The sequence below is a fragment of the Danio aesculapii genome, chromosome 6 (genome assembly GCF_903798145.1).
Source record: "Danio aesculapii chromosome 6, fDanAes4.1, whole genome shotgun sequence".
Classification (NCBI taxonomy): domain Eukaryota; kingdom Metazoa; phylum Chordata; class Actinopteri; order Cypriniformes; family Danionidae; genus Danio; species Danio aesculapii.
Window position 1 is genome coordinate 39,839,485 of NC_079440.1, and position 68,725 is coordinate 39,908,209.

General features: G+C 35.7%; 6 protein-coding genes across 8 annotated transcripts in view; 1 reads left to right on the plus strand and 5 right to left on the minus strand.

The window, feature by feature from the left end:
- Positions 1–6,137: 6,137 nt before the first annotated feature.
- Positions 6,138–18,745, minus strand: cth (cystathionase (cystathionine gamma-lyase)). Its single transcript, XM_056460150.1, has 12 exons — positions 18,408–18,745; positions 16,689–16,770; positions 16,506–16,601; positions 16,309–16,418; positions 16,058–16,192; positions 15,737–15,794; positions 15,581–15,658; positions 14,532–14,684; positions 13,331–13,452; positions 13,202–13,254; positions 9,068–9,206; positions 6,138–6,696 (listed from the first exon to the last, which is right to left on the minus strand). The coding sequence occupies exons 1-12, from the start codon at positions 18,579–18,581 to the stop codon at positions 6,682–6,684; spliced, it is 1,215 nt and encodes a 404-aa protein (XP_056316125.1). The 5' UTR covers positions 18,582–18,745; the 3' UTR covers positions 6,138–6,681.
- Positions 18,746–25,272: 6,527 nt separating this feature from the next.
- nit2 (nitrilase family, member 2) lies at positions 25,273–31,579 on the minus strand. Its single transcript, XM_056459102.1, has 10 exons — positions 31,492–31,579; positions 30,624–30,742; positions 30,380–30,500; positions 30,151–30,239; positions 28,610–28,703; positions 28,224–28,298; positions 27,983–28,061; positions 25,920–26,018; positions 25,791–25,846; positions 25,273–25,704 (listed from the first exon to the last, which is right to left on the minus strand). The coding sequence occupies exons 1-10, from the start codon at positions 31,562–31,564 to the stop codon at positions 25,610–25,612; spliced, it is 900 nt and encodes a 299-aa protein (XP_056315077.1). The 5' UTR covers positions 31,565–31,579; the 3' UTR covers positions 25,273–25,609.
- A 265-nt stretch (positions 31,580–31,844) lies between these two features.
- Positions 31,845–39,818, plus strand: gtpbp6 (GTP binding protein 6 (putative)). Of its 2 annotated transcripts, XM_056460153.1 has the most exons (10): positions 31,845–32,392; positions 32,761–32,898; positions 32,977–33,047; positions 33,700–33,830; positions 34,429–34,499; positions 34,601–34,759; positions 34,835–35,043; positions 36,539–36,687; positions 37,595–37,747; positions 39,057–39,818. In XM_056460153.1, exons 1-10 carry the CDS (start codon positions 32,002–32,004, stop codon positions 39,184–39,186), a joined length of 1,602 nt encoding a protein of 533 aa, XP_056316128.1. In that variant the 5' UTR covers positions 31,845–32,001; the 3' UTR covers positions 39,187–39,818. The 2 variants fall into 2 exon arrangements, with proteins under 2 accessions (XP_056316128.1, XP_056316127.1); XM_056460152.1 differs by having other exon boundaries at positions 34,601–35,043.
- Positions 39,819–41,079: 1,261 nt separating this feature from the next.
- Positions 41,080–47,599, minus strand: si:dkey-66a8.7 (PI-PLC X domain-containing protein 1). Of its 2 annotated transcripts, XM_056460155.1 has the most exons (7): positions 47,428–47,599; positions 47,200–47,340; positions 45,103–45,239; positions 44,156–44,284; positions 43,896–44,051; positions 41,537–41,714; positions 41,080–41,461 (listed from the first exon to the last, which is right to left on the minus strand). In XM_056460155.1, exons 2-7 carry the CDS (start codon positions 47,294–47,296, stop codon positions 41,229–41,231), a joined length of 930 nt encoding a protein of 309 aa, XP_056316130.1. In that variant the 5' UTR covers positions 47,297–47,340; positions 47,428–47,599; the 3' UTR covers positions 41,080–41,228. The 2 variants fall into 2 exon arrangements, with proteins under 2 accessions (XP_056316130.1, XP_056316129.1); XM_056460154.1 differs by having other exon boundaries at positions 47,200–47,599.
- A 578-nt stretch (positions 47,600–48,177) lies between these two features.
- plcxd1 (phosphatidylinositol-specific phospholipase C, X domain containing 1) lies at positions 48,178–55,766 on the minus strand. The gene is made up of 7 exons (XM_056459103.1): positions 55,295–55,766; positions 54,862–54,982; positions 53,035–53,177; positions 52,136–52,264; positions 51,829–51,984; positions 51,523–51,703; positions 48,178–49,316 (listed from the first exon to the last, which is right to left on the minus strand). The coding sequence occupies exons 2-7, from the start codon at positions 54,971–54,973 to the stop codon at positions 49,060–49,062; spliced, it is 978 nt and encodes a 325-aa protein (XP_056315078.1). The 5' UTR covers positions 54,974–54,982; positions 55,295–55,766; the 3' UTR covers positions 48,178–49,059.
- Positions 55,767–66,193: 10,427 nt separating this feature from the next.
- jade3 (jade family PHD finger 3) overlaps positions 66,194–68,725 on the minus strand; it is a 30,447-nt gene continuing 27,915 nt past the window's right edge. Inside the window, exon 12 of the mRNA XM_056460156.1 lies at positions 66,194–67,471. Within this exon, the coding sequence (XP_056316131.1) occupies positions 66,636–67,471 (836 nt within the window). The 3' untranslated portion in view covers positions 66,194–66,635. The remainder of the gene's footprint in view (positions 67,472–68,725) is intronic.

Below are 68,725 nucleotides of genomic sequence, written 5' to 3' on the forward strand. Positions count from 1 at the left end.
CCAGGTAACCAAGGATAAAGTAAATGCAGACAGGTTTTGACCACATTACAGCAAAGTACCTTTAAAGGGGTGGTCCAGTACGATATCATATTTTAAACTTTAGTAATGTAATGTAGCTGTGTAAACATAAACAACATCTCTGAATGTAAGATACTCAAAGTTCAATGCAAAGAGATATGTTGGCTTTTACAGAGTTAGTTCAGCAAAGCCTACAGCGAACGAAGTTTGGGGACTACAAAAAAATACATCTGGGCAAGTAAAATCACAAACACTTCAGGTTAAGCACATTCACGACTTGCATACACCCTGTGCAGCGAAGCGGTGTGGCCAGAGGCTCTGTCAGCAGAGCTTCTTTTGTTTCTGTATTTGGGCTTCCAAAGGACACAACACAAAAAGAGAAGTGCTTACAATTTAATTTGAATAATGTTTCAGAGAATCATAAAAAAAGATAGAGCTAGCATTTGACAAAGAGCAGCTTCCAGAATCTCTCCTGGTTCAGTGCTGGATTCGGCTAAAAACTTCTCAAAGAAAAACCAGCTTCAACCATAATAGACGAAGCTGTGGATTGTGAGCCACAACCTGTAACTGTTTTTATTTGTTAAAATTGATCAATTACATGCTCAGTTTCTAGGGTTTGATAGTATGTTTTAGCAAGGACATGAACAAGGATGTAAACAACGAGAATTGCTTGTTTGGCATCGTTAACAATTTAGCTACAAATTCATATTTATCTGTCAAACCGCTGTAAACACCCACAATCTTCAACAGCACTAGTGTCTCTATGCTGCCTCTTTCCATGCATACTACATCTCAAATAACAAACTTGCAAAAGATATGTGAACGTTTCATGTTACTTACACATGCTTATTCCGAATATATGTGAAAGAGAGAGCAGGAATGAGGTTCAGCAGTGTGCTCTTAATTTTCTGTCTGATTTAGGCTCAAACTGCTGCGGTTACACTGACTGACAGTATTTACACAGCAGAGGCACAGCGCTTTTTTTTTTTTTTACTTCAAGAAATGTTTAACACAATTTAGAATACAGTAAAAGATAACAGTTCTTTTACACAATAATCACATTAGATACACAAGATCAAAACCAAAATACAATACATAAAAAAATGTTTAAAAAGTTAAAAGAAATAATGCAATAAAAAAAGATAAATATTCAAGTAGCATGAAAGATCTCATCATATTTGCTCAAGATAGGCACATTTCTTATTTTCAATTAATCTAAGTGATTTAATTAAATGTTCAATTTGACATAGTCTATAAAGTCTAGGAAGTCTATAAAGATTGGATTTTTTTAAGGAACCTCTGTTTGTGAAAGTAAAATTTCCCAGCAAGTATAAGAAAGTTCACAGTGGCTTCTAACGACTTGTTTTGGTTTTCAAAACAACAAGTAACATCCTTAAGGTGCAAATCACCACTTATATTAACCTTGGAAAAACAACATCCAAAACAGTGATGATACATCGCAAGAAAAAACAAGTGACAAATGTCTTCACAAAAGGCACAGCGCATACTAGTAGAGGTGTGACTGGACGTGATGCTTCCTGGTGACGTGGAGCCGATCTGCGAATCACAGCACATTATGTTAGCTGACCAATCAGGGCCTCTTGAGGGCGGGCCTTTCGGAGGAACTAGGAAATTTGACAGTCGTTTTCATGTTAGCTGAGTAGCAGTATATAATCAAAGTAAGATATATGAAAAAAACATACCTTGATTTTCTACAAATGAAGCATGAGCACACATTGCTTTTTATAAACACAACCAAGTCTTAAAAATACACTCTGGACCACCACTTTAGGGGTCCATCTAACTTTTTGCCATTCTATAGTCTTTAATTACAGTTCCATACTATTAATTTCAGTTATGTCACAGCCTTCAGTATAAAATAAAATCAACACATAAGCCTTTGGATGAGATGAAATGAAAAAGCATACACTCGTTTTGAGCTGCAGGTCTAAAGTAAGCAGGTTCTTGCCAGCCATGAGCTGGTTTAAACTAGTTATGGCATGAACTGGCATATGCTGTTTTGATTTGTAAATTTTTTTTTTTTTTTGCAGGGTATTACTATTCCTACACAGGAGTTGCTTGAGGACCAAAACCTGACAAATGTGTTGAAATACAACACCTGAGCAGTCTTTAGGAGTGGTAACTGTATAAACGGAATGATTGTCTCAAAACACAACTTTACTTCATGTTCACATCACCACCTTGTGTTATATCTTACATATGAACTTATATAGGGTTGAAGCCTTTTGGAAATTATTTAAGAAATTAGATTCATTCTGAAATTATTCAATTTTTCAGGAAGGCAGGGGCTTGAACTCATTCAATGAATAATTTGTCCCCAGTTTTTGACAACTATGCTTGGATTAACTTAAGTTAATGAGTGGAGTGTGTTCGCAATTACATCCCAGCAGGAAGAGAGAACAACACCCTATTAAAGTTTTCAAAGGGAGGCCTCTCTAACAATACCGAGGTCAAAGGTCATTCCATCTGATCTGGTCAGACCTTTGCGCTCTTTTGTGCTGCGCTGTTTATGTCATGCTGTTTTCGGGAAAATTTAATTATGCATGTGTCTTTGTGTACTTGATATTAAGACTATTGTAAAAAATATCTGTTAATTAATAGTTCCCAAGTGGTTCTCAAGTGTTTTGTGTCTATTTGCGGTTGTGAATTGCATTATGGGACCTTGAGCTCTGCTTTGTCTACATCTGATGTTGAAAATTAATCTCTACAGTTTAATAAAGTGACTTTTATTACATTTTAGTAGTTTGAAAAATGATAATATATAAGAAATAATACAGAGAGAAATAAGTAATAAGGTTTTGTGCCATAATATACAACACCAAACCAGACAATATATCACAATAAACTATTAAAGTGGCACAATTTTAATATTTTCAAAGTTAAAAGTTGTTGGCAAAAAGGTCAAGGTATCATAATGCACTTCAAAAGCAAACGTAAACCGGGGAAAAAATAATAAAAACATGAATCCCAAAATATGGAAAACTGCTAATTTACAGTGTATTTTTTTAGTTATTTGTTGATTAAAAAAACTGTAACAAAATACTGAGATATAGATTTAAAGATTTGTGCTTCTTATAAAAGAACTGTGCATCCCAGAAAGAAAGGAAATGACAAAATACATCCTCATCATCATGTCGAAAATTCAAAGCTGCAGTGCTACCACAATGTGATAGATGTCAGCTCTTAGTCTCCAGGAAAGTGGTCCATCTCAGCGCAATGATGCTTTGTTTGGATCCCATCCTTGCAGAGGAAAAATGGGTCTGAATAAAACACTGACTGAATCATGTTCTATAGTCTCTACTACAGTCTTCAGTCTCTGATTCAACCCTGATACAATCTGAATGATTTCACTGTAATAGAGAGCTGAATCTGAAGTGCTTTAATTATTTTAATATTTAATAGGCATATTATTGATGAATGAAAAGGAAAGGTTAGCACTGAACTGAGCTGAAGGTGTCTCTCTCTTCAATGCAAGGAACAAAAGAGGTTAGTGATGGTTACTCTGTACGTTTAAAGACAGGGGTGCCCAAACGTTTTCTTGAAAAGGGCCAAAAACAAGTTGATAGAGGGTTGTGGGCCAAAGTTAAATATACCAAGCCATATTACATTAAATTTGCCATGGATAATTTCCTACATTATTTGCTAATATTTAAAAATAACTAGAAATGTTGCTTTAAAACATATTAATAATGATGCAGTATCATTCCTAATGTTTTATAATAAACTTATTATAGTACAAACATAAACAATCCCATTTATAACACAGAGTTCAATGCTGAATACACTAGTCGAGCTGTTCCTGGCTTTGCTTTTGCCTTGATTTGCTCACCAATGTCTTATGCATTGTCCTCTATCTGACTGTATTCACATTTTAAAAGTCTGATTTATTTAAAAGTCTGATTTATTTACATCATTTAAATGAAACATTTAATTTTAGTTGGATTTTTTTAGTAGCTCCTTAATTAAACAAAGAAACAAAAGATTATGTTCAATTTGCCCCAACCAACTCCCCATCGTTCTCCCTCTCTTTTCAGATGGGATGGCAGGGCAAACCAAAGGATACCATAGGCCAACTTTGCCCCGCAGGCCCTACTTTAGGCACCTCTGTTTAAAGACACCAGTTAAAAAGCCGGTTTGAGAATGATTATGATTGAAATTTTCTACTGGAAACTCTATATGCATCTCATTACTTTATATCAAATGTCCAAATCTCATGTTACTAAAAATTAAGTTAAAAATAGGCTATTTAAAACAGTATTGGTTGTGATGGCTACTTACATTGATAAAACATCGTTTCAAGAGTTCTTACTTAGATGTGCTTAGCATTAATAGCAGGTTTGGCATGCTGACCTGGGAGAGAACCCTGAGCTTGGAGATAATTTGGCCTAAAGCTCCTGCCCAGTCAATAAGCATATAAGGGGATCCGAGATCAGGTTGGTCTCAAGAGCTCCCCTTAGAAAAGGAGGAGGGTTGAAGGGGGGATTCTTCCCAAACAAAGATAGAGCAGTAGGGGAAAATCGGTCCATTAATTGTAAGCTTGGATCAATCTGATTGGATTTTTACTGATTACAGATGAGCAGCCAGTCATGCTCGATCATGTCACATGCTCCTCTCGAAATTAGTTTATGAAACTTTACTTATTTTCTATATCCATATTTGTCATAATTTGAATAGTTTAAAACTGGTCTTGTAAGCAATAACTGACTGCATTTTTTTAACATTTTATGCTTATAGAATCAAGCTAAGAGCATGACATTAAAAAACATCATCTTCTAAACAAGCTTGTGCAAAGGGTGCAAACCAAGCAATAATTTCTCTTTCAGAAATGTGAAAATTGAAAATCATCTGACAAGATCAAAACATGAATTTTGCTGATGAAAGAAAAACAGGTCACACGAGTTGCAACCTCAGCTTTGCTCATGTTATTTATTCTATTACTAGCCTGTAAAACGCACACACACATTGCCACTAAACTGTATGAACTTTACACTCTTAAACATTCTGCATGCCTTACATGGCTCTATGTGACATATATGGACAGTAATACGCCAAGTTTATGGCTAAAAACACAACATACACTACTGGTCAAAAGTTTTGGGTCAGTGGGATAGTTAAATGTTTTAAAATAAGATTCTCCTGCTCACCAATGCTGCAATTATTTCATCATAAATACAGTATAAATTGTAAAATTGTGAATGCGATTGCACTATAAAATAACTGTTATCAATTAATTTAATCATTTATTCTAGTGAATTTAAAGATGATTTTGCAGTTTCATAACTCCAGTCTTCAGTCACATGATCCCTCAGAAATCAGTCTAATATTAATTATTATTGTAACAGTAATAAAACCAATGGCTAGGGTAATAATTTCATTTGAACATACAATAAGAAAGCAGTTATTTAAAAATGTTAATAAATATTTAACAATTTTTTTACATTTAATAACTGCCATCTTGATGAACAGAATAATTTTTTTTTTTTAAAACGACCCCAAACTTTTGACCAGTAGTGTATGTCAGAAAACCTGGATTAATAGTATTCTTGTATGTACATTTTGATAAATGAATCTTTTGAATCAGTAAATTAAATATATGAGGTGACAGAATATAGGTCTTGTGAAAAAAATGCTAAAAAACAGAAACTGAAATACAGCACAAAACTAAAAAAGACATTGAAATGCTTTCTAAAAACATTTTATACATTGACCACCATTTAATTCTAAATATCGATAAACTGTATAAAAAAAACGTCCATTTAAAAATATTTAGGAGGACACATTTCACTAATTATGTTTTCATTATTCACCTTACTTGCATAGAAAACCTTTCATGGCTCAGGAAATCACCACCACCACAAAAAAAAAAAAAAAAAAAACTTGTCAGAACTTGCAAAGTAATTATCACGTCAAGACAGTTGAAGAAATAAACTCAAGCCTGGAGAATGTTCTAAACACTTATTAATGAGTTCAAGATGTTCTTGCAGTTTTATTGATGTTCTTGTTCAACATGCCTTTTACTATTCATCTTCCAATTACATGCGTGGCGCTTGCTGACTTCAAAGTGACTGCTTATGGTTCAGGAAGAAATGGCTTTACAAATGGCTTTTAATGGGTCTGGTGATACAGACAAAGATCTGAAGTGATCCCTTTAGAATTGAAAACGCTCAAGCATCTCATTATTATCAAGTATTTAAAATACAGCTCTTCAGTGAAGGGTGATCTGGAACATGATGAGGTTTTTTTTTTAATGCAGAAAATAAAAACTGCTCATTACCTGAAAACACTGATGGTGTCTTTTGTGCATGTTACAGTTTTTGAATAACAAACTTGTACAGTCTATTCATTGATTTTTTTAGATGTCCTGCCACTTTTCTCTATCAAAACTTTTAAGTGCGGTTTTGTTTGGCTGCCCACTACCTCATCAAACTTCAATTACAAAAAGTAGAAACACAAAAGCCCCAAATCTCCTTTGAATTAAAACATGGCAAAGAATATTCATGAGAATATCTGTTCCCTGACAAATGCAATTGATGTTATTCAAGTAACCGTAATATACAAAGTAAATCACTAATGAGCCACATAAAAGTGTCTTCATCTCATCCACGTGTGGCATCACTCCTGTTCCTCATCTTGATTGGCCTCCTACTTCTTTGGAAGCTGTTAAAAAATAAATAAATAAATAAATAAATAAATCAAACAAGTTGTATAATATTAGTATATTAATATTGGTGGGGGGAGGGGCAGGGGGGATGGGGGGTTGGTTATTACAAGGCAATCAAATCAGTATTTGTTTCATCATCATCATCATCATTCATATATTTCAGACATTCTGTCCCTGAAATAAAAACATAAATACAGTGAATGTCTAAAATGGACTGATGGTTCATTTCTGTAGTTTGTTCTGTAAAGAAATATTTCCTTCTCAGAGTTTTGTTCTTTATTAAAAAGACTTTACATATTTACAAACCCGGTTATTGTCGTTAAGAGTTTACCTCATTAAAAAAACTTCTACATTTATTATAAGTGAGACTATGAATACGTTTTACAGTGAGAGAAATTTTGCAGAACAACTTTCACCTTTAAGCAAAAAAAATCATGAGACAGCTTTGTATGCACATTAAGATGTGTAAAAATCCCTTGAATAAATCTTAAAATTTCAGGGTGTATTTATTTGTATTATTAAAAAATATACAGTGCATCCGGAATGTATTAATAGCGCTTCACTTTTTCCACATTTCTTAAGTTACATAATAAGTTACAGCCTTATTCCAAAATGGATTAAATTCATTTATTTCCTCTAAATTCTACACACAATACCCCATAATGACAATGTGACAACAGATTTTTTTTAAATTGCTGCAAATTTATTAAAAATAAAAAACCTGAAAAATCACATGTACAGAAATATACAGACTCTTCCTAGAGCTGGTCAGCCATATAAGCTGAGTGATCGGGGGAGAAGGGCCTTAGTCAGGGAGGTGATCAATAACCTGATGGTCACTCTGTCTGAGCTCCAGCGTTCTTCTGTGAAGAGAGGAGAACCTTACAGAAGGACAACCATCTGTGCAGCAATCCACCAATCAGGCCTGTTTGATAGAGTGGCCAGACGGAAGCCACTCCTCCATGGAATTTGCCAAAAGGCATCTGAAGGACTCTCAGACCATGAGAAACAAAATTCTCTGGTCTGATGGGACTAAAATGCCAGGCGTCACACTTGGAGAGAACCAGGCACCACTCATCACCAGGCTAATACTATCCCTACAGTAAAGCATGGTGGTGGCAGCATCATGCTATGGGGATGTTTTTCAGCAGCAGGAACTGGAACACTAGTAAGGATAGAGGGAAAGAATGCACCAATGTGCAGAGACATTCTGAATGAAAACCTGATTCAAAATGCTCTTGACCTCAGACTGGGGATTCCAGCAGGACAATGACCCACACTGCCAAAATATCAATAGAGTGGCTTCACAACAACTTGGTGATATTCCTTGAGTGGCCCAGCCAGAGCCCAGACCTAAATCCTATTGAATATCTCTAGAGAGATCTGAAAATGGCTGTACACCGTCGCTTCCAGTCCATCCTAATAGAGCTGGAGAGGTACTGCAAAGAGCAATGGGCAAAATTTCCAAAGACAGGTGTGCCAAGCTTGTGGAAGCGTTATGAATACCTTCCTGATGCACTGTACAGCAAAGCTAATTTTCAGTAGCCTTTACTCCAGACTTTGGTTTAATATAATACTTTTTGTGGAAACATGATACATATTATTCAGGATTCTCTGTTAAACAATAAACTTGAAGCAAAAATCAATTTAACGAACAATACTTCATCTTTTCAAATGTAATATGTGTGAACGCATTTAAAGCTTCCCATATCTTCCCAAGGTTAAGGTTAGCCCTCAGTTCACTAGCCAGCTGATAAGCGGTGTCTCAGTCTCTGCCAACTGTCTGAAATAGCACCCAGTTACAGATAAGGGTTCTGATAAGAGCTGTAAGACTGGCAACGAATTGCTGATAGTGGTTAAAGGTTTCAACCTATGAAACACGATAAGACCTTCACAAAAACGGGGTGCAGGGTGGAACTTTGTTCAAACCTTATCAAAAAAATACTGCAGCACCTTTGATCTCAAATAAGAATCTACATCTACAGCGCTGTGATATCACTCTGAAGACTGTGATCCAACAGGTTTCCTACCAACAAATCCACAAAATCCTAGTTTTCTCCTCACAAATATGTTTCTATTGGAATAATTTTCAGACTCTGATCTAGTTGATTTATATTTAGTTCCTGAATTTATTCAGTGCTCACTTGTTAAACTTTATTGGCTGAAATCATCTCACATGCTTACTTTTTACATTTATTTTTAATGACGCACCCTTTTACATTAGTTTGCACCATTTAAGAGCACTTTTGATCCAAAAATGGCTTACCTATAATAACACTGGCATTATAACTATAAAACAGGTCCCACAAGGCTGTTTTTCTGTGATTTATTCATTTTTTATACGAGTATATGTTCTGAACTACTCACTGCAGCACTGAGAGCTTGGTCCAGATCTGCAATAATATCTTCCTCGTCCTCTAGACCCACTGAAAGACGAATGAGTGTATCACTGATGCCCAGCTTCTTCCTCTCTTCCTCACACACCGAAGCATGAGTCATAATCGCTCTGGAAAAGACAAAGTGCACTATATGGGAAACAGAGATGGATGAAATGTCTCCTCAAAACATTTTGATTGATTCAAATCCGTTTTCCAGGATAAATCATGATAACACTGGAAAGGTTTGACATCAAGAAAGCAAGAGATAATTCATCGACACTATAGCTCAATTTAGTAAATTACTTGTGAACAAAAGCATCACAAATCTGACACAATGACATTTCAAAAGGCTTTTGTTATCAATTTTAACTTTGTTTTTATACTGTAGGCTGAGTTTTATTGGCTTGACTATTTCATAGCAAGATCAACTTCAATAACAACTTAATTTTTCAATAAGAGTTGATACAAAATAAATAAATAAATATTTACATTAAAAACATTAGATGCAATTTTTCAGTTTTATCCATTTTACTTCTGTAATATATATATATATATATATATATATATATATATATATATATATATATATATATATATATATATATATATATATATATATATATATATATACACAAGTAACTCACTCTGTCCCATCCATCAAAACCGGGCTTCTGCCCTCGGGCTCTAAAAACACTCTACGTCACTTGAATACGTCACTTGAATACGCCACTGATTAGAATAGGCTTTGCATACAGGTTGACGCTGAAAATGAAATCGAGTCGGCACAACTGCCTAGTGGTTAGCACACTGACATATGGTGCAGTAGCACCTTAGGGCGTCCTGAGTTCAAATCCCGGCACGAGGACATTTCCCTTCCCTACCCCCTCTCTTTCTCCCACTTCACTTCCTGTCTGAAATACTTTATAAAGGCCAAAAACAAATCTTAAAAAAAGGAAAAAGAAAATGAACTTAAAAACAATAACTGAAATAAAAGTGTCAATAAAAGGAAAACTTAAATTGACATTTTCATTTGAATTGTGTCACTTTTGTAGTGTGAACATTAATAACTTTGTAAAAATTGTGTTTGCATGTTATTTTTTAGTTTGGCTTTTTGTTTAATATTGGCAGTTATGAAGCGAAAATGCAGTGAAAATGAAATGTTAAATTGGCAACTTCATTTTATTTATCAATTTGACAGGGATGATGTGTTGTCACAGTGAATATTAAAATGAAATCATTTCATTTTCAATTCTGACAGATATTTTGCGAACAGTGTTTTATAATGTAATTGTTAATCTGGTTTTCATTTTAATTTGCAATGTTTATTTGATTCATTTTAAATTGGCATAAATCGCCTTCCATATCAAAGTGCTCTGAGAGATAAAAATCTTGTCTTGAGGTCTTTACAATTTCACATTTTAACTAGAAAAGTAAAGACAAACGTTATGGTGGCTTAAGAAAGACTAGTCTGAAAGTTTGAAGTAGTTTAAAAGTTTAAATAATTGAAGTAGTTTTTAAGAAGTTTAAAACAGCTGGCATAGATAAGTACATATACGTTAGCATATAACATATAAACCATATTAACATATAAATTAGCACGTTATTAGCATAGTTCTAGTATGATATAGCATGTTGCTAGCATATTTCTAGTATAAACTAGCATGTTGTTAGCATGAATTTAGTATGAATTAGCATGTTGCTAGTATGTTTAAAGTATAAATTAGCATGATGCTAGTTTGATTAGTATGTTTGTTAGTATGTTTCTAGTATGGATTGGTATTTAGTTAGTATGAACAGGTATGTTGTTAGTTTGTCCAATGTAAGGTCAATGGCAGTTTTTACAATGGAAGTATATGGGGCAGTTGCTAGGGTGCCGTAAGTGGTTGCTAGGGTGTGGCTGGTAAGTTAAAAGATCATCAGTGATTGGAAGATTGGTAGTCTGTGTTAAATGAGCGTAACCTTAAATCTGTATGACAGTCTTATGCAAAGTTATGAGGTCACAAAGTTTGGTCCAAAGTCAATGGGACTTTTGCAGGTCAGTTTTTGGAAAACCGTAAGTCGGATCAGTTGGAAAAGATATAGCAACCTGAGTCAGACCAGTTTTAAGTTTGGTGGTTGTAATATGAACAGGAGGAGATGCATAAAGAAATTAGTCCCCGAAGAAAAAGAAGAATATTAAGTTTATGTAGTATAACAGTGTGTTGACTTTCTCAAGCCACCATAATAAAATATGCTTTATGATGCGAGAGGTTCAACAGCAATTACACATGGTGGTTCAACATTCTTCAATAAATACAAGCGTGTCAACCTAAACTGACCAATACATTTGCATCTGCCTGGTTTCAGAATTCAAACTTGAAAAGTGTCTTTAATATATGCTTGGATTGATCCCTTGCCTCTTATTATCTGTACAGTTGTCAGCAGAGTACTATAGCCTAAGGAAATCTACTATTTGTTCCTGTTGAATAATGTTCTACAATGAGGAAAAGGTATTGTTTCTGCAATTTCTTTTCAGTACAACAATACAGTGCTTGCGTCCCCTTGTGGCTATTCGCCAGGCACATATCCACATGAATAGCTGGACCCATTGTGTTAAAAAAAGAACATTGCACACACTCCATCCACTGGCTTGTCTTTGGTTTGTGTTTTGTCTGTCCTTGTACCGCTATTGGTAAATTCTCACCACTGAATGACCAAAAGCAACCTTCAAGCCCTGAGGTTTCAGATATGGGGTGACCCTGTAGGCTTGACATAATTTGACCCATGTCAAACGGACAAAGCTCTTTATTTCTCCCCATTTCTACCGTATCCATCATGATGACTGTTTGCTTACCACTTAATCTACCCAGGCTTTTAAGTTCTAGTTCACCCAAACATTTACATTATCTTATTAATTACACATAATTGTCATTCCAAAACCTTGAGACATCTTCAGAACACATATTAGATTTTTAGATCAAATCCGAGAGCTCTCTAATTCTCCGTAAACAGCAAGAGTCGTGAAATGTTCAGTAGAGAAACTAAAAACATTGTGAAAACACCCCATGTGACTTCAGGGATTCAACTGTAATCATGCAAAGCTCAAAGAATTAGATCAGGGTGTGTGTTTACTACAGGAAATATGATGCTTGTGTGTTGCACTGTTGACTAATGTCTATCCAATATACTGCCCATAGTAAACACTATGCATAGTGTTCTGTTGGACAGAAGATATAGGTGAACAGAGTGTTTTGGACCATCATATGACTTGCTCTTCGGGACTTTAAATGACTCAGGACTATTGCTGTCTATGGAGAATGAGGAAGGTCTCTGGATTCATTTTAAAATATCCTCATTTACGTTTTGAAGATGAATGAAGATCTCAGGGACTGGTATGACATAAGGGTGAGTGATTAGTAACATAATTTTCCTTTATGGGTGAACTAAGACTTGAATATGCTGAGATTTTTACTTCACACGTGACTAGTAATGTTTGGCTTCTCATGCACACTTATTCAGAGTATACACCAGAATCAGAGAGTGAAATTCAATACTTCTTAAGACATTTTTTAAGACTCTTTCCCTATATTTTAAGACCTCATAACCACTTTAGTTTTCAACTGATAACATTGGTGACATTTTAATTTACAGTATTTTTACTAAATACAAAGTGTACATAACTAATCTTAAACTAAAACATTATTCATATACATATACTATAGAACTGCAGAAATAATGGTATGGTAATAATGATAACTACAATAAACGAAGCAGAATGATGCCAAATCTGGCAGGATTATATCAATTTTATAAACTACATAGCACCCCCATATTCATAGATTAAATTCAGGAAAACTTTAGCATACAACTATACATTGTACTGAAAATGAATCAAAAATTATACAAAATGTAATACTTAGTAAAATAGAATTTAACTTTTTTTTTTACTTTTTTAATACTTAATAAGGGTCTTAAAATTTTCCAAACTGATTTATCAACTTTTAATACTTTGTAAGACCCCACGGACACCCTGTTATTACAAAAATATGAATACTTGCTAATGCAAACACAAATACAATGAACGTTATATGCTGTTGGTTTACATTTGAGTGAATCCGGAAAGTGTGATAGGCTCAGTACTTACGGGTGTTCTGCTAGACTCTCATAACCACCAAGACTTTCAGCAAGTGCAAACAACTAAAATGCAAGACACAATTAAAACATTAAAAAATGTAAAAATTAAAAAAAATCAAAGTATGAAGTTGCTAAGCACCTTGAGATTGCTGAGGAAGGATGAAGCATCCTCCAGTTTCCCTTTGATGTAAAATGTGATCATCCCAGGACAGCCTGTGCACTGTCTCTTTGTCAGCTCATGTTGAGGATGAGATGGAAGACCTGAGAGAAAAAATATGACCAAAAAGTCAACCAAGAAATTTCTCACTTTCAGTTATTTTAAACATAGCGCATCAGGCCTGCCACAGGTGGGGTTAACTCAATGGAACACATACAAGGCACTTTAATAGCTTGGGCATTTTTACGATTCTAAATACTTTCATTTAGAATTAGAAACAAAAACCTGATTTAAAAAAAAAAACAAAAAAAAAAAAACATACAAGACAAAAGAAAAATACACATTTAAATAAAAATAGGTTCTTAAACCATCTATTCATCAAGGAATCCAAAGAAAAAATGTTGCATGGTTTAGACCAGGCGTGTCCAAACTCTTTCGTCTAGGGGGTTGGACATCCCTGGTCTAAACCATGCTACATTTTTTTTGTTTTTAATTTAAATGCTCTAAATCCATACCTTGAAAGAACCTATTTTTATTTAAAGATGTATTTTTATTATTTGTTTACATCTAATTCTGAATGGATGTTTTTAGAATCTGACATATCCCCAAGCTAATTAAAATGTTTTGTATGCGTTCCATTAGTAGAACACCACCTGTGGCCAGGCCTGAAACGCCACTATGTGTCCTACATATTTTAGTTCCAACCACAATTAAACACTCGTCACAGTCCCCAGTGATCCAGCCTGTGCAGATCGCTGAAGAACTACAAATCTGCCACTTTAAAAAACTTCATATCCAGTCATGCACCGCTCACACGCACCTGTTTCTCATTCGGTTGATTACACACACAAACTGCTGGGAGCAGCTCATGAACTTATTAGATGGACTTTATAAACAGCACACACGCACAGGCACACACGCGCACACACACACACACACACACACACACTTCAGTGCTCAGTCTAGCTAATCAAGCTCTTTCTAGGTATACTAGGAACTTCCAGGCAGGTGTGTTGAAGCAAGTTGGAGCTAAACTATGCAGGAGTTTGGACCCCTCATTTAGACGCAAACATCAGGCAGGTTAAATACCAGTAATTTGGTTTATTTGTGCAGTTATCTACAATACATAAGTCAAATTCATCAAACAAATTTTCTAACATAATGTGGCGATAACGTCAGTCACCTGGGAAGATGACTCTGTCCACCCTCGGGTCGGCCTCTAGAAACTGTGCCACAGCCAGTGCGTTCTTAAAGTGCTGCTTCATCCTCAGGTGCAGCGTTTTCAGACCACGATTGCACATGTAACAGTCAAATGGAGACGGCACAGCACCGAGAGCTGAAGGAAAGAGAGATATGATAAATAAAATAAATCTTACACTTTTGTTACACGTTTAACTCAGGCTCCTTTTAAGTGTTACATCAGAAGATGAACCTGCACAGTGTCAGATTAATTATAAATGCATCCTATTAGACAATGATTGAAAAAATACATTAAAATACAGGATATCATGAAAACAATGAGCAACAGAAAAAACATTCCTTTTTGACAGATTTGCAAATGTGAGTAAAAGGAAAATTATTTCTAATACTTCATAACTTCTGAGCAATGCGACTACAGGTAATAACAGAAGGGAAATATTGTCTATAGATATTAAAACAGGATATTACTTTCCCCTAAAGAGAAGTAGCTTTCCTTTCAAGTTAATGAAAAACATTCTTCTTGTGTCTTACAAAAGACCCCCAACATCACACATAAAAGAACTACATTATTGCTACATTTCCTTGTTCACAGAGAAATGTCTGAACATTTCACCTGGTGGCTCTCTTGGGATTGTTAAAACACATATTTGGGTAGATTATAATGCTAAACTTAAACTTTAATCAAACTTGGTAAGTTAAATTTGGTGTTTGATTCCTTGTCCTTGAAAATATACTCTATAAAAACAACCACCTGTCCATATAAAATATTATTAAACCAAATTTCTAAAAGTGCATTTTATTTATCTGTTCTCTTTTGTTCTTAATGCTATCCAATAACTGAGCTTTATTTCAAAAGGTAATAAACATCTCTTTTTAAATAACATGCTATAACCGCCCGTGAATTACACTAATATATTTCAGACCTTCTGATCTGTACTCACAAATGCATCCACAAAGGGAAAAGCCTCTGCAGAAGATTGGAGTATTATAAGATAGGAGCGTCACACTAAAACCATAATGTAAATGACTTACAGTTCTGTAAAAATTTCAGTCGCTCATAGAGGTCATCGCGGCTGAGAGAAATCAGGCCCATGACGACATCGCTGTGTCCTGAAATTACACAGATGAGTTTCACCTTCGATCATCTGTATTCCAACAGTGTAAAAGGTTTATATTTAACTTTTTTACCATTCATGTATTTTGTTGCGGAGTACATGCAGATGTCTGCTCCAAGTGCAAGGGGGCGCTGTTCCGGGAGTGAAAAAAGTTAAATTAATGCATAGTTCTTGTATTGAGAGAAGGTAATCCCTTCAATGGAATCATGAAATAAATTACTTAACGCTTAAAAAAATGTACATTTTACGCACTTAACTAAGTTTTAATTAGCAGTGCAATGTTAAATAAATGAGGTTTCTTTGCTCTCTGAACTCTATAAAGAGCTTTTGTGTTTTAGATTAGATTTATAGATTAGATAACAGCAACAATGAATTCAAAATCCTGGACGTGTACCTGGAAGTAGGCTGACATGAAAGTGTTGTCCACAACAACAATTGTGTCCTTGTTGTGCTTATGGACAATATCTGCACAGGCCTGGATGTCCACAACCTTCATTGTAGGGTTTGTGGGTGTTTCAATCCAAACCATCTGTAAAAACAGAAATAGTTAATACTTTGTATTAATTACACCTGCTTTCCCTATTTTAGTCAGTCAAATCCTCACCTCATTCTTGGAAAAACAAGTTTTTTTCTCATGAAGCATACCTTTGTATTTGGTTTTAGACCTGTTTTTAACTCCTCCAGCTTTGTGAGGTCTGCAAAAGAGATATCAAGCCCAGCTTCTGAAGCTACTTTTCTGAAATATCGGTTGGTTCCTGGTGGGGAAAACATGTCAGAGCTATTCACTCTCTTTTCCTTCAAGATCGAATGGATTTTATGAATTATTAGGAGCGATTACTCACCTCCATATACATCATTCATGCACAAAATTCCATCTCCACTTTTGAAAAGATGTGTGATGGTCAAAGTTGCAGCCAATCCAGAGGCAACAGCCAGACCTATTAGACGGACAAAGATTTCAGTTTAAGGCAATGTCATGTTAATAAACAGTAATTGTATATATTTTGTGTTGGTGAGGGACTCACAGTATTTTGCACCATCCAAAGCAGCGACTGCTTTTTCGAGACAGTTTCTTGTAGGATTTCCACTCCTGCTGTACTCGAAACCCTGGTAGATAAAACATTAGAAGGAAATTCAATACATTACTCCCATTTAACCTAATGCCTTTTTGCTATAGAACAGGGGTGTCCAAACTCAGTCTTGGAGGGCCAGTGTCCTGCATATTTTAGTTTTGTCTCCAATTAAACACACCTGAACCAGCTAATCAAGCTCTTTCTAGGTATACTAGAAACTTCCAGACAGGTGTGTTAAAGGAAGTTGGAGCTAAACTATGAAGGACACCTAGTTTGGACACCCCTGCTATAGAACTTTTAAGATTGATTTTTACAGTAAATATTGCTCCCACACTCCCTTTCTTCTGTAACTAGATTTGGTATAAGTTATGTAAGGTAATGCAAAGGCATATGTTGTTCTGTTACTGTCATGAAGAAATTTGTTTCCTTATTTATCCCTGATTAGGGATTTTGAACTGGAAAAGCTGGGAAAATGACAAATGTCTACTGATGTTGTATATTATATCACTTTGCAATAAAAACTTTCAAAGTTTAAAAACAATAAAAACAAGTTTCAAAGAAATTCAAGTTTAAAAATGTTACTAAAAAAATTAACATCAAAAGTACTGGTAGCACATCCTTTTAGTGTGTAACTTCTTCAGGAAAAGACGGTCACAAGTGAGCATGTGCTTTTACTTGAAGCACCTGGTTGTTCTCATAGCAGGTTGAGTAAATATTGAGTAAACTTGCAGCATCCTTGCTGATGTAATCATATCTCCTTCTTTATATACCCCTCCCACACATGTCTTTTGACTGGTTATGGAGGGGTTATAAGACAGACACACAATTTTCAATCAGCCAAGACAAGCTAGTGACACTTTTGTTAACAGCATAATTATTTGTAGAGTAGTTAAAATGTAACATATTTTTGTTAAATCATTGTGTTTACTTGTAGCTCTAAACTACACCTTTCTCACGCTGGAAATAAATAGTCTACTCGTCTGAACAACCTGGAAATCATCCACATCCCCTCTAAAACATTTGGCTAAACAAACAAACCTGCCATAATGACTACCTAAAACTAGCAAGGCAGTGAGGTTTTTCACAAGGATAAATGACGTTTTTATGCTTAGTCACTGTGTGTCATACACAAGCAGGTAAACATCAAAGGTAAAGTTAACCCAAAAAGCAAAAGTCTATTTATTTTACCTCTTAAACTTTTGACTTTTTTTCTGCTGAACAAAAAAGAAGACATTTTGAAGAATGCTGCTTGGAGTCCCATTAAATTAAACAGTAAAAAATAAAATTAAAAATACTGTGGAAGTCAAAGGGTACCAGCAACCAACATTCTTCAAAATATATTCTTTTGTGTTCAACAGACGAAAGAAACTCAAACATGTCCTCAGCAAAGAGGGTAAACGATCAAATAAATTTCATTTTGGGTTGAACTATTCCTTTAACTCAAAATCTACAAGCCATTTGTTTAGTTGTATATAAAGTGTAATTATACAATAAAATGTCTGAAAAAATGATACATCACATAGATTTAAAGCTGACTGTCGCGTGCTCTATTGTCACTCGATCAGTACACGCACCGGTTGTACTCATCACAATAACAAATCACAGTCTACATATAAGACCACATGAAACAACATTTAATATAGTATAACCTCACACGTCTAAATGACTCACCGTATGTTTTCCGGGGCCGTGCTGTTTAAAGGTGGTGGACAGTGAAATAGGAGGCACTACGGCCATAGAGCTCCACTGCTCGGGCTCTGAACCAACGTGGATCGCATCTGTGGCGAATGACTTGAAGAGCGGCTGGAAGCCGGCTAAGCTGTCCTTCTGCATCTCTGAAGACATGCCTGCTCCTGATATGGCTGACGGTGAAGGGTGATATCCCGGGTCCCTGAGATCGCACGAGAGTGAACAGCTCTCTGTTACAGTAAATACAGTGATGGCTCACATTAAACAGGAAGGTTGTAGCAGCACAACCTCTCTCTACGCCAATCACTGTACGTGTAGTGTAAAGGCATGGAGTGGATTGGCGATTACGCAGGGGCGTGCTGGGTCACGTGGCCAGGGAGTGAGATGATAGCGGTCTGGTGATGCAACGTTTACGTTACATGCATATCTGCCATCTCCCGGAAAAACCCCAGAATTTAACCCACCCAGCACCCCCTACTCCTCAGCTTTTTAGTACAGTCTAAAAACACCCCCGAAGCGAAGACTTTGGGTAATGTCCGATCGCAGCGGGCGGCTGCTTGAAACCTGGTGCTAACCACCAGTCCCCACTTTTCGTAATTTCAAGCACGTCATTTCCACGCACGGCACCTACACATTTCCCTTGTCAACAACACACAACATCCTCCAAAAATCTCAGTCACAACATATAAAAATAATCTACCACAGTTTGATCTCTGCAACATCTCAGCAGACATTACTGTTTCCTATCCCTGTTGAAAAATCCAGCTTAAACCAGCCTAGGCTAATTGGCTGGTTTTAGCTGGTTGACCAGCCTGGTTTTAGAGGGGTTTTGGCCATTTCCAGGCTGGTTTCCAGCCTGGTCCTAGCTGGTCAGGCTAGAAAAAAACAGCTAAATCCAGCTAAAACCAGCTTGAAACCAGCCTGGTTTAAGCTGGACATAGCTGGTTTTGGCTGGGCTCCCAGCCTGGCTAGGTGGTCAAGCTGGTTTTAGCTGGTCATTTTCCAGCCTGACCAGCTAAGACCAGGCTGAAAATGGCTGGAAACCAGCCTGGAAATGGCCAAAACCCCTCTAAAACCAGGCTGGTCAACCAGCTAAAACCAGCCTAGGCTGGTTTAAGCTGTTTTTTTCAGTAGGGATGCAATGGAAAACAATGTCTAACTTTAACAGTGACAGACTGTAAGTACCTTTACAATCACGGTGGTGGCATTGTTTGCAAACATCAAGAAATTGCAGCTGGATGTACTAAAAACTGAGGTTTTCCAAAACACTCCAAATCCCCTAGAGTCAAACGGTTGAGTTCTACCATTGTTTAATCCATTTAGACAATCTGCATGTTTGGCAGGAGCTCTTGTAGCTTAGCAAAAATCAATGAATAGGTTTAGATCACAGCAGGCACAATGATATTATGCATCGCTGTTTGTTATCTAGCTGGGAAATATTTTCAGGTGCTGCAGCCATAATAAGGCAGCAAATTTACTTCATTAAATCGACCTTGAAAATAGCAACTTTTCATTTTCTGTCTGTTTAAGTTCGCAATGTAATTTCTGTATAGTCGAGCTTCAAAATGGAATATTATTGAAATTTTTTTTGAGTGAGATGCTAATGGCCTAATCTGATTCCATGGATAGATATTTACAATAGTTGTCGCCTACCCTGCTGTTGTCTATTAAAAGCAATGCGTCAACATACGCCACCAAGTACAGGGCAGATATGCACAAATATGCATATATCTGTGATTGGGAGTTTTCCCTGTGATCAGTAGCCTATGCAAATATTTTTTTTTTAATCACAAAAATTCTAATTTTACATAACTTTTCTACATGGATGTTAAAGTGACCACACGGGCATTGCTGAAAAAGAGCATGCGTTTGTGTGCATGGAAAGTATTATCCTCCCTCTCTGTTAAATTTGATCTACTCCATATACTGAAACACATGCCCTCTCCTGCTTTTACTCGTTTGTAAATTAATCTTTAAAGGGTGACATGATGGCTCAGAGGTTAGCACTGTCATCTCACAGCAAGAAGGTCGCTGGTTGGAGTCTTGGCTAAGTCAGTCTGCGTTTCTGTGTGGCGTTTGCATGTTCTCCCTATGTTGACGTGGGTTTCCTCTGGGTGCTCCGGTTTCAGTCATAGTCCAAAGACATTTACTATAGGTGAACTGAACAAACTAAAATTGGCCATAGTGTATGAGTGTGAATGAGTGTATGCTGGATAAGTTGATTTCGCTGTGGTGACCCCTGATGAATAAAGGGACTAAGCCGAAGGAAAATGAATAAATGAATGTTCCTTTAAAATACGTGTCCAAAAAGGTGCCAAAAAATGACAGAAGTAACATTTTTGTTTTGCGTTTTCCAATCAGGTAACAGTTCTTAAGAGAATTTTTAACAATCTGGACTACAATAATCAGGACCACTATAAATAACATTTTGTGCATTGGAAAGTGATTTGGATTATTAAGGTTCTCCATGGAAAAAGACCCCAAATTATTTGATTATTTAAATTTGATAATCCAAATAATTTCACTTTTATTTTTAAAAATGTACATAGAATAAAAATATTAAAGATAAGATCTGTGTGTTGTCAGTTGGTGTTCAATCAAGCACCTCAATGAACCGTCTATCAGAGCAAGTGTGGCCATTTGCTGCTGCTCTGTGTATACTTGTATGCTTACTGGTGGACACATCTCTGGCTTTCCAGAAAAATATGAGACTTAGAAAGCAACACAGATGTAGAGGTACTTAAGACCTATATTTATTTGATGACCTTACTATGTGCATTTATTCTGATTACAGATGATTCATATGACAAGTACACTGGCATGGTTGTGTTCAATATGAAGCAATGGACTTCCCTTTCTGAGCCAGATATGTAAGTTTGGAAAGGCCATTTTGGGTGAAACTATACTGGCCTTAATAATGCTTAATCACAATGAAGTTGACTTGAAGTGATTCATAGTTTCATTTGAAGATGAATCAGCTGGTTTAAACTTCATTGAGGGCCTTTGGTTTATTCTTTTCTTTCACAATATCTCCAACTGAGTATAACATAATAAAACAATTCAAAGAATATAAATGATCTGATGAAGCAGCTGCATTTATAGACCATGTAAAATGTCTTCAACATGCGGTTGTGGACATTTGAATGCTCAAAACAACTTTACCAGTTTAACCTGAAGTGGTCTAACAGGCTTGAGCAGACATGCAGATGAGTTACTGTAATTAATGTATTCCACTGTTATATCATTCTCTTTTTTAACTGTTAATAGGTGCTCCTGAAAAATACATTTAAACGGAATTCAGCAGAACTTAATCAGGCAGAAGGAGAGTTTAAGCAACACATTTTTACAAGTGACAAGGTACTTGTCTTTAAATAAGTGTAATCTTATAAAAACATATATACACTCACCGGCCACTTTATTAGGTACACCTGTCCAACTGCTCGTTAACGCACATTTCTAATCAGCCAGTCACACGGCAGCAACTCAATGCATTCAGACATGTAGACATGGTCAAGACCATCTGCTGCAGTTCAAACTTGAGCATCAGAATGGGGAAGAAAGGTGATTTAAGTGACTTTGAACGTGGCATGGTTGTTGGTGCCAGACGGCCTGGACTAAGTATTTCAGAAACTGCTGATCTATTGCGATTTTTACGAACAAACATCTCTAGAGTTTACATAGAAAGATTCGAAAAAGAGACAATATCCAGTGAGTGGCAGTTCTGTGAGCGCAAATGCCTTGTTGATGCCAGAGGTCAAAGGAGAATGGCCAGACTGGTTCGAGCTGATAGAGAGGCAACAGCAACTCAAAAAACCACTTGTTATAACTGAGGTATGCAGAAGAGCATCTCTGAACACAAAACACATCCAACCTTGAGGTGGATGGGCTACAGCAGCAGAAGACCACACCGGGTGCCACTTCTGTCAGCTAAGAACGGGAAACTGAGGCTACAATTCACACAGGCTCACCAAAATTGGACAATAGAAGATTGGAATAACGTTGCCTGGTCTGGTGAGTTTTTATTCTGCTGCGACAGTTTAGATAGTAGGGTCAGAATTTGGCATCAGCAACATGAAAGCATGGATCCATCCTGCCTTGTATCAACGGTTCAGGCTGGTGGTGGTGGTGTAATGATGTGGAGGATATTTTCTTGGCACACTTTGGGCCCATTAGTAACAATTGAGCATCATGTCATCGCCACAGCCTACCTGAGTATTGTTGAAGACCATGTCCAACCCTATATGACCACAGGGTACTCATCTTCTGAGCTATCTCAGGATAACGCGCCATGCGAGCGCAAATCATCTCAGAATGGTTTCTTGAACATGACAATGACTGCACTGTACTCAAATGGCCTCCACAGTCACCAGATCTCAATTCAAAAGAGCATCTTTGGGATGTGGTGGAACGGGGGATTCTAATCATGGATATGCAGCTGACAAATTTGCAGCAACTCCGTGATGCTATCATGTCAATATGGACCAAAATCTCAGGAAAATTTTCAGTACCTCGTTGAATCTATGCCACAAAGGATTAAGGCAGATCTAAAGGCAAAAGGGAGTCCAGCCCGGTACTAGTAAGGTGTACCTAACAAAGTGGCCTGTGTGTGTATGTATGTGCTGTATAACAAATACAGCATATATCAAATGTATTATATGTACCATATTAATTGTATGTAAAATGTAAATAACATTATGTTCTTATACACCTGACTAATAATGACTTTTACAAAACAGAGGATGATGAGTTAAAGGTTAGTTCACCCAAAGTGAAAATTTCCACACCATGTACTCACACTCAAGTGGTTCAAAATGCTTATGAATTTCAGTTAAACACAAAACAAGTTATAAATAGCAAAAAAAAATACTGTGGATGGCAATGGAACAACGGAAAGCTTCTTTAAAAGAAATAATTCCTGTAAAAAGTGCTATAGAAATAAACTTGTGAATCGCTGTTTTTCTCCTACATTCTTTAGTATGTTTTCCTTTGTGTTCAACAGAAGAAAGAAACTCAAACAGGTCTGGAACAAGTGCAGGGTGAGTAAATGATGGCAGAATTGTCATTTTTGGGTGAACTATCCACTTTTGAGGTATTTAAACTTTGTGATTTTAACAGATGAATGGTGTTATTGTGCAGTTGCTATTTAAATGTATTGTTTATATTTCAAGAACAAATGTCTTTTACCACAATCTGCAACCCATGTACTGTAAATGAATGCAAATACAGACATTTTCATATGATGGGACCTTCAACCTACTGGAATAGCATTTACTCAATAGCAACCTACTTTAAAAACACCTGAATGCAATCGTTTGCCCAAACTCACCTATGTCAGCATATACAAAAGCCTCCTCTGGCCCAGCTTTTGTCCACTTCACCCCTGCCCTGAAAAGAGGGCACAGTTACCATGCCAACCCTTACAAATATGCACATCACCCATCAATGAGCCAGAAAACCAAAACTCAATGTCTAATATTTAGATGTGAAGTTCCCAGTTTATATTATATTATATTATATTATATTATATTATATTATATTATATTATATTATATTATATTATATTATATTATATTATATTAATTTTCTTTTCAACTTAGTCCATTTATTAATCTGGGGTCGCCACAACAGAATGAACCGCCAACTTATCCAGCATATGTTTTACGCACCGCATGCCCTTCCAGCTGAAACCCATCACTGGGAAACATCCATACATCGTGCTACCCACTGCGGCACCATGACACCCCTTTATTATACTACATTTTTTAAATATTATATCATATCCCTGGTATGCCTGAAATGTTTGCTGTTGGAAAATGTCTTTCCAATACTAGAGAAATATTCTTAAAAATAGTTTCTTTAATTATTCAGTTCTGCTAATAGAGTATAATCTATAATCTTAAACTGAACCGAAAGTTAAAAGGACAGAATTAGGCCTTGTATCCCTGTAGTTTAGACTTGCTGGTAAATTCAACCATAATAAATGTTGTGCTTTCATTCATCCTTGTGTTATAGCATTACTAGTAGATGGCTCATTATTTGTCTTTTACTATAAATTTTTTTAATGAAGTATTTCACAATAGTGTCTAATATAGTGAAATGTGGTTACAAGCACACTTAAGTTTAACTTTCCAAAAAAAAAAATAGTTATTAGGGCTGCACAATATATCGTTTCAGCAAATCATATTGCAATGTGATCATTCGCAATAGTCACATCATGAGTATACGCAATGTTGTGTCTGGATTATAATTGAGCATTTTGCAATAGTTTTGTTTTTCTTTAGGCCTGTGACTATGTGAAGGGTTTAAACACGTACATGCATAACTAATTGTACCATTTGTAACTTTTTTAATGTTTGTAATTAATTTAGTTGATTTATTTATAAAACAAAAGACTATACAGTATTATTTTACATTTGATTATTCAATTACTGTATACATGAATACTATTAGACTCCTTGAAAAGCAATACAAAGCTGTTTATTTAATTAAAATATTTTCTTTATTGAATTTATCTATGCTTGTAGATTGTTTATTATATTTGATGCACTCCCTTAATCATCCCAATCAATCTAAAATGATAAATAGGTATTTCCAAATAGGTATCTGGCTTTCATTTTGTTTGTATTAATATCGCAGAATGAAAAATATCGCAATGTTAGATTTTTCGTGCAGTCCTAATGGTTAACTTACAATATTCAACAAGTTGAACTAATTTTAACAACCATTTAAATTTTAATAAATATAACTGCTTTAGAATGATATTGATTCTAAAGCTATTTGGTCACTGTTACTCCAGTTGACAATAGAAAATAGCAAACACTGAAGCCTAAAGTAAATATATCCCAGATTCTGATTTGAAAACACCATGCTTTATATTACTCTCATAATGATGGAGCAATACACCAGCTCAAAAATATCACGTCCAATGTTTTGCACCACTATATTAAGATGTTATAGTAATAATGAAAGTATATAAAATATAATGACCTCTTTTATATATCCCAAATTGAATTCCCATCAGCAAGAAAATCAGCTAGATTGCAGCACTTGGTTGTACACAGTAATTATAAAATCTTAGTTGTGTGATTCCCTACATTAGAGCTTGTGTCCAACACAAAATGCTGACTAAGTCTGCCCTGAATCAAGACTTAATGTTCACTGCAGTGCCTCGTCTTTTCGAGTGTTCAGCCCTCCTGAACACTGTTAACACTATATAGATCATTCCGTCGCTGTTTGGTGATGGGAATCTGCTGACGCACATCAGCCAAATACTGCAGGTCTGGAAGAAGAAGAGTGAAGAGTATGTTTATTATGCTTGCCATAAATACCTCACTGTTTAAATCCATGTAAAACATTCAAATTCACCTATGTCAGCATAAACAACAGATTCCTCTGATCCTGCTTTACTAATTACTTCCCCCCTGAAGAAAAAAAGGGCAGAGTTAACACGGTGAACCATATTAAACTGTCACTAATAAGACAGAAAGCACTTACCAAGGGTTTATCACAGAACTGTGACCCCAAGCCACATAGCTGGCGGTCTCATCTCTTGCAGGTGAAGCAGTGGCCACGTAGACCTGATTATCTACTGCCCTGTGAAACACATAAACGGTCTTAGAGAGGATAAGGGCCCTCTATTAACCTGCAGTTTCAGCAATCCATTCACAACTGGTCAGCCAAGAAGCATTACTATTTCCACGTGTGTTCAGATGTGTCTCTAGTGACCACTTGTGTTCGAGTTTCATCAAGACGCTTCCCTCATATTTGTCATGCTCTACGTCTCTTTAACAGGAACTTTCAATAATGAATGAATGAACACAGCCTTTGAGCAAGTGGATAAGCGAGTGAATGAAAAGGACATAGATGTTCGTGTGAATATACAGTCAAGCCTGTAATTATTAAAACCCCAGGCAAATTCTGACTTCATTTTTTTTTTGTTTGAACGTAAATTAAATGGATTTATAAATTATTAAATTAATATTTTTCCACAATAATCTGTTAGTCGTTTGGGAGCCTGTGTTATTTCTGATCAAAGAAAAAAAACTTGCAGGTTAAATAAAAGTAACTATAAATCAGAATTTGCCTGACTTGCATTCAGGCTTGAATGTATACATACATAACATTTGTATTATTTTTCTGTTTCATATCGTTATCCGCCATGCTGTACAAGTTAAATTAAGTCAATGTTAAAGAATTCTGTTATTATAATTGCTGATAATCATGTTCACTAAAAATACAATTAAGTCCAAGTCAAAAAAAGACATCGATGCAACCAATTATATTATGCCTAATTTGCTGAGGTGGAGAAAAATCTAATGTGTAAAGCAAGTTAAAGCTCACTGTGCATGGATAATATTTCTTATATAGGCTGTGAATTATGTTAGCTGGAGATCTTGTAGAAGTTAATTTTAAAAAATAAAAAGGTGTTTATTAAATGTAAATTGTAAAATGTAAATTGTAGGTAACCATGCTGAGCATGCACAATATTTTTAATCAGGGCTATCTGTTAAGGATGGTTAACAATCTGTGCACTGTCACTGTTGCCCTCAAAGGCCATTTGCTCGGGTGTTTCAAAGAGGGCCTTCATCAGGTCAAACAAGACATCAGGGGGATCATTTTACCAACATCATACCTGAAACTATTAATTATCTTAATGCAGTGGTTCCCAAAGTGGGGGTCGGGACCCCCTGGGGGGGTCAAGGGACAATGACGGGGTGAGACTTGGTGATTTAAAAAAAGTCAAATAAATTTTATTAAACTATTAGAATTACCATATTTTAACCATAACCCACAGAAGATAAAAATAGTAGTTTTTAATAGTAAAAAAAACAACAACATGCAAATGAAAAGCCATGAGCCTTTATATTGTTTTTTATAGGATCTGTGTGTTTACGTTAGATTAACAACACAACAATAGCATCAGATGCAGAAAACAGATTTTTATAGCACCAGGTTAAACTTTCTGACACCTTTATGGCAATGAAATACATTTCAAAATAAATACAGACCACAACTGAACATAGAGGACGATCTCTGACTGGTGGTCTCCAAAATTAAACCAGTCTCTTTAGTTGAGGTTAATATTAAACAAATTAAAAAATTACTATTAAAATAAAATGGTTGTTAGACTGTTGCACTTTTTTGAATAACACTTTATTTTGATGGTCCATTTGAGTAGTAGACTGTTAGCTTAATATCTGTTAATACTGCTCCTTCAACAGACATTTAACTGACTATAAGAAACTTTGCAAGTACTGTACATGTCAACTTACACTAACCCTAACACAAACCCTAACCCCAACCTAACAGTCTAGTTGGGATGTACTGTAGATGCAATGTAACTTAATTTAACAAACAGACCATCAAAATAAACTGTGACCCTTTTTTGTGTTGTCAATATTCTCATGTTCATATAGGCCTACTGTTACATGAGCAACATTTGCATATGTATAACCATCTTTACATTTTTGGTGTTACACAAAATAAAACCTTTAATCTTTAAGTCATCCCCACTCAGGGAAACAGTTAAAGTCTGATGTGTGGTCTGTGATACTGACCTCCCCCTCTGCAGCAGCTCCCAGTGAGCAGGACCTGTGGTCATATTGAAAGCACCAGGATATACCAAAAGCTGGCAACCTACACAGACAGACATATGAGTAAATCACATCAAACATGCTTAAATTACTTTATGTATATGTATATATATATATATATATATATATATATATATATATATATATATATCTATATATATATATATTTTTTTTTTTTTTTTTTTTTTTTTTTAATGATTTTCACCTTTCTTAGCATAGATCTGTGCAAGCTCTGCAAACCGGATGTCATAACAAATTCCCACACCTACTTTACAAAATGCTGTAAAGACAGATAAAAAGAACGCACAGGTTTAAATAAATTGGCTAATACTAATAGGAAAAACTTATTTCAATCATGCAATAATCATATTCTTATTACTTTTGATGAATTACTTAATGTTGGCATCAAAAAATGTAAAATTTTTATGGCTGTGATATTTTCATGATTACATTTTTATAATGTTTTATAACTGTAAGAATGTAAAAAAAAAACTTTCAATAAGCATGCAGAAAATTCTACATACAATTAAAAAATAAATCTCAAATTTTTGCCAATAAAGTGTTATACTGTAGTTCCAAATCCACACTTACGGGTCTCAAACATAGATAAACTTTTTCCAGGACTTAGTGTTTCAGACTCCTGAAATCGTATTTTTCCTGGTACGTCGATATCGAAGAGATGAATCTGAAGGAATATTGAGATAAAGTGCATGAATATTCCAGAATTGTTTTCACAGCCATACTGTAACCTAAAGGTAATGATAAGAAGATATAATATTGTATAATATAATATTGTGAATTATTATCATTATTTAAATGAACTGTTTTCTATTTTTATATATTATGATGTGTTTTTATTCCTTTGACAGCTGTAATTACAGCATCATAACTCCAGTCTTCATGTAACGTAATGTAATGTGTGTTTATATAGCACATTTATCATGTATGGCCATACACCCAAAGCACTTCATAATCATGAAGGGGGTCTCTCCACACCACCGCCAGTGTGCAGCATCCACTTAGATGATGCAACAGCAGCCCACACACCAGCCGTAGGTTGAGTGGAGAGACAGTGATGGAACCAATTCGGTGGATGGGGATGATAACCATGATGGTTAAGGGCCTCTTTTTTTAACATAGAGTCAGGACCTCGGTTTAACGTCTCATCCGTTGGCGCTCACTGAAAGTATAGTGCCCCCTTCACTTTACTGGGGTGTTAGGACCCACACAGGGTGCAGGTTGAGCGGTGTCAATAACACCACTTCCAACAGCAACCTAGTTTTCCCATGTGGTCTCCCATCCAGGTACTGACCAGGCTCAGCCCTGCCTAGCTTCAGTGAGTAACCAGTCTTGGGCTGCAGGATGATATGGCTTTAGTGTCACAAGGTCCTTTAGAAATCATTCTAATATCCTGATTTGGTCCTCAAGAAAAAAACCCCGCATAATTATCAACGTTGAGAACAGCTACGTACTTTATATATTTGTGTAAACGATTTTTATTATGAAAATTATATTCAATTATTCAAGTATTCAAAATAACAGAATCTATTGGAGGCAAAAGTTTTGTAATACACACTGCACTGGGTGTGTGTTCACGGTATGTGTGTGTGTGTGTGTGTGTGTGTGTGTATTCACTGCTGTGTATGTGCACAGAGCACAAATTCTGAGTATGGGCCACCATACTTGGCCACGTCACAACTTTCACTTCACTTTACACTTTCATTTTGCAACATTATAAATGTCTCAGGCGACACGGTTGCTCAGTGGTTAGCACTGTCACCTCACAGCAAGAAGGTCACTGGTCTGAGCACCGGCTGGGTCAGTTGGCATTTCTGTGTGGAGTTTGCATGTTCTCCCTATGCTGGCGTGGGTTTCCTCCGGGTGCTCCGGTTTCCGCCACAGTCCAAAGACATGTGGTATAGGTGAATTGAATTAGCTAAATTGGCTATAGTGTATGTGTGTGAATGAGAGTGTATGGGTGTTTCCCAGTGCTCAGTTGTGGCTGGAAGGGCATCCGCTGCATAAAACATATGCTGGATAAGTTGGTGGTTCATTCCACTGTCCTGACCCGTGATTAATAAAGGGACTAAGCCGAAAAGAAAATGAACGAATGAATAAATGTCTCAACTCACTTTCCTGTGTTTGACAAGCAGCTTTCCATCAGGTCCAAAAACTGAGCAGGTATTATAGAGCTTCCCTCCATCCTCCTCTGGAATGGAACCTACAATATGGAAAAAATCACATCAGGTGCATGGAAATTAATAGAAAAATCATGTGTGGTACAGAAAATCACGGACACATGATGAATGAATTAATGGCATGAACAACACTAATGAGCTGGCTTGTGTCTAAGGGTCTCACCACCAACTAAATAGATCCCACACTCTTTGGCGGTCTCTGACAACACCTGCGTGGACTCTCCAGGGATCTTCTCAGCATACTCTTTAAAAAACCCTGTTCCATAAGGCGAGTTGAAGCACTCCTACAAATGAACATAGATAATATATAATGAAATGTATTACATAAACCAATTACAATGTACCAAACACTTACTTACAATACTGCTGAGTAATATATAACCCAAAACAGAGAATGTAATACTCACCGGTAAAACAACAACTTTTGCATCTTGTCCTGCAGCCTCCTTCACAAGTGTTTGTGCTCTTCCTAAGTTGTCAGCTTTAATCTTTGACACATGCAACTGCACCACGGCCAGACGAAACTCTAGAGGGCAGAAGATCAGTGGTTTGTTTATTAGCTTCTGCAAGATCAATGATTCACAACTCTCAACGTTAACTTTAAACCAGCAGTCTCATTTGAAGGATTGTGTTTTGGGAGTTTTACACATCTGTCAAATGAAATACACCAGTTTCAAGTTTTGTGCTCTTTAAAGTTGAAGGCAAAGTAAAAACGTGATTTATCTTAATCAGAGCTTCACTGTAAAAAAAAAATTCTGTAAATTCGTATTTGGTGAATCATGTTTATCACTTGTTTATGTTTATGTGTTTGTATTGTAAATTACTGCACAAAAATCTGGTAATAAACCATTACAATGGTAATAAACTGCCAGTGCTTTGTTTTACAGGTTATTTTACAGATTTAATTCTCTTAATATTATTTCCTAAACAATATCTTGTCTCCAACTACTAAAATGCCAATAAAAGTCATAAAAGTTTAATTTTCAACATCAAAAGTCGACAGAGCAGAGATAAAACTGCCATATAATGCAATTCACAAACTTAAATGAACAGAAAACACCATGTGAACGACAAAATACCTGTTAAATATCTGCTAATTCACGGATATTTTTAGTCAAAACGTAAACAAAATTACATTTGTACGTTAAAAAAGTCCAAAACTTTCACATAGTACAATAAAATGAAGCATATTCATATAGTCACCAAATAAAAATATGATATAACATAGATCGAAAAATGAGCAGATGTGCATCAAAAATATATATTTATACTCACTCGACATTGCCTTAACGATACGAGACATTGATATACTGCTCAGAACAGACAGTAGGTTGTGCAGAAGTATCATGCAGGACACTTTACGCCCACTACTACCAGTCAAATTAAAAGTCCTCAATTGGATTCCAAAATATAAGTCCTGTTTTCATATTTTTGTTGTCGTTAGGAAGGGTTGTGTGTAACTATTCGACAAACCATAAACACTTACATTAGTTTAATTATATTTATAAAATATATTACTTTTAAATAAACGTGCATTTAAAAGGGAAAACTAATTTTATGTAATATTATCCTATCTTACAGGCGGCGCAGTTGAGCTGAACGCCTCAGTTAAACACAAGAGAAGAAGATTGATCAAAACATGCACACTGAAACTGATTAGAGTTAGTGGTAAAGACAAACAAACCGCTTTCTGGACTATTTCGCTTTATGTGCGTTTAGTGTTCACTGTAAAATTAACGTTAAATGATTTGGACGTTCATTATTTTGTAACATAAACCTGAAAAAATGAATCTGAACAAAATCAGAGTCTTGACCAGACATGTGTTTGTATGCAAACATCTTCTGAGCAGGTCATACGTGAGATTTGCTAAATGTGAAGTGGTCAGATTTCCTCACTGTGCCTCAAAATTATTTGCAAACGCAATACCATCCCAAAGTTTAAAGCCTGGGCTTGTAGTTCCAGTTCTGCCAGCAAGGACTTTGTCTTTGACAGCTTGCATGTTCAAAAGTGACAACACAGATGACAACAATGTAGAGGAGGATGAACTTGATGATGCAGAAATAGAGACGCTGTTTCAGGAGCAGATCCCGTCTGGTGTTGGTAAAGAAGACCACAGAGTCTTCATTGTTCACCCTGATGTGAAATGGGGGAGCAGAAAGCAATATCTGACCACAGGTAAATTCGGCTTGTTTTACCATTTTAAAATGTGTCACACTACAATTGAGGGAGAATTGGTTTTATATTTGCACATTCGTTCAGTGACAACTTGTGACATGCTCATGCTCCCTATATTGTCTACCATAGTATTTTGAATATCCGGTACACATCTAATCATGACTTGAAAACAATATTTTCACTATTTATTTGACTGTAAACAGCGTAGTACTTTAATATTCATTGGCTGCTAATATGATTTCACTATTTAAATTAGCAAAGAATGCTTTTCTGAAATTACTTTATTAAGGAGAGGGTCTGAATGTGTGTATGTAAAACCAACTTTACCTCAATCCCACTACATATTGCATAGTTGTTCTCTGAAACAGCGGCACTTCAGATGGAAGAGGCTGTTGGCCTGGTGAAAACTTTAAACAAGTGGAGTGTTGTTGACAAGCTCATCCTCTCCACCAAGACACCGGAGAAGAAAAGAATTTTCGGAAAGGGAAACTTTCAGATGCTTACAGGTATGTATAGCTTGCTGGTTTTAAGTTTTAAAAAATGCCAATTAAACACGAACTGACTTTACTTCAATATATTTCTAGAGAAGATTAGAGCTACTCCTGGGGTCACAGCGGTCTTTGTGAATGTGGAACGCCTTTCACCTTCATCAGAAGTGAGTATTTAGAGTACAAACTGCATAAATGTTCACTTTAAAAAATGAGTACCAATCATTTAAAGAAGTAAACACCAGTACATGCTTTTTTATTCAACTTCAACCTTTTTTAATTGAAGAAACAGACCATGACTATATTATATTATATTATATTATATTATCCATTCATTTATTTTCATTTGGCTTAGTCCCTTTATTCATCAGGGGTTGACACAGCGGAATGAACCACCAACTTTAAATATTTCACCAAATATTTTATACAGCAGATGCCCTTCCAGCTGCAACCCATCACTGGGAAAATCCATACACACTCATACACTATAGCCAATTTAGTTAATTTAAATGACCTATAGTGCATGTCTTTGGACTGTGAGGGAAACCGGAATACCCCGAGGAAACCCACTCTAACATGGGGTGAACATGCAAACTCCACACAGAAATGCCAACTGACCCACCTGAGGCTCGAACCAGTCAAACAGTTTTAGAACTGCTGCTACAAATATTTCTGAGTACTATGATTATTTATTACTGTTAAATTGTAATAGATTCAGTGTGGCTGTTATTAGATCTAAAGTTCTATCTTATAATATATTTGTAATTAAAGTTTTTTTTTTTAATAATCATGCAATGTGCTCTGCTTATTATGTTTCAGAAAGATTTTGAGGAAGCCTGGGGAGTAAAGGTGCTTGACAGATACTCACTTGTTCTGCACATTTTCCGCTGTAACGCTAAAACGAAAGAAGCCAAACTGCAGATCTCTTTGGCAGAGATTCCCCTGTTCAGGTAAATTATGCTAGTTATTAAAATGTTCTTATTTATATGTGTTCTGATTAAATCAGCTATTATTTTTCTACCAGTTACTACTATTCAAAGGTTAGGGGTTGGTTGGTTGGTGTTTAATTTAAGTAATAGAACATTAAGAAGAACATAAGCTAAATATCTTTAAAAGCATTGCTATAGTTTGAAAGGTTTTGTATTGACAAAATCATTCTATTATGTATTTTAATATCCTGATATTTGTTGCCTGAGAAACACTTTATTATATAATAAAATTATTAAAAGATAAAAAATACTTGTAAGTTGTGCTGTTTAATATTTTTAGAATATTAAAATATTTTTAAATAGTTTTTCAATAACTATGTGATGAGTGAAGAGCTGCAATCATTTGAAATACAAATCTTTTTTAACATAATAAACCCATTTTTCTGAGTTTAATGAATCCTTTTAAGTATTTGCTGTCAGACACAGACACCAACACAATGACCTTGGCATTATTGTATGCACTCTGTTTAATTACACTTCTATATAATTGAGAAGTAAACACTAATAAGTGTAAACACCAAATAAATTCAACAACACGTTTGTTTTTTGAACACTCAAGATCACGCCTGAGAAATGAAGTTGCTAATTTAGACCAGCAAGGTGGCGGTTCAAGATACATTATGGGTTCTGGTAAGAACAAAAACAACCTTATTACACTTGAAACTTTTATTTCAGGGTCATTCTTAATCTTGGGGGACTGTATTTATGTAGAACTCAAATGTTGTTTCCAGGTGAAACCCTGTTTGAAATGCAGCAACGATTATTGAAGGAGCGAGAGCTGAAGATCCGATCAGCCCTGGAGCGACTGAGGAGGAAGAGGCATCTGCTGCGCTCGCAGCGCAAACACAAAGACTTTCCCATCATCTCTGTCATGGGCTACACCAACTGTGGTGAGATTTTAATTCTTATTAATCTGTTATGTGAGATTGTAAGAAGCACATTAAACAGTCTTTGTTTTTTTGAAGGTAAAACCACTCTGATTAAAGCTCTGACTGGAGATGATGGGCTTCAACCTAAAGACCAGCTCTTTGCCACATTGGATGTTACAGTACATGCAGGACAGCTGCCGTGTCACATGACTGTACTGTATGTAGATACCATTGGCTTTTTGTCGCAGCTCCCTCATCAGCTGATAGACTCCTTCTCTGCCACGCTGGAGGATGTGACACATTCTGTATGTACCCAAACAATACTTAAAGTGGACCTATTGTGCAAAAATCACTTTTAGATGGGGTTTAAACACAGTTGTGTGACAACAGTGTGTGAATATAGCCAGCCTTAAAAATTAATATTTTTCATTTATAATCACACTTCATAAAAATACTTTTAGAAACACAGTAAAAACACTTTGATTGATATTCTCCCTTTGTGTACACATCACTGAAGGAGGAGAGCCCTGCCCATTAATACCCATCTCTACCTCATTAGCATAAACAGCCCTGACTGAGAAGCGGCCATCTGTCATTAGTAATTTGAATCTGCCGATATGCTGACACATAGGCTTTTTCTCAATATGCGTTCTTCAGCCATGTTGCATCCTCGTGTTCTCGTATAACGGCATCATCAACTGCCAAAGTTCAATTCCAACAGCCAAGACCGCAAGAATGGAGGACGCGTGAAACATCACGGATGTGTTCTTTATATCGAGGACGCACCGATGCAGACTTGAGAACCAAACTCTCTCTAGACGTCTCAGAAGTCATTGCGACTGGAGGAGGGAAGCACAGCATTTTATATAGATTTATTATTAAAGTTCAGAGATATAATTTATTTACCTCAGGAGTTTCCCTAAATGAGACGGTGAAAGTAAACATTAACATGAAAATCTTAATTAAGGCATAAACACATTAAGGGGGTTTATTTGCTGAAGTTCAACGTATATTTGTAAAGTCTATATGCATAGTATGTATTGTGAAAAGGGGAAAACCAGAAATCATTGTATAAATGCTGTAATGTTTAAATAATTCTCCATTAAAAACGCGTGAAGGTCACGTGAACATTAGGAAGAACGCAGCTTCTTTCTGTGTTCTTGCGGTCTCCCTAGTTTGTTCTTCCGAGGTGACCTGCCAATACTGGTCTTCACAAGAACGCAAGTGCGTTCTCTGCATTCTTGGAATTGCGAAACAGCCATAGGCATTAATAGCTCCACCCTCCTCTAAAATGAGGGCTGGGAGCATAATATCATTTGAATTTAAAGCAACAGTCACCAAAAGGCACAATTTGGTTCAAAGCCTAAAAAGGGCAGTTTCATTCATTCATTCATTTTCTTTTCAGCTTAATCCCTTTATTAATCAGGGGTCACCACAGCGGAATGAACCACCAACTTATCCAGCATATGTTTTACGCGGCGGATGCCCTTCCAGCCGCAACCCATCACTGGGAAACCCATACACACTCATTCACACACATACATACACTATGGACAATTTAGCCTACCCAATTCACCTGTACCGCATGTCTTTGGACTGTGGGGGATACCAGAGCACCCGGAAGAATTAGGGCAGTTTCAAAGAGATATAAAACATTATTTTTATGGTATAATGGGCTGAAAATTAACATACTCTAGGGACATCAGAGACTTATTTTACGTCTTGTAAAAAGGGGCATAATAGTTCCGCTTCAGAATTTTTAGCAATGTTTTAGAAAGTTAACACCCTCTCTTTTTACAGGACCTCATAATTCACGTGAGAGACATCAGTCATCCAGAAACTGTCAGTCAAAAGGTCAATGTACTGAATGTGCTGAACAATCTTCAGATCCCAGAAAGACTACTGAACTCCATAATAGAGGTGCACAATAAGATTGACCTCATTGAGGGGTGAGCCATAACTATCTTCTTCTTCATTTGTGTATCGCATTAATAATCAAATAATTCATTGCCATTTTAAGTGGCCTTTATTTCTCTTACTATTGTCAAACCTGAATTAATACTGCAGATTGAAATACCTTGGTTTAAACCATGTCACTTAATGCAAGTAAAACTATTTTAGAAATGCCACAACAGTAAACACCTAGCTACCACATAACAACAGATTATAAAAAGCTACTTTTTGTGATCTAAGTTTCTTAGCAACCACCCTAGAAACTAAATAGCAACATGCTAAAATATCTTTGAACACACTATGACTTTAGATGCATCCCAAATGACTATGCACTTATAAACGCAAGCATGTAGTGAATGCACTACTTACACTTATTGATACCTCAAAATGGCTTAGAATATTGCATTAGGTATGCGATTTGGGATGTACTTAATGTCTTATCAAACAAAAATGTCTAGCAACCACATAGCAATGTTTTAAAATGTATTTTAGGAACTACATAGAAACATAATGGGAACATAAAACACTCATCAACCACCCAGACAATCTGCAATATGCTAAAACAGCTTAGAATACCTTACCAGATAATACTTTAACAATCTGACCCTCAACAAAACCACTCAGAGCACCCTAGCAACTACAAAGCAACATGGTAAAAACATCTAAAACACTTTAAACACAAAACAAGTAGTTATAGAAACAGACAAAATATTTACTACCAATCCAACGGCATCAAATAAACACCAACTAGCAACCAACCACCAAGAACAGTCTACCATATTTTTTGAATAGGATGTGTTTGTTTGTGTATTGAATATGGTATCTTTGTATTGTGACCCCTTTAAAAAGCGCATCCTAAAGGGTTTATCCTATAGAATAAAATTAACAACATATGATCTTCAGATATGAGTCCAGTGATCCTGAGGTTATCCCTATATCAGCTCTGAAGCAGCGTGGTCTGGAGGCATTAAAAGAAAAGATTGAAGAAGCTGTGCTTAAGTATACTGGAAAACAAATGATGACCCTCAAGGTGCAGCTCAACACCTCTCAATTATCGTAAGTGTGAAATAAAAGTACACATGAACTTTATATTATGCACAGATCTTTTTTCCATTCACAAGGACTATATCATACTTCATTGATAAGTTTAAAGGTCAAGTTACACTTCAAGTTTGTTTGTTCTTTTTAATATTTAAGTATTAAGTAAATACTTTATATTTAAGTATTTAAAGGTTTAGTTCAACCAAAAAAATTCAGTTATTAATTAATCACCCTCATGCCGTTCCAAATCCTGGAGATCCTGTTGTACGATTTATCTTTGGAAGACAAATTAAGATATGAACACTGTTTTTTCAAAACCACAGTTTTTTTGTACATGGTTTGACCATTCGTCCATCAGGTCACTGAAACCAAAACTTTCTAAAAACTTTAGCCAGGGTGAACATTTTTAGAAACTCTGTAAATAGTGTTTTTGCCTCATGACATCAGTATCTCTGTTGTTTTCTCCTTTCTAATTAGCCAATATGTTATTTCAAGACTTTTTTATCAATGCCTGTTGATTCGTCGTGCATCACAGTGTGTTTTCATGTGGATGGAGATTTTTTTTTAAATGAAGGCGGGGAAAACTGTTTATAAAAATACCCCTGTACATGGCCTTAGGTGAAATCGGAGAGCTCCCCCATCCACCATAGATAGCAAGGATCCAGACCATAAAAATACCAAGAAGCATCTTCAAAACATGAAAGAGGTTTGGAAACTTTCTCTCAATGGAGGCCGAGCAATAGGAACATTCGTCCACACAAAAATGCAGTATCAGGTCACTGAAAATCAAACATTCTTTTTCTAGGATGAAGATTTTTAGAAACATCAGTAACAGTGTTTTTGCCTCATGACGTCAGCATGCGTGCTGTTTTTTTCTTTCTAATTGGCCAATACAGTATTATTCCAAGACTTTTATGCACGTCTATTGATTCGGCAAACCCTTGACAGTGCATCACAGTGTATTTTCATGTAAATGCAGATTTGTTTGTTTTTTTAAATGAAAGCCAGAAAAACTCTGTTAATAAAAATACCTGTGGTCCTCTGAACATGGCCTTAGGTGAAATTGCATCCTGCATCTTCCATAGACAGCAAGGGTCCAAAATTGTTGAATATACCAAAAAACATCTTCAAAACATGCAACGAGTTTGTAACCTTTCTGTCTATGGAGGACGAGGGAGCTCTCAGATTTCACATGAAATATCTTAACTTGTGTTCTGAAAAAGAACAAAGGTTTCAGGGGGTTGGTGCGACATAAGGGTGAGCAGTTAATTACAGGATTTTAATTTTTGGGTAAACTAACACTTTTGCCCTCTGCCTTTCACAGTTGGCTGTATAAAGAGGCGACGGTTCAGGCAGTAGATGATGTAGGAGATGACTGCTCCGCCACTGTCAAGGTCATCATTAGCCAGGCTGCATATGGCCGCTACAGGAAGCTGTTTCAGGTCACCTCATAACAGACGGCTCCCATTGCACAGCCAGATTGTCCAAAATAATACATGCACTTAAATAATGATATGTAAATATTTATTTGCTTTATAAGTAGTATTTAAAAATGAAAAAGCCTATATTTTGATACAATAAAATTGCACATTGAGAAGCAAAGATGATGTGTGGTAATATGAACAGCTCATGAATGCCGCTTATCAAAAATGTCCATTGAGCAGCAGTAAACAGCAAAGGTGACAACAATGAGGATTAAATATTGCACTTTTGGACTGACCTGCATACGCTTCTTGGCTGTAAACCTTATGTTTGTTGAACATTATGCCGAAAAATGGGATCTGTCGGAGAACTTTTACATCTAAAGCTTTTGTAGAGCACTAAAGCAAGGTTACTGACTGGTACAAAAAATGAGAATTTATCACTCCGGTGCTATCTTCTCTCCATTGGTTGTCAGTCAAGTGCAGGATTGATTTTAAGATGTTTTCCCTGGTTTTTATCCTTTATGTACTGTTGGGGATGTTTTCATCCACTCTGGGCTGATTTTAAAGTATTAATTTGGCCATGATTTTTTCTGTGTTTCAGCTAGCAGAATGATTTTTGGTGACAAATCGTATTTTCACACAGATTTTAAGAATATGCTTTGATTTTTAAAAAAAAAAACTCAATAATGCACTCTGGGCAAATTGACTACCCTTTTGTTATGTTAGTAATGAAAACATCCACTCAATTAAACTGATGTAAAAATGCATCAGATAATTATTATTTTTATTTTTCTTCTATAAATCTGTTAATCAACCTCAGTCCTGATCAAAGCTACTGAATTGCTTAGAAAATGACATGATTTTAACTCGTTAATTGCCAAATTCATAAATGATGTGGTGAAAAAAAAAACACACACAAAATGATGTATTTTTAATATAAAAAGTAATTGTGGACTGGATTTTTTTAACCTTTTATCACAGTCTTAGACATGTGAAACAAAACTGCCTCTGATGGATTGTTTTTGATTAGTTTACATTTTTTCTCCCTAATTTACTGTTGGTGGCTGTTTTTGCCCCACTGACTTTCATTATAACCACCTTTTCTGATTGCAAAACTGTAACACCATATAATCATGCGTTTTTTATTGTTGGTGTTTTCCCTGTTGGGTAAAATTTGTAATTTTTACTGTTGATCATCAATTAGCACCATTAACCCTTTAGATAGGCCTGTGCAAAAAAAAAAAGCTGATTCTGGATTTTATAAGAAGTTTAACAGCAAATTAAAGTGCGTGTATGTGAGTGTGTGAGAGTGATCTTGGCGCACTTAAATTGATGTGTCTGAGAAAATCTAAATATGCATCTCAGCTCTGAGAACTACATGGTGTAAACACCATGCACCATCAAATGTGGTTAAAATGGAAGTCAATGGGGCAAAAACAGCCACCAACAGTAAATTAGGGAGAAAAAATGAAAATCTAACAATGCGTCAGAGCCAATGTTGTTACTAATCATTTACATGTCCAACACTGTGATTAAACATACTGTGATAACTACTTTTTATATTGAAAATACACCATTTTGTGTGTTTTTTTCATCAAATCAGTGACATAATTTGTGAATTTGGCAATTAAAGAGTTAAAATCCTGTCATTTTTTAAAAAAATTAGTAGTTTTGATCAGGACTGATGTTAATTAACAGACTTATGCAAAAAAAATTTAAGGTCGACCAGGTCACTCAGATCAAGTAATCAGTCAAGGTCTAAAAAGGAAATTAAAAGGCGACCTGTGCTCTTCTAGGGCCAAAATTGTGGAATGGTCTTCAACTTTTTAGGTCACAGTTGAAGACATTTGTTCAGTTTAGCATTTGAGGTACCCTAAGAAATGCTTGTTGTGTTTTTTTTTTTTATTTTATTTTTTTTTATATCTAATGTTTGTACTTTGTTGTCCATGTCATTTGGATATTTTACATTTCTACATCGTGTGTAAAGCACTTTGGGCGACTCAACTTGCAGTTAAATGTGCTATCTAAATAAAGATGTTGAAAAACTCTTATATTTGTAAACTTCAACTTGATTAAAGTAGTTTTTTGTTAAGAGAAATAACAAGCGAGCAAATTGGAAGGAGTCCAATGAAGTCACCTGCTATAATGTTTAGACACGGGGGTTCAGCTCCTGGTTTTTGTTCCTTAAGCCATTCCTGCACACGGTTCCAGTTCTTCTTGGTCAACGTTTTGAGAGACTCTTGAGGATTTGAGGCAATGAAGCATCGATCTGTCGTCAAATTCAAGCCTGCTACGAAAAAACTCTCTGCGCAATAGAAATATGTTGATTAGATCTGATATTTAGGTTTTTCAATAACAGTCAACCAAAAGCTTCTCTTACTGGGTCTACCAAGTTGCTGCTGGCATTCGATATACTGGATCAGCTCTTCTGCATTTGGCTTATTGGCCCAAATGTATGGGATTGCAGGCCACAGCTCCTTATGGTGAGTCCGGTCTTCATATGATAGCACCACTTGAAAGCCTGATGCCCACAGGCTCCGTAAAGTCAACAGAGTCTCCTTTAAAAACATGTATGAAAAGAAACAAACCAAAAACTTATTTACAGAAGAGTCCAAATGAGTGAAAACCTCAAAATGATCTTGCATTCAATTCATTCATTTTCTTTTTGGCTTAGTCCCTTTATTAATCTGGAGTCGCCATAGTGGAATGAACCGCCAACTTATCCAGCATATGTTTTACACAGCGGATGCCCTTCCAGCTGCAACCCATCACTGGGAAACATCCATACACACTCATTCACATACATACACTACGGACAATTTAGCTTTCCAAATTCACCTGAACCACGTCTTTGGATTTGTGGGGGAAACTGGTGCACCGAGGCAAAACCCATGTGAACTCGGGGAGAACATGCAAACTCTATTCAGAAATGCCAACTGACCCAGCTGAGGCTCGAACTAGCGACCTTATTGCTGTGAGGTGATCATGCTACTCACTTCGCCACTGTGACGCCCCCTCATATAGTTTTTTATTCTTAATATTTTGTGCTCTCCACAATTTCATAATAAATAAATAAATTCAAATTTTATTTGTCTCATACACAATATATGCAGTGAAATGCTTACACAACCACTCGTGACCTTAAAATAATAACAATAACAAAAATAATAACAATAAGAATCTTCATTTTGGAGAAATATAAGTGCAATAAAGCAAATATAAAATATTTAAAGACTTTCGATATATAGTGATACAAAGAGCTATCTGTACAAACAGAAATATAGAAGTTTATTAAATTTCAAATAAGTGTAATATAGCAAAATATTGCTGCACTTTACAAACTCAGATTTTTATTTGAATAAATGTAAATAATAATTTATCATTCAAATGACATTAATTTTATTTAAATATTATTCCTGTAATATCAAAGATGAGTTACCCAAGTGTTTGCTGTCACATAATTTTTGAGAACTCATTATGCTTTCTTTAGATTTTGATGAATATAATGTTCAAAAGAATGCTTTTTATCTGAAGTGTAAAACAATTATAAACATCTTTGGTGTCACAATTTATTGTGTGATCATCAAAAGGGTCATGTACAACCTCACTTTACCCAAAGGTAGTGTTCAACACATAATAAAAATATGTTCCACCAAATCATCTTATATCGGAACAATTACGTAATCCTAAATACTAATTTTTGATCACGGCTGGTCTCTCATCTGTAATCATTAGTAAACCAATCGGATTATTCCAAACTCACTATAAATAGCCTGTCTAGCATTACTCCCTTATCTTTGTTTTTTAAAGAATCCCCCAATCTCCCCCTTGTCCTCCTTTACCAGGGGGAGCTCTCGAGAATTACCTGATCTCGTAACCCCTTACATGCTTATTGATCAAATTTCTCTGCGCTCCGGGTTCTCTCCCGGAACAGCATGTAAAACCTGCTATTATCAAGCAATATCTAAGTGTGAACTCTTAAAATTTGATTTGTTTATTTGGCAGGGACAGTGTACATTAATCAGAACTGCTGCAAATGCACCAGAATTACCCAAAAGGCTATGTTTCATCTGTTGTCCCTGGACAGATGTTAAAATGGTCACCCTAAAAACAATAAAAATATTATACACTGAATCAAGCATAACTAAGAAGCATTAAATGGACATAGTAAAATAGATCTTAATAAATAAAATGTATGAACAATTATAAATTTTACAAATATTTAAAAATAGAAATGATATTTTAAATGACATAATACCACAATATTTAATGAGTACATTTTATATTGATAATAATCATTTCAGGCCACAGTTGACTTAATGGTTAGCACTGTCGCCTCACAGCAAAAAGGTCGCTGGTTCAAGTCCCGACTGAGTCAGTTGGCATTTCTGTGTGGAGTTTGCATGTTCTCTCCAGCGTATGCATGAGTTTCCTTCGGGTGCTCCGGTTTCGTCCACAGTCCAAAGACATGCGCTAGACTAAATTGGCGGTAGTGTGTGTGAATGAGAGAGTGTATGGATGTTTCAAAGTACTGGGTTGCAGCTGGAAGGGCATCCGCTGTGTAAAACATATGCTGAATAAGTTGGCGGTTCATTCCGCAGTGGCGACCCCTGATGAATAAAGGGACTAAGCCGAAGGTGTTGAGCATTCAATGTTCATCAATTCCATAAACTGACCACTAATGTATTAACTGTAAAAGAAACATGTTATTGTGTTTAACATTCCAAATGGTTTCTTACATTCATGGGGCACAGCTTGGAGCGAAAAATGTTCTTCAGTGCATAGATGAATCCTTCGTGCAGTTCATCACTCATCCCTTCAAAATTTCTGCAAGCCAGGATGACGATTTCTTTGGGATGAGATTCAAGCCACGAATTAACAGTCTCTAGAGTTTCCTATAAAACAAAACATGTTTGGAAAGTAGAAAATGCACATAATGCAAATAATATTAAAGTGACAGACGTAAACAGATAATCCATCTTAATGGGTTCATACTTACGATCACAGTCGCGTGTGTGTAAATGATATGAGTGAAGTAAAGCTCACTGGAAGTATCGTACTGTTTGCGGGCAATTCGGAGATCAAAGTATCGAATGCCTGCTTGGAGTTGCTCCACAATGTTTATTACCTGTTTGCAACACAATAATAGGGAGATTTTATACAATGTTAGAAATACATTTCATACATACTCAAGATATAAACTACCACTATGAGTGCTATTGGAAAGAGAGACTATTTGGTATCTCTACTGTGAAATTTTAGGTATTGTAAGCACTCAAAATAATTAGGTAACACTTTACAATAGTAGTACACGAATGTGTTAATATGTAAACAAGACATTATTATGAACTAGTGATGAGTTAATGTGTGCATTAATTACGAACTAACTTTAACTACAACATGAGTCACAAGAGTTCATGTGTGAAAAACAGCTACCTTAATTACTTGTTAGCACATGCTTGATTGTTGATTATTGTATTAATTACCACATTAGTTTATGCTTAATTTATTCATGATATGTTAATATATAATGACTTTACTTGTAGGGGCACATCATCATTAACCCATTCTTAACTACTCATGAACTTCTAATGCACATCATTCTAGTGCGTTTACACTGAATAGCAGCAGAAAAGTGTGCCCCTCCAAGTAAAGTCATGACATTTTACATTAACAGCTCATGAGTTCATGTTGGTTACATTTAGCTTAAACATAAATGTTAATTAATACATTAATTAACAACATGTACTAACAAGTAAATAAGGTAGTCGTTATTCACACAAGAACTCATGTGACTCATGTTGTAGTTGAAGATAGTTCATGATTGGCCTGCGCCTTAACTACTCATTAATTCATAATAAAGTAATGTTTAGTTTACCCATCATTATTCATGTACTGTTATTTTAAAGGAATAACAAAAATTATTATATCGAGGGATATTCTTGCCTGAGTAGTGGCCCATCTGTAAATGAATGGTCGGGTGAAACAGTAAAAAACTCCATCCAGTAACCTGAAGGTGTCTGATTCAGACCGGAGGAGTGGAGAATTGATATCCAGACAGTAGCTCATTGCATCATGGCTACCTGAAAGCAAATGAGGGATTGTGGGTTTTTCTTGCATGGAACGCATACATAGAAGAACATTTTCTATTTAATTTAGTACAATGAGGATTAAACAAAAGAAAAAAATGTAGGACATGGCTTAATATTATCTATCAGACATTGATTGATGTCCTTTGGTGGAAGTGACAAGTGAAAAAGAACCTGTCCTCTCGAGTAATGTAAAATTATGGAAGGTGATTGGGGCCAAAAGTCTAGACAAACAGTTTGAGTGTTTTATGGTCAAGTTATATTGTACTTTCATTTTTTTATGCTGCACTAAGTTTTCCTTTTATTATTCATGAGTCTCTAACACAGATTTTGTCATTAGCGCAGCATGTGCAGTCCATTTTTTATAATGAAAATGCGACTGAACTAGAGTGTGCTTTGAATTGTTTTCGAACCACTTTTGTCAGTTTGTCCACAAGAGTCTACTAGATGTTGGCTCACAGTTGGAAAACATTTAATGAGACAAAACAAGAATAAACAAATTCTTAAAACAACAAAAACAACAGATGTCCACATTAACATTCACTTGTGTGGTAAATAAATCAATACCCGTGACTTTAAGTGTGAACTTAAGAAAAGTTAACATGTTTCTTTAGTACATGTAAAGACGCACAGTCTGACCAATTTTACGTCTGATGCCAGAGCTCCAGTTGCTGATATAATCGATGCATCCAAAGTCATGGGCTCTCCAAGTAATGCATTTGAATTTAAACTTACTTCACTATTAGGGCTTGGTGATTAATTGAAATGAAATCGCAAATGCAATTGAGCAAAGCTGCGTCTTTCATGCACATCTAGTCATTGATGGATTGCTGTGTGATCAGCAGTAAATCCCCTTCGAAGAGGTGCTCTTTTGTGAAAACTCCAAATACTAATGAAGAAGAAACACTAACTTCATAACATCAGTCAATGTGTGGCGTTTTTACATTCAGCATTTACTCCATAGAGCCATAGTTCACTAAAAATGGATGCAAACAGCTGTTTTTATTGTATAATGATTATCTCAATGTTGTTATTATCAGATTAAATAATTTTTAATTCTGATTGCGATTCTGCATAGCTAGTCAGTGTACTAGCTAAGATTAATAATAAATAAACGCTGCTTCATCTGAAAGCAAGTGCTGGAAGTTTATTGATGTGTCAGACCAGATACACAAGCTCGTGAGACAAGTTTCGCAGTTCGCTAAGTTGGAAAGTTCAAGCTTGGTGAACTCTGACCTGCGAAATCGCATTACATGATTCCGTGAGACCAATCGAAGATCAAAACATGACCTCTCTGGACAGAAATATAAAACATGGTCCAACCACTCACGTTTTAAAATGTCTTATCATCTTGTTTAATATCACCCTTTTTTGCAGTGCCGTACAACAGAATTTCGCACGCACAAACTAGTGTGACCGCAGCACCACTGACAGAATGTACTTGAAAATTGGAATCCGTTAATCACCCTGAATACTATGAATATAAATAGTATACATGGAATTCTTACTATTATAGGGAATTTTGTGATATTGAACAGACTGGAGGACTTAAACAGTTAGCCATTTCGCTCATTTTCTTAAAAAAGCTGGAATAATTGCAAGCAGGCATAATGAATAAGCAAAACATTTCAAGAAAGCTGTTTCACTGTGTTTGTTTATGCTTTGACACAGTTAAACTGTGCGTGCTGACACGATCACTGTCTTTCATTTGAAGAATTTTGTCACCAATGGCCTTCCATACTATTTTGGTAAAATATAACTAGGGCACATGATTTAAAAAGTACATAAACAACGACTTAAAAGGCTGCAATAGTAAAAACCTATTTGAATTGAAACAATAACTTTTGAATGTTACAATAAAACAAAAAGTGAACCCCAGTATATTAAAAAATTTAAACTTGTACAAAACAAAAAAACGTATTTCTTTTTGTTTCATTAGTTTCCTTATGCTCACCTGGTATAGCGAGATTTGTTAAAGGGATATCCCACAGTTTTTCTGGTAAAAGTGACATCCAGTTTTCTTGATTGTCATCCTCTCTGATTTGATCCATACGTTTACCGGAGTGTACAAACTACACACACTTTAAAACTGCATCTAGAAGAATGTGAAAACAAAGCGAGTCTATCCGCTGAAACAGTCGCGTTTGAGCCAAACAACAGATAACACATCGTCAATACCGACCCTCAAAGCCCAACTCCATTAAAAGCTGACCACAAAACTTAATCGGTGAGTGAACTCTGTTACACACAACTGATGTTTCAGAAATACCGTTCTTCCGTAAACATTTGAAACGCGTTTGACTTGACATGCTAGCTCGCTATTTCCTTTGTTTTCTTCCTGCTTCAGTGTCACACTTCACAGCTGACTGCAGAACAGACTTGTCATGCTGTTTTCTGCATTTTGACATTCATTCTTGTTAGGCACAATTTGATATGCCCGTCATATTATGGATAAAGTAGCCTACTAAAGTATGTTCTGTCTGGCCTTTTTACCATAGTAACTAATAACTAAAACTAAAAACACAATGGAGTAACACAATATTAATTACATTCTCATTTTCTTTTTTTTGGGAGGTTGTGGTTTGGAAATCTGGTGAACTTTCATCACCTTATCATATTTTGAGGTGAAAAAATAACAAAACCATAAGTCAAAGGTTAACTTGGACTAAATGCTTTCACAATCAATAAAACAAAGCAGAAAATCTTTTACCATGCAAGCTTTCTCCCTTTAGCGTCTGTTTGCGTCCTGACAGGAGCCACATATTTTTTAGATTTCCCTAAAAAGTGAGTTTATTTGGACCTTAATGACTCACTGTAAAGCTAAAATAACTATTCCAGAACCAGAAGTGTATGTTTATTGCATAGAAAGAAAGCATTTACAGATTAAATAGAATAAAACAAACTTCAGAACAGTTTTAAGGACTCGGGCAAATTTGCTAGATAGCAATGTTAGCTGAAATGCAGACAAATCTATTACATTTATGGATATGTTTAATTGACTGTAAATCCTCAAGTACGAAATATGAATATATTAAATTCCATCCATCTACTAATATTAGTTAATATAAGCACTTTTGTTTGTAATGCCAACTGATACATATTGATTAAACTGCATGCTGTGTCAGAGAACATATGCACAACCACAAAATATCCCAGTGTCTCTACATGCGTTTGATTGTATGCACCATGCAGACATACTTATCGGAATCATATTCTCATATTGCCATTCCACACAGTACAAAGTTGAAAAGAGCATATCATAACTGAACAATCCTGAGTGTTTGAAAATCCTATTTGTGCAAGCTTGCATTGAGTAGTCTTCAGCAGTTCTCATGCAATTGGTGAAATTATTATTACTTATTTTGTCCTGTAATGTGCTTGTGTCTGAGGCTAAAGTTGTGTTAACCCGGACCTTCATGATGACATCCTAAAATATGATTACTATTTTTTGCAAAATCCGAGGTATATATTGATGACTGCATAAATAAGCTTAATATAATAAAATTCAAGTCATAAAAGTCAGTGCATTACATTATTCTACCCATAACTCAAATTTATATCAACGTCAGAATGCTTACTCATTAGATAGAGCTCTCTGATTTGACAGACAGGTATGGAAAGTGCTTTTGGTTGATGGAGCAAACTCGTTTCTTTCTTTTAATGCACCATCACTGAAATGAATGGCGGTGACGCAGCATAAAGTCTAATGTGTAAGCACCCTTATAAAAAAGTGCAAAGTTGACTAGTGTTAAAAAAAAACATGAACAAGAAACTTTTTTTCAATGTTAAATACATTTTGCGGACTAAAAGAGCATCAAGGTTGTGGTAATATGGTCCTGTTGAGGAGATTTTCATTGAGTGCAATGACGGTTGGTATGAATTGGCTTTCTGTAACAAAGTCTCCAGCTATGATGTTGAGGGAGCCGGTGTTGGAGCCGGGCTTCTGTTGCTTGACCCAGCTGAGTAATGTGGGGTATGTGGACATTACCATATCCTTCAGTGATTCTGTGGGATGGGAGCATATGTACTTCAGGTCTTCGGTAAGATTGATGCCAGTCACAAAGAACCCGCCTGTGGAGAATAATGCACGTGAGAACTGATGTTTTCTTCTCGTCACTGCTTTTTAGTTTTAAGCAAATACAATTAAATAAGATCTTTTCATCATTCCAAAGATTTTTTTTTAAATCAAGAGAAATAGTAAAATAAGCAATTTATAAAATACAACATTATGGAATGCAATAAAAACTAACAAGGAAATATATTCACTTCTTTAAGATAACAAATAAGAAACAAGAAATTTCCAAAACACACACTAAAACTAATAAAATAACTCATGAGAAACTATTTCAAAAATATTTTTTCAAGGTTTATAGTTTTATAGAGAAATAAATATTTGTAATAAATATATTTCTTAAAATATAAAAAAGTGTTACTAATAATTTGAAAGAAATAAAAATATAAGAAATTTTCTAAATATAACATAAAATAATAGGTTATGATGAGGTATTGTTACAGGGGGAAAATCACTTTAATATGCAGTGATTTCTAGTTTTAACAAAAGAAATAATGTATGGAAAATTGGCCAAAAATACAGTGAAATATTAACACATTACAATAAGCAGGGTCCCCATGCTTTTTTGAACAGCAGATTCAAGGATTTTTACGGACTTTTTAAAGCACCATTCATTTTAAATCAAGCACTTTTGTAATCCATACCCCAGCATATGTAGTGCCATTAAAGCCCATACTGTACTTAACATAATTACTGTACATAGCTGGCAGCTAGCTCTCTGCAACTCTCACATAGTTGCTCAGAAAAGCTAAGCCCGTCAGTACCTGGATGGGAGAACACATGGGAAAGCTACGTTCTGCAAGAAGTGGTGTTAGTGAGACCATCAGAGGGTGCTCAACCTGCGGTCTGTGTGGGTCCTAATGCCCCAGTATAGTGAAGGGGGCTCTATACTGCTCAATGAGTGCCGTCATTTAGATGAGACGTTTAACCAAAGTCGTGACTCTCTATGGTTGTTAAAAATCCCAGGATGTACTTCAAAAAAAGAGTAGGGGTTTAAGCCCGGCATCCTGGCCAAATTTGCTCACTGGCCCCTGTCCATCTCCTCTCCACCAATCAGCTGGTGTGTGGAGTGTGGTTTGCGGTCTGGCGCCACGTCATCCAGGTGGATGCTGCACACTGGTGGTGGAGATTCCCCCCCAAAATGTGTAAAGTGCTTTGAGTGTCCAAAAAAGCGCTATATAAATGAAATAAATTATTATGAACATTTCCCATACACTGAATGTTTACATTAAAAATCATTAATTCATTCAATTTTCTTTTCGGCTTAGTCCCTTTATTAATCTGGGGTCGCCACAGCGGAATGAACCGCCAACTAATCCAGCATGTTTTTACACAGCGGATGCACTTCCAGCTGCAACCCGTCACTGGGAAACACATTAAAAATGTCATTTTTTTTTAACAAGTCATGTTCAAAGAACTTTAAACAAATTTGTTGAATTCAATACTGGTGATGTTCAAATGCGGTTTGTGAAATATTGGTAAAATGTGCATTATGTGTCTGTGTTATTGTACAAGATTTAAATTTAAGATTTTAAATTTAAGAATTTCTCTTTTTTTCAATCTGTTTTTGAAAATTGAGTACAATTTTTGAAAAAAAAAATCATAAACAATGTTAATTTGAAAATGTATTTATTTATTTTTTAAATTATTTTCTCAGGGTTTTCATCTTTAATTGATATGACAGTAGAGAGTATAGACAGGAAAGCAAGGGGAGCAGAGAGAGGGGAAGGATCGGCATAGGACCTTGAGGCGGGAAACAAACTCGGGTCGCCATGAGCATCGGAGTGCCATGTGTCAATGCACTAACCACTACGCCATTGGCGCCGACATCTCAAATTTAAGTACTTTCAAGGACCTGTGTTTGTACTTTTAAGTACTTTCCAGGCCTTAAATCCATATGTCTGAAATGCAAGTACTTTCAAGAAGCGTAAGAACCGTGAATAAGGTTCCATTATATTATTAGTTACCATGCAAATTAACAAAGCATTTATTAATCTTAGTTAATGTATATTTCAACAACAAAAGCAACTTTTGATTAAAAAAAAAAATCACTTGTCCAAAGATAGCAAAATAAATAGTCACAATGACGTCGACATACGCTTCGTCACCACAATATAGGCTGCAGCAAGGGGTGTCTCCAAAGATTATAATATTACAGTAAGTACTTATTACAGTAAGTATTTATAACATATCTTTAAGGATTACCTGGTCGGCCATTTTGTTTCCTACGCTCAAATTCCTCGATCAGTGCTTCAGCTTTGCACTTGTTGGCCCACCAATAAGGTATATGGGACCACAATTCTCTGTTGCAGTTGGCAGTATTGTGCTCGTAGGAAACGATAACTTGATGACCCTCACTCCATAATTTCCGTAGTGTTACACGCTCCTGACAGAAAAATCAGAAATGTATTTTCATGCTTTTAATAATGTATTCAAATCATCACAGTATTGTATTAAAAATATACTGTTACTAAGCCCACTTCATATATAAGAAGAAAAAAAGATGCCTACCATTTTGGGGCACAGTTTAGAATCAAAAACACTGTTTATAGTTGAGACAAGCAATGAGTGAAGCTCTTGGCTGAGGCCCAGGAAGTGGCTAAATGAGAGGATGACTACTTCTTTTGGGTGAACATCCAACCACTCTCTGATCTCTTTTAATACAGTCTGAAATAACACAATACACTGGTTACGATCAATAAAATACCATTTGTTTCCATGCTTTAAACATCAAACTCAAATTAGACAAATTTAAACTACAGCACATTGCACAACAAACTGACAAGCTTGTATGATCTTGTGCAGTCGGTTGTCTTACCTCCACAGTTATAGTGGTATAAACCCCATGGTAGAAGTAGAGATCATTTGATCTGTCATTAGGCCGATGTGCAATCCTCAGGTCACAGTATCGCACTCCACAATCTAACTGCTCCCTAATGCAAGACTCCTATAGTAAATAATGTAAAGCATAATCATTAACAATGCAGGTGCAGCAACGATAGTGCTTGAATGGCTTCCTAGAAACAAACAGTGAGAGTTTGAAGCATTAAAAGTGAAATACCATTTCCGTATCGCGCTTACAGATTTGGGACAATCTGCCCATCCATCAATGTTACTTTTGTCATAACTATCCAATTTAATTGTGCTTTCGCTATAGCAAAGCCACTGAGTGTTTGATGGATTCCTCCAGGACACCAGACGGAAATTTATTTCTTCTCTTGCTGATAGATTTCAGAGACGCGTGCAGTACAAGAATCTGCTGATGCATGCTGGCATAAATTGGTCTATAACCTCATCAGGGATTTGATACCATACCAAGCACAACTGCCTTTATTTTTATGTTTAGCCTTTTCAAAATGTGACAAAGCTGACATATTTGGAGGGATTTGATTATGCTTTCTTGTGGTACAGTATTAGTGATTTTACATGTCAAATGTGAATATGAAGATCATCAAGGCTTTCAATAAATACAGACAATTTACTATTTGTTAAAAAGAAATGTAAACTGTGATGCTATCAAACTTGTTCCAGTAATGCGTACATAATTAATGCGTAATGTATTTTGTAACAAGTACAAAAACACCTAATAAACATCAATGTTAGAATAAAAAATAAGATAAATATGACAAAAAATTATAAATATTAACAAATTGAATTAAATTTTTATCTAAAATAATAAAAAAATTATAATAATGGTCAGTCAGGGCAATTACATACCTGTGCTATTGCCCACTTGTAAACAAATGGTCTTATGATAGGTTTCATGTACTTGTCCAGCTTTTGCAACATATCTGGTTGAGTTAGGTCCACTGGGGAACGGTCATTCTTATCCAGACAGTAGGTTATGGCATTATGGCTTCCTGCAAACCCACAGAGACCATGACCATAAACACTAAGGCACTAAACAAAACTTAGAAAATATAAGAACTACTGAGTATAAGAAGACTGTAAAAAAAAATAATAATAAATAATATTTGCAGTTAATCAAAAATTGGAACTGAGGTCACTTTCTTCAAGTGATTGCCCACTCGTATATCTAGATTCTGTAGTTTTTACATTTGGCAGACTTGTTTGGATTAAAACACACAATAGTGTAACTGTGGTTTATCTGAATAATTGTGAATGCCGCCAATCAAACCTGCACACCAAAAGAGGTTGCTGAAAGGATTCAGTTTGCGTCCAAACAAACATGACACGACATCGCAAAATGTGACCAAAATAGGGGTATACTACTCAAGCATATGAGTACTTATTGATTCCTTATCACTTTTTAAAAGCTCTTCAATCAGCATTGAGCATATAGCCCACCACACAGCATTGTTTTGGATGTTTAGTAAGTTCTGTTGCAAAATATGCCATAAATGAAATTAAATTTTGTTTTGTATTTTCAAAGTGGATCTTAAAAAAAAAGTCAAAATTGACTAAATTTACATTGTTAGCTCACTAATCTGTGCCAGTTAATTTGAGTTAGTAAAATTTGAATGCTCTGGAATGTCATTGCTTCACTGATGCCATCAGTCTGAAGGCTTTGACAGAAAATTCTTAACCACTCCTCTCTAACTATTAGTTTACTTCAAGTGAGAGATGACAAAGTGGAACAAGCTGATATATCTCCACCCTTAGTTGAACATTCTGTTTCAGTAGGAAATGTCACATTACTGAGCTAAAGACAGTAAGAACCTCTGGTTCACACTGACTTTATAAATGACAGCGAGAATGCTTAGCAAACCAGGATTAAACATATTACTTTGATTTCATAGACAAGGCTTAAACCTAATCCCTAGACTAAAATGTAAGTCTGAGCTTTTTGAACTTGTACTGACTTATTGTAAAATATGTCCGTGTATTTGTTTAGTCTCAAGATGAACAACAGTAATGTTTTTGTTTTTTTTTAAATAAAATTACTAAAATGTCTTTAGGTCACGCAGTGGGTAGCATGATCGTCTCACAGCAAGAAGTTCCCTGGTTCAAGCCCCGGCTGGATCAGTTGGCATTTCTGTGTGGAGTTTGCATGTTCTCCCCATGTTCACGTGGGTTTCCTCCAGGTGCTCCGGTTTCCCCCACAGTCCAAAGACATGCGCTATAGGTGAATTGAATAAGCTAAATTGTCCGTAGTGTATGTGAGAAAGAGTGTGTTTGGGTATTTCCCAGTGTTGGGTTGCAGCTGGAAGGGCATATGCTGCATAAAACATATGCTGGATAAGGTGGCGGTTCATTCCACTGTAGTGATCCCGGATTAATAAAAGGACTAAGCCGAAAAGAAAATTATTGAATGAAATGTCTTTATTGAAATGTGCCCTAGTCCTGATTCAGTCTGTCTGTAAAACCAGGCCTTAGAAACAAACTTCCTGTTTTGGAACAAACCAAAACCACCAAACTACAAGTGTGAACACAACCTTACAATACAAAGCTGTGGATTTACATCAAACCATAAAAAATGTCACAAATTTTCACAAATCTAAATTTCCAATAGTCAGAGGTGCATAATGAGAAAAAAGCAGTCTTCATGCATGAATGTGTTAATGAATATGTGTGCTTAATTACCTGGAATAGCCATGTAACAGATAGGGGTATCCCACAGTACACTGGGCAGATGGGCCATCCAGTTGTCCATCGGCAGCTCACTCAAAGACACTTGGCTGACCTCCGATGTCATCTTGGATTACTGTCAAAATGTAAAAAGTTGAATGACATTTTGCCTAAAATTTCAGAACTTTGGGGAAATATCCAAAATAATTAATACTACGTGACTATCTTTGTTGAGTGACCAGCTAGTATAGCTAAGGCTTAACCAGAAACAAGACAGCTTCATCAAAAGAACATCATCTTAAACCAACGTCAAACCATTCTGGACGAGCATGGAAATTCATGTAGGTTTGTTTAGCAGGGAAAACACTAGAGTATATTCAAATGTAGGCTTTCAGTCAAATGAAATGATGTAAAATGTCATGATAAGTTAAAAAATATCAGCATTTACCAGGCTTTTTTGTTTCTAAATCCAGGACGAATATTACATAAATTAACTATTTTAATTCGCTCCACGTGAGTAGGGTTAAACCGGCTTCAACAGACAGACGCTGATGCTGGAGGACTCGGAGGCTGCGAAGAAACGAGATAATTTTCGTCCACTTTACTGGTTCCCAAAGCACCATGGTGGTCGTGAAAAAGTCAAGTGGACGCTACGCGATGCTGAACTTATCATTGGCGGCACAAGGTTGAACAGGGCTGGGTATCCACAACAAAATCCCGCGTTGATAACCGAAACAGTCCGGAAGAAACTCTCTCTTTTCCGTTAATGGTGATAACGTTAAAGTTATTTCTGACTTTCCTTTTCATTTCAATCGTCAAACGATTCTGAACACTACGTTACGATAATTCATAATTTGGAGCGATATCAGAGGAATAAATGGTGATAGAAACCGCGCACTTGTCCACCGCATTCTCCGCCCGGCCAGGCTGACAGTTATAGAATCCTACTACGGTGAAGGATTTGCTCATGAATATTAATTACGTGACGAGACGCTCAGGCCAGCAGAACGAAATGATTTGCTGAGTTTGACTTATGAATATGAATGACGTAAGGAGACGCATTTTCTCGTAGGGGGATAAAAATTAGATTCAGAGACAGCAAACTTGCCTCATGAATATTAAGTAGAGGAACTGGCTGGGCTAATAGGAAACGTCGTCAGCCTTCCATAATACATATTCATAAACCTTCCCCATAGTAGGATTAGTAATGTGCCATGCGGGAAGGCGAACGAGGAGTTAATTTATTTGGAAGATGCTACTGTACTTTCTAAAGAGACAATGGAGCACGTGATAAATGACTGTGTCAATATAGAGTAATTCTTTAATACAGAATACACCCGGTTGGGTTAGTAAGTTTAAATCTATTCGTAGTGTTTTTAGGACTGGTGATGCAGCTCTTCTCTGCTGCTGTGAAGCTAAACTGCTGACCACAGTGTTGTAAGAGAAACAGTGTTTAGAGATGACACGGGACTTTTCTCCAATACCAGAGTACATACAAACAAGAGGAATCTCTATAACACTATTATGCAGGTCAATTTGATCCGTTACATTAAATAAGACCCTCCATCTTTTGAAAGAATTATGAAAATAAAGAAGCAACGTATTCATTTCAGCTGTACTGCTCCATTGTTGTAACTCCAGTTGACCTTCTTTTCACTAAACTAGAATTTCATAAGAACAGAATGGAGAGGCTCCAAGAGCTTCTTTGTCTTGTATTATGCCACAACCACCCCCCCCCCCACCCCCCCCTTTAAAGACAATGTTTGGAAAAACAGACAATATAGTATTTCATTCATAGCACAAAAGGGCTCTTGCACATTATGCAAATTGTGATAATAGTCTAATGTTTATTGCATTCATTGAGAACACAAGTAGATGTTATTCAGTTGTTGTGTGTGCTCCAAACTGAAATGGCTCTTGTTAGTGATAGAAAGACCATATGAAGAAAACCCTGTCTGAAATTTTCTATTAAATTAGCGTTTTTCTCAGCATCCTGTTTATTTTCAGTTATTTCACTTTAAAGGCAATGGAAATAACCTATTATATGAGAGTAAAATTGCTGAACTACACACAAAGGCTGAGGTAATGCTAGTTTTAGATGAAAATTTCAGACAGCACTTTTTTTTCATTTTATTTTTTTTGGCATCTAAACTATTTCTTCGAAATGCCTCTAAAGAAACATTTTTATTACAGATTTATACAGTTTTGTTTAAGATATTTGCAAATAATGTGGTTTTATATCAGATTATGGTTGAGGTAATAACACAGCAAGCATTTCTTTAGCTTTTTAATAGACGTTTTGGCAGTGAATCGAATAGATGGTTAGAATAGTCTAAAAAATAGACTAGTCATCAAATAGTCTCTTATCTAGTCTATTTTTGGACTATTTTAGACCTTTGTTCACCGACGGACAAAACTTTGCCTTTGCCAAGATGTGTCTTTAAATGTCTATTAAACACAAAATTTATTATTGGGTATTGCTACTTTTAAAAATTGCTGAGTAAAAAGTATTAGTTTACGTGAAAATATATCAAACTTACTAGCCCCATATTTTTATACAGCAAACATTTTTTTTGAATAGACGTCTTGACTAAAACAAGTCTAAACTTGGGCTGTCAGTGAATCTAGACAGCTGAAATAGTCCGAAAATAGACTAGTGTTATCTAGTCTATTTTTGGATTATTTTAGATGTTTGTTCAGTGACAGACAAAATTGAGTCTTTTTTACAGCCAAGATGTGTCTTTAAATATCTATTAAACAACATTTATTGATGGGTATTGCTACTTTTGATCATTGCTGAGTAAAAATATTAATTTAAGTGAAAATATATCAAACTTACTGGCCCCATATTTTCACACAGCAAGCATTTCTTTTTTTTTTTATAGACATCTTGACTAAAACAAAGCTAAATTTGGGTTGTCAGTAAATCTAGATGGCTAAAATAGTACAAAAACAGACTAGCCATCAAATAGTCTATCTCATCTAGACTATTTTTGTACTATTTTTAGATCTTTGTTCATTAACAGACAAAACATTGCCTTTTTTAAAGTCAAGATGTGTCTTTAAATGTCTATAAACACAACATTTATTGATGGGTATTGGTACTTTTGATCATTGCTGATTAAAAGGATTCATTTATGTAAAAATATATCAAACTTACTGGCCCCATATTTTTGCACAGCACACATTTTTTAATAGACGTCTAGACAAGGCTAAATTTGCACTGTCAGTGAATCTAGATGTCTCAATATAGTCCAAAAAAAATCCATATAGTCATCAAATAGTCTATCTTATCCAGTCTATTTTTAGACCTTTGTTCACTGACAAACACTTTGCCTTTTTTAAAGCCAAGATGTGTCTTTAAATGTCTATTAAACAACATTTATTGATGGGTATTGCTACTTTTGATCATTGCTGAGTAAAAGTATTCATTTATGTGAAAATATATAAAACTTACAAGCCCCAAATTTATGAACAGCAATGTGCATCTGTAAATTATTTTCAAGGCGTTGTGTATTCTAAAAAGTGTCTTAAGAGTTTAATTTATTGTTCAAATTCAGAGCTGATTGATGATTCAATAAATGTTGCTAGCAAGATTAATATGTTTATGTTATTATAGGTGTTGACAATCTGATTTGGGGGTCTCTTCTTTCTATTCACATGTAAACTGGTTCATCCAGTTTGTTTTATGGTGATCTAGTTTCTAGTACAGATCCAGCTTTAGTCAAACACACCTGGCTGAATCAGGTCACAGAGTTTACTCAAATTACACGAGTGTTTTGAAGCAGACTGATCATAGCTGGTTTAAACAAGCACTGCATCCAAAGTGTGTACTGCATTCATAGTAGGTATAGATTTGTCTCAAAAAATACTTGGCCATTTAAAAAGCATAATCAATATTCAATATGAATGTGTTTACCACGAATGTTAGTTCTCACTCTTCTGTGGCCTCATGGAGTAGTACACATGTGTCCATCAGATGTGAATCTCATCAGAGGTAGAAGGTAATCTGGGTATTTTTAGTATAAGAATGCCTACTGTTCTCTGCTTTTTTGGCTGTACACCCAGAAGATTCCAAGAAGACTCTTTATTTTAAGTCCAACTAGAAACACCCAGGAGATTAACCAAGGTTTAATTGCACTGAACTAAGACATTAACACAAATCATTAAACTAATATACACTCACTGAGAGTAATCAACAGAAGAGAAAACAGATGTAAATAAGTAACTATATAAGTAACTAGAAACAAAGACCCTGTACCACGATGGTGGCTTAACAAATTCAGGATTACAGGTTTGAACTGGTTTTCCAGACCAGTTAAACCTGTTAACTTTGGCTTTAATATTGAGTTTGTGAGCGTGTGCACTAGAAGGTGGGACATCAGTAGCAAACAGCCAATCATGTGCCTTGAAACAAAGATACTGTGATTGACTTCTCTAAGCGAGTGAACACAATTCACAGGCAAAGTTTGAACGTTAAAAATGCAAACATTTATTAATTAATAAATCAATAATTATATACATTTTCTAAAATTATTATAAAATTAATACTCATTAAAACTGGTTTTAAGATGATTTTTCCTTTAAAGTCTTTTACTATTTAGTGACCTTTAATGATTGATGATTGGTTAAATCTCAGTTTCTGATCTCCAAACCAGAATATAACCAGAGCTGCTTAGCTGTGTAGTGCCAAAAAAGAGTGATTAAAGTCAAATTACCTTCATAATACCTGAAACCTCGGATTAGTCAAACTAAACTGAAACTTAACCGGCTAGCTAACTAATCTGTCTTTATGGTACATGCTTCAATAAAGATGCATTTTCATCACACTGATCATAAGCAGACTAAGTTAAGTAGGCCTACATGTCGAACGTTTTAAACTTGTTCACTTTCGACTTAATTGATTTGTGAAAATGAAAACTACAGGCTAGATTTTCTTAAAATAAAGCTATTTCATTTTAATCACATTTATAAAGTGTGTTTAACTGATTTGGTACTTTTTTGTATCGTATGAAAATTGATAACTTTCAGAGTATAAGATTATAAGGTCAGAGAATGCAATAATAATCTGCCCTTTTCAGAAAAGCTGTCAAAATTGGACAAAAGAGAGATTTATAAATGCCAGGTGTAGTTGACCAGTTGTGATTTAATGAACTAAAACACATCTTAATACCAGCTGTAAACAGAGCCAAATTAGTGACAGGACTACTGAGAACAAAGGAAATCATCAACTAATTATGAATAATACTTGAGCAGCAATTATTAATCATAGTTCAAAATTTACTAATGCATTAAAATGCTAATACATTCTGATTAACATAAGTTAATGCACTGTAAGTTAACATGCCCTAACAATCAAGAACTGTATTTTCATTTACTAACGTTAGCTAACATGAACAAATACTGTAATAAAAGTATTAGTAATTGCTTTTTTGTTAGTAAATCTATTAACATTAACTGATACAATATACACACACACACACACACACACACACACACATATACATATATATATATATATATATATATATATATATATATATATATATATATATATATATATATACATATATATATATATACATATATATATATATATATATATACATATATATACATATACATATATATATATATATATATATATATATATATATATATATATATATATATATATATATATATATATATATATATATATATATATATATATATATATATATATATATATACATATATATATATATATATATATGTATATATATATATATATATATATGTATATATATATATATATATATGTATATATATATATATATGTATATATATATGTATATATATATATATGTATATATATATATATATATATATATATATATATATATATATATATATATGTATATATATATATATATGTATATATATATATATGTATATATATATGTATATATATATATGTATATATATATGTATGTATATATATATATGTATATATATGTATGTATATATATATATGTATATATATATATATGTATATATATATATATATGTATATATATATATGTATGTATATATATATATATATATGTATGTATATATATATATGTATGTATATATATATATATGTATGTATATATATATATATATATATATATATATATATATATATATATATATATATATATATATATATATTTATATATATACTGTATTTATGTATATACTGTATTTTGTATATAGTACTAATGTCAAAAGTTTGTAGACACACTAATAAGTGTTCCTTTGACTCATACTTTACTATAATACGCATATAAAGAATATCGGCCGATATACCTATTTCTGTATTTTTTTACTCCCTTATATCGATATTGGCCTCTCAAAAAAACACATCAGTTGGGCTCTATTAATAATTTTGAAAACAATATTAGATATTATTGCACATCTGCTCTGTGAAAGACTTGAATTTAATCAAACGTATTGTACATTTAGCACCTTATTTTGCAATAATGGCTGACTGTATGCGACCGCTTACCTAAAGCTGTGGATGTTTCTTTTAGTGTCTATGATTTATATTTCTCTTTTAACAGAGCAAGTGCTGTGCTGTTTTAACACAGCAGTCAAACTCAGCTTTTTCCTCAAATGATCAATAAGCCTTAGGCAGCAATGAAGTCCTGCCCAAGCCGCAAACACAGCAGCCGCTCAACCAAAAGAAGACAGTTGAGTCTGAAGATAACCTGGTTAAAGCTTGAAAAGAACACCAGCTGACAGGTGAGCACTATTATTCCACACTCAAACATTTTTAGTTGAATCAAATTAACATTACTAGTCATCTCTAATTAAACCAATTAGACTGACTACGGATATTAAAGTTACCTTGGTATAACTTAAAATATGTTGTTGGAACCTGATAAACCTATTCAAATAAGTTAAGGCAGCATACAAATATTTGTTCTCTTGACATTTTTTACAGTGCACACTTCAAAAACCCTTAAAATTGGTCTAAATGTTGACAATATTAAGTGAATATAAAAATTTTAGACCAACAGTCCATACTTGAACCAAATTTAGGTTGAATTACGCCAGCGTTTTTACTGTTTCCATGTCAGTATATGAGGGAAACTGGAAAAGTTTGATTGCTATCATAAATGACACACAGCTTTGTTTTTAGGTTATGATTGAAGAGATAAGCTTGTTTGTGAGGGTAACAAAGCAGGCATGACTTTACATAACACATTAAGAATGAAGAAATGAAATTGTTCAGCGATCATTATTATTATTAAGCACAGGCTCTGTATTAAAGCTCTTGAGAATGTAAATGATTCAGTGATTATGGCGTTCTCTGCTTGTTGACAGCAGGAGGCAGGTGCAGCCCGAGGAAACTCCACAGAGTGCTGAATTGGTGGTTTCTGGAGCGGAGAAGATTAATAAAACTGCAGAGAACACTTCCATTTGGACTAGCCAGAGGCTCTGGGAGAAGAATGAGGTTGAAGGAAAATGACAGAACGCTAATCACTGCTTTAAAGCTTCACACATGAACATGATCTGTGTGACCTGACGATCTGAAGTGGCAAATGTACACCAGTTTGGATTGTGAATTCGCTTATGTAAAGGTAGCATTCATTTGATAAATACACAAACCGAAAATTATTGTTTATATATTTACAGGGTTTCTGCTGGTTTCACAAAGTTAAATTTAAGACTTTTATGAATGTAAGTTTAGACTCATAAAAGGCTAAAGGCTAAGGCATTTTTCAAATGTATTTTTTATTTGCCTTATCAAAAAAAAAACATTATAATTGAAGACATTTAATTAAAAAAATATATATTTAGGATATTTCTTAGCAAAATATTTCAAATATTGTGTAAAAACAAGCTAGCTCGACTTGTATCCATACACTTTTTCTTCCAACATAAACTTTCTTTAAAAAAAATGAACAAACGTTTCATTCATTTTCTTTTCAGTTTAGTCCCTATTTTAATCTGGGGTCACCACAGCGGAATGAACCGCCAGCACAGTGGATGCCCTTCCAGCTACAACGCATAATTGGGAAACATCCATACACACTCATTCATTTTCTTTCTTTTCGGCTTAGTCCCTCTATTAATCCTGGGTCGCCACAGCGGAATGAACCACCAACTTATCCAGCACATGTTTTTTATGCAGTGGATGCCCTTCCAGCAGCAACCCATCTCTAGGAAACATCCATACACACTCATACACTACGGACAATTTAGCCTACTCAATTTACCTGTACCACATGTCTTTGGACTGCGAGGGAAATCGGAGCAGCCGGAGGAAAGCCACGCGAACGCAGGGAGAACATGCAAACTCCACACAGAAACGCCAACTGACTTGAGGCTCAAACCAGCGACCTTCTTGCTGTAAGGCGACAGCACTACCCACTGCGCCACTGCGTTGCCCCACACACATACACTACGGACAATTTTAGCTTACCCAATTCATCTATCCTGCATGTCTTTGAACTGTGGGGGAAACCGGAGGAAACCCACGCAAACACGGGAAGAACATGCAAACTCCATGTTCTAAACCGGCGACCTTCTTTCTGTGAGGCGATCGTGCTATCCACTGCACCACCATGCTACCCAACAAATGTTTTAAAAGTTTTAAAAACTATAATAAACTAAATCTATGCACAACAATCTGTCCAGAGCGGTGTCTTCAGCAGTAAATACATGAAACACTTTAAAATAGGGATGCTCCGATCAATCGGCTGGAGATAATCACATTTTAAGGCTAGATCGATACTCGCCAATCTGGTCAATCTCATGAACCGATCGCAGGTGTTTGTTTATGAGTTTGCACGCAGATGAACCAGATGTGCTAGTTGGAGAGCAAAACATTGGAATTTTCTTGCATGTATTTAGGCCTTTTTACATATATAAAAACTGAAAGTTCTGTATTTTTGACAATATTACAAGTTCACTAAAACCTGGCTGAACATTTTATTAAAAAAAAAAACATTTAAATTTTTTTTTTAATTGAATATTTAATAATATACCTTTTTTAATATACTTGCTGCAATAAACAAATATATATTTATAGGTGTGCATTTTAACTTCTTTTGCATTAAAATATGCGCTCCAAACTTTTTCTTCATTGAAACGTGTTGAATTCTTCTTCCATCATTTGCAATGTTTCTAAATGGCTTTGTTATTCGTTTTTTTCTTACCAGTGTTTATATCTGTTTTATCTATTATTTTCAGTAAAGCTGCTTCTGACCATGACATGTCCACACTATATGGTTAAAAGATACATGTTTAAGGTACTATATGCAACATATGCATTATAAAGATTGAAGCATCAGAATCGGTACTTGGTATCGGTTGACCACCATGACAAAGAATCGGCATCGGCTGCAAAATTCCTGATCGGAGCATCTCTACTTTTTAAAATAGTTTTATTGAGATGGATTGGGCTGCACGGTGGCGCAGTGGGTAACACATTTGCCTCACAGCAAGAAGGTCGCTGGTTCAAGCCTCAGCTGGGTCAGTTGGCGTTTCTGTGTGGAGTTTCTGCGTGTTAGCGTGGGTTTCCTCCGGGTGCTCCAGTTTCCCCCACAAGTCCAAACATTATATAGATAGGTGAATTGGGTTGGCTAAATTGTCTGTAGTGTGTGTATGGATGTTTCCCAGTGATGGGTTGCAGCTGGAAGGGAATCCGCTGTGTGAAAACATATGCTGGATAAGTTGGTGGTTCATTCCCCAGTGGCAACCCCAGATTAAAAAAAGGACTAAACTGAAAAGAAAATAAACGAATGAATGAGATGGATTGTTGGTGATTGTATGGGTTTTGGCCAGATTGGATAGCCGAACATGAACAAAGAAAAATTAAGACCTGTTTAAAAAAAGATTTAAGACCTACAACACAATATTTCAGTAATATTTCAGACTTTTTAGGCCTAAAATTAGAATTTTGAGACTTAAGACTCAGCAGAAACCCTGATTTAAAATGGTGTACATGTTATATTTTCTTTAGCTTTCTATCTTTTTTGCTATTATCAGCAGACATCACTCCATTCTTCAGCCTCATATGACAGTAATAACAATAAATATTTTTAATGATTGTCCAACTTGATATTTTTGTGAAAATTAGATTTTTTTTTCGATAAATTAACACTTCAAAAGAACAATATTTGTTTGAAAAAGAAAACCTTTACAGCATTAAACATCCTTACTCTTTATAATATATATATATATATATATATATATATATATATATATATATATATATATATATATATATATAATCATATTATGCATGGGACAATAAGCGTTTTCAATGTACACCGTGATTAGGAAAAGTCAAGGTTTTAAAACCAGCAACATTTTCTGCTATACTGTTCCTAAAGTATGTGTACGATTTTATTTTTTTTTAAATCTCTAGCAGAAAAGATATCCAAATATGTCATTTTAAATGAAGAAATCTGTTTTTGAAACTAATGAAGACAGCATAAGTTAAAGATCCATTTGAATTATTTAGCCTGACATGTTTACTGCTCCAAAATATCTCAAATGTTTCCCAAAGTAAAATATATTGTGTTTAAAGGGGAACAAAGTTTTAGTTTTTTACCGACATTTAAAAAGAACATATTTTAGAGCAGTGAGCACAATACCGAGTATCTTTATCCAAGGTTATCATACTGTCAGAATCTTATACCGGCCCAAGGTATAAAAATGTCAAGATGCATTTACTTGAGATTAAAATGGTCATTTATAATTTATTTCATTGTAACAACTTTGAAAACTTTAATAATTGTTTTAAAAGACTTTCTATTTTTTCCTCAACTGTTTTTGATAATTTGTAGTGAAAATCAACAAAAATGCTCAAGATATTATTAATTTCTTGATATAAATGCCCGTTTTTGCAATTAATACTGAGTGTGCAGATGATGGACACATAAATGCTTCTAAGCCAAAACACATTACTTGTCTTGTGCTGAAATACTACCTCTAAAGCCAAACAAAAAATCCATTCTTGCTTTATTACAGGTCATTTTCAGTCTTTTGCAAACATTAAAAAAGGCTCAGATGCTGAGAAGTGACAGAAAATAGATTTGAGTAGAAAAAGAAAGAAAGGAACGTTTGTACTGAAATATATTCTAAATATACAGATCAAGCTCTGACGCTTCCTTCCACTCGCTCCAAAGACTCAGATGGAAGACTGCATTTCAGCCGCACACCAACACACTCTCTCTTCCAGCTCAAGCATGCCAACTTTAACATCAGCAAAGAAATGACAGAAACCACCAAGCAGGAGGAAGAAAAAGCTAAGAGGGAGGAACTGAAAGCTACAAGAGAGAAACAGCAACAGTCAGAACAATCATCATTTGTCAGATCAGAGTCCTCAAGTCTTTTATTTTTTGCATAAGCATGTCAGTAAGAAATTATGTTTCTGTACGTGGAAAACACCTCAATGTTTCTCATATCTCAACAAACTACTATGTACAGTGTAAAAAACGACCTTGCTTTTTTATGTACAACACTGCTTCACCACCCATAATGCTCTCATGAGTCCAAGTGCAGCAGAAACACTTCGGCAGGATAGAAAACACAGTGATAAATCATGCCCAACACACACAGACGCACACAAAAATAGACCAACTGCACTTCTCCAACCAGCCAGCCATGTTTTGGCACTACAAAAAAAAGCAACCAAATGATCCTCAACAGAGGAAAACTAGAATCTGGCACTTCCGATGTCCCACCAGAAGTCTAAGTAACGGTAATAACTCATGGCAGTGGGGTGTTTGTAATGCTTGTGAAGATTGTCACCTTTGCACCGACGTCCTAGAGCCATAAGAGTGTTTTGCTCGACTGGCAGACTTGACATAATCTCCTCTCTGAGTTTGAGTCCTTCCTCCTTGCCTGCACTTCCCTTTGGCTTCGGGTTCAGAATCACTGAGCTCTGCGTCCGGACAGTAACCATCGCTTTCCTGAGACGCTCTGCCGCCCCCTAGCGGCCGCTCGGTGGAAAGCGGTTTGGAGAATCCAGAAGACTTGCGTGAGTTCTTTTCAAAGGCCCGAAGGTCCTCGGTCCGTACTAAACTGACAGTGGCCTCCTTGAGAGATCGACTAAAGTGCTCAAGAGAGGTTTTGTGGAATCCAGACGACTGACTTTTCCCTGAAAGCTCGCTGCGGGGATCTTTCTCACTGGCCGCCTGGCAGGAAGTGTCTCTTTGGAGAATGGGTTTGTCTAAAATGCCGTTGGCTTTTATTTGCCGCGTTTTTTCTGCTTCCGCTTTGGTCTTCCCGTTGGATGATTGACCGTGGAGGGCGGCGTGTAGAGCTAAAGGTTTGCCTGATTGTTTTACCGCTAACGGTGGCGTCCCGCCATCTCGTCGGATGTATATGGAGGCGGGGAGGATACCGTTGATTCGCTCCTCCATTCGTTGTCGTCCTAGATGGAGCTGCGGTTTGCCCTGACCGATCCCTCCTTCACTAGTGTCATAAAGGTTGCAGCTGTTATCCGGGCATAAGGGTCCATTACCGGATTTGGAGCTGCTTTTACCGTTGCCGAGCTGTACTTTGGGCATTTTCAGTTTTAAGGTTATTCTGGGTGGAGGGTGGAAAAGTAGGTTCTCTATTGAAGAGGACACTGGAAGCCCTGTTAATAAAAGCAGAGGTCAGTCTGGAGTCTTTTTGGCTCCATGAGTTTCACTTGAACTAGTTAAGTTCTGGAGAGTAAAGCTAAAGTCTTTAACTCATTTTCAAACACTTTTTAAATATATATTTAACCCTTGTGTGTTTCTCAAAAGGACTACACTTTCGTTATGTTTGTGGCTGTTTTTGCCCCATTGACACTCATTATAATGACTTTTTTTGGTGTTTGGGAAAGTGTTTGGACTTTCAGCAGTAAAAATTAAATCACACTGAACTGAACCCTAACTCTGAAAACTGGACTGACAGTTTCATTTTACTAGAACTTCCATGTTAAGCCGCTTTGACACAATCTACACTGTAAAAGTGCTACACAAATAAAGATGAATTGAACTGAATTACATTTTTTATAACAATGCCATGACACCATATTGTCATGTATTCTTGATTGTTGCTGGTTTTCCCGTTTGGAAATAGGTCATATTTGTCATTTTTACTGTTGATCATCAGCTGGGGAAACCGGAGCACCCGGAGGAAACCCACGCGAACGCAGGGAGAAAATGCAAACTCCACACAGAAACGCCAACTGACCCAGCCGAGGCTCAAACCAGCGATCTTTTTGCTGTGAGGCGACAGCACTACCTACTGCGCCACTGCGTCGCCTTGCTCTGCAATAACACTTCCAAAACGCTAGTTGGCAGTGAGGTTTCAATGTTCCTCTGTGTCAAGTTTGTTTGCTGGTATTTTGTTTCTTCTGAACGCTTCCTTGATGTAAAAGTGGTTCAAACTCGCTCATTTTGAGGCAGGAACCGGCGGACGTGCAATAACTTTAACTATAAGGCTGATTTATACTTCTGCGACAAGCGCACGCGTAGGCTACGGCACAGCATACGCGTTGACACATAGCCCTACTCCGTAGCCGTCGGCGTCGCTAATGCGCACCTCTCAAAAAATGTAAATACACGTCGCAACGACACGTATCGCAAGCTCTGTGATTGGCCGGCTTGGTATCGCTGACGAGTGTGGGTGGGACCGAGAGCCGCATGAGCCCGATGGAGCGATTGTTTACAAGTGTGGAGTGCCGTGAAGCGTTTTGGAAGTGTTATTGCAGAACAAAAGAAACAGCGCGCAGAAAAATAAATGCACAGCTACGCGCATTGCATGCGCCGTGGGTCATGCCGATCACTTGACGCAGAAGTATAAACTAAGCTTTATGGGTCCACGCGTAGGCCGCGCCATAGCATACGCTTGGCGCAGAAGT

Bases quoted from the DNA above. Each gene is read 5' to 3' on its own strand.
- cth (XM_056460150.1), bottom strand. From the start codon at position 18,581: ATGTCTTCAGAGATGCAGAAGGACAGCTTAGCCGGCTTCCAGCCGCTC. The intron at 16,602-16,688 runs GTGAGTCCCTCA...TCCGTCTAATAG, and splicing joins TTTGGATGGTGCAAAATACT to GTCTGGCTGTTGCCTCTGGA. The intron at 15,659-15,736 runs GTAAAAAAGTTA...GTGTAATTTCAG, and splicing joins CGCAACAAAATACATGAATG to GACACAGCGATGTCGTCATG.
- si:dkey-66a8.7 (XM_056460155.1), bottom strand. From the start codon at position 47,296: ATGGATCAAATCAGAGAGGATGACAATCAAGAAAACTGGATGTCACTT. The intron at 44,052-44,155 runs GTAAGTATGAAC...TTTGTTTTATAG, and splicing joins ACACACACGCGACTGTGATC to GAAACTCTAGAGACTGTTAA. The intron at 41,715-43,895 runs GTAAGAAACCAT...ATGTTTTTAAAG, and splicing joins CCAAGCTGTGCCCCATGAAT to GAGACTCTGTTGACTTTACG.
- nit2 (XM_056459102.1), bottom strand. From the start codon at position 31,564: ATGATACTTCTGCACAACCTACTGTCTGTTCTGAGCAGTATATCAATG. The intron at 30,743-31,491 runs GTGAGTATAAAT...TCTGCCCTCTAG, and splicing joins TATCGTTAAGGCAATGTCGA to AGTTTCGTCTGGCCGTGGTG. The intron at 28,299-28,609 runs GTAAGTGTGGAT...CTGTCTTTACAG, and splicing joins TTTATCTATGTTTGAGACCC to CATTTTGTAAAGTAGGTGTG.
- plcxd1 (XM_056459103.1), bottom strand. From the start codon at position 54,973: ATGACATCGGAGGTCAGCCAAGTGTCTTTGAGTGAGCTGCCGATGGAC. The intron at 53,178-54,861 runs GTAATTAAGCAC...GTGGGTTTGCAG, and splicing joins CTGTTACATGGCTATTCCAG to GAAGCCATAATGCCATAACC. The intron at 49,317-51,522 runs GTAATCCTTAAA...TATTCTCCACAG, and splicing joins GAAACAAAATGGCCGACCAG to GCGGGTTCTTTGTGACTGGC.
- gtpbp6 (XM_056460152.1), top strand. From the start codon at position 32,002: ATGAATCTGAACAAAATCAGAGTCTTGACCAGACATGTGTTTGTATGC. The intron at 32,393-32,760 runs GTAAATTCGGCT...TCTCTGAAACAG, and splicing joins AAAGCAATATCTGACCACAG to CGGCACTTCAGATGGAAGAG. The intron at 32,899-32,976 runs GTATGTATAGCT...ATATATTTCTAG, and splicing joins AAACTTTCAGATGCTTACAG to AGAAGATTAGAGCTACTCCT.